Source organism: Ovis canadensis, chromosome 21 (genome assembly GCF_042477335.2).
Source record: "Ovis canadensis isolate MfBH-ARS-UI-01 breed Bighorn chromosome 21, ARS-UI_OviCan_v2, whole genome shotgun sequence".
Taxonomy (NCBI): Eukaryota; Metazoa; Chordata; class Mammalia; order Artiodactyla; family Bovidae; genus Ovis; species Ovis canadensis.
In genome coordinates, this window is record NC_091265.1 from 42393480 (window position 1) to 42444711 (window position 51232).

Genomic DNA, 51232 nt, shown 5'->3' on the forward strand with positions numbered 1-51232 from the left:
ACTGGAGCCAATTATACAGAGTGAAGTAAGCCAGAAAGAAAAACACCAATACAGTATACTAACACATATATATGGAATTTAGGAAGATGGCAATGACGACCCTGTATGCAAGTCAGGAAAAAAGACACAGATGGGTATAACGAACTTTTGGTCTCAGAGGGAGAGGGAGAGGGTGGGATGATTTGGGAGAATGGGAATTCTAACATGTATACTATCATGTAAGAAGTGAATCGCCAGTCCATGTCTGACGTAGGGTGCAGCATGCTTGGGGCTGGTACATGGGGATGACCCAGAGAGATGTTGTGGGGAGGGAGGTGGGAGGGGGGGGTCATGTTTGGGAACGCATGTAAGAATTAAAGATTTTAAAATTAAAAAAAATAAAAAATAAAAAATAAAAATACTGGAAACTTTAACTAGAAATACTTCTATTAAAAAAAAAAAATAAAACTCTTCAAAGGCTTTACATGTCCTTTAAAAAGAAAGAAAGAAAGATGCCTATAAATTGTATTGATAAGATCTTGTCTGCACTGACCTTAACCCACCTCCCCAGTTCCACTTCTTTACAGCATTTGTTTCTCTCAGCCACTTCTTTCTTTGCAAATACTGCTCACTTTCTCTGAATGCTCCTCCATTAATTTTTCCTGGTTAACCCCTTCTCAATCTCAGGCCTCAGTTTAAAGATCACTTCCTCAGAAATGTGCTGTTATTTGATCTTTTTTTTTTTATTTTTTTTTTATTTTTATTTTTTAAATTTTAAAATCTTTAATTCTTACATGCATTCCCAAACATGAACCCCCCTCCCACCTCCCTCCCCATAACATCTTTCTGGGTCATCCCCATGCACCAGCCCCAAGCATGCTGCATCCTGCGTCAGACATAGACTGGCGATTCAATTCACATGATAGTATACATGTTAGAATGTCATTCTCCCAAATCATCCCACCCTCTCCCTCTCCCTCTGAGTCCAAAAGTCCGTTATACACATCTGTGTCTCTTTCCCTGTCTTGCATACAGGGTCGTCATTGCCATCTTCCTAAATTCCATATATATGTGTTAGTATACTGTATTGGTGTTTTTCTTTCTGGCTTACTTCACTCTGTATAATCGGCTCCAGTTTCATCCATCTCATCAGAACTGATTCAAATGAATTCTTTTTAACGGCTGAGTATGTTATTTGATCTTTAATCCAAATTATTTGTCCTTATTACTCTCTTACAAAACTTAGCCTTTTTCTCAAAAACATTCCTCACAACTTACAACTACATGTTGACTTATGCATTTAAGATTTTTTTTTTTGTCAATCATCCCGATGATACTATAATTCCATCAAAGTGAAGCTATGTCTTCCTTGTTTTCTACAGTATCCCCCAAGGCTTAGTGCAGAGCCTAGATCAGGGAGCAGCAGCAGAGGTGGCTCTGGTGCAGCAGTGAGGAGTCATTTAGTCTCAGCTTTGTGCACAGCCTGACCCTAGACTTGCCCAGTCATGTGGGCAAGTGTCTCTTTAAAATGTGTGCCCTAGACATCTCCCTTGGCTCACCCTAGTCCTATCCCTACCTAGTTCAGTGCCTAAAACATATTATTTAATAGTATTTCTTAAATAAATGGTTATCCCCATATTTGGAGTCTATTAGGTAGACTTTGACTTGGGAATTAAAAATAGCTAAATATTTCTTGAAAGTCTCCTGGAGAGCAAGGAGATCAAGCCAGTCAATCCAAAAGAAGTCAACCCTGAATATTCACTGGAAGTACTGATGCTGAAGCTGTAGTTCCAGTCCTTTGGCCACCTGATAAGAAGAGCTGAGTCACTGGAAAAGACCCTGATGATGGGAAAGATTGAAGGCAGGATGAAAAGGGGATGGCAAAGGATGAGATAGTTGGATGGCATCACCAACTCGATGGACATGAGTTTGAGCAAGCTCTGGGATATGGTGAAGGACAGGGAAGCCTGGTGTGCTGCAGTCCATGGGGTCGGAAAGAGTCAGACATGACTGAGTGACTGAACAACAATAAATAGTTTTTTGGTCTCAGCATTTTTCTTATGTGAGATTATTTCAGGAGCTGCTAGTCACATAAAGAGTATAACACAGGAGAATCAAACAGCTAATAAATATTTGTTACCACAGCTAGAATTTGATTTTCCAATACAGGGATCCTGGGTAATCTTATTTGTCATATCCAGCCTAGATGCAAGGCCTCAGAGGGTCTTTACTCCCCTCTAAGCTGCAAATCTGAATCTCCATATTTTAGCATTTCCGTTTGGCTTTATGACTTACGATCTTGAAGCAGTAATAGGTGTGCTTAAGCACACACATGTGAGGAAAAGAGGAGCAGCCTCCGTGAATGGAGGCTACATGTTTAAGCACCTCAAAAGAAACATGTCATCACCAGAAGTTTGAAACTTGACCAAATGGATCAGCTTTCTCTGTGTGAAGGTGGAGGCAAGGAAGATTCAAAGGAGGAAAGCGAAGGCTAATCTCCACATTGCATATTTATGAAGACGTATTTCATTATCTGAGAAACATACAAGGTATTGCCTGTGTGACCTGAACTTCAAATATTTGCCCACTGTAGTAGGAATATCTCCTTTTACACGTGACCCTCATGGTGTCTCGCAGCCATGGGTCAGTTCCACCTGAGGCCATCTCTCAGGGCTCATCTCACCTTCTCATTGCAGAGACTGAAGGTGAACAGTTTCAGGAGGGGCATGATGATATAATTCAGGACCGAGGCCCCTTTGTTGAACAGCATGGACTGAGTCTCTGGCAGATGGATGTCGAGAAAAATGGAGCTGCTATAAGAGATGACCACCACTGTAAGGTGTGAAGCACAAATGAAGAACACTTTCTTTCACTCAGCAGTTGTGGGGACCCTGAGAACAGTGGAAAGAATGCAGATATAGGAAACTGAGGTCAGAGCCAGCGAGCCCAGCAACACTGATGTGGAGAGCACGAAAGCCAGCAGCTCCAGTAGGCAAGTGTCTCCACAAGAGAGCCTCAGGAAGGGCCAACTGTCACAAGAGAAGTGGACAATACCACTGGGGTCACAGAGTGGTAGGCTGACCATGAAGATGGAGTGGCAGAGGACACAGAGAAACCCAGCTAGCCAGGAGGCCAGCTCAAGTTGGGAACAGACATGACCACCCATCAGGGTCTCATAGCAGAATGGGTCTACAGATTGCCAGGAAACGATCCAGAGACACGACAGCTGAGATGAAGAAGTTGGTGGTGCCTAGGAGGAAGTAGGGGTAGGACTGGATGATGCAGCTGGCGACTGAGATGGAGTGGTCCCCTGGGAGGATGACAAGCATCTTGGGAACCACAACAGACATGAGCAGCAGCTCCGGGAAGGACAGGTTCCATAGGAAGAAGGATGCCTGTGTGTGCAGGCATTGGTCCATCCAGCTGAATCCAGTGATGAGTAGGTTGCCTGTGGTAGTTACAGTGCAGACCACCAGCGGCCTTAGGAAAACAGGAACTGCAGAATATTGCTTCTGGGGAAACCCAGGGGGACAAACCCTATTACCTGAATCCAGTTTTTAGGGCTCATTTCCAGGCATCCACAGGGTAAATGGAACAGAAATTCATAACTGGTCCACAGCTACCAATCCTTCAATCAATCAATGACATAATATCTCATGCTTAGCAATTTCTTACATTCTGACACTAAATCTGTATTTCTGCCTGTGGGTTACTTACAAAAAGAGAAACAGATTGTGATAGCAGTCAGAATACCAGTAATAACACAGATGATATTGAGCACTAATTACTTATCAGGAAATTTTACAGCCAGTATCTCCTCTCTCATCTGCCCTTAAAGACAGGTAGTGCTGTGCTTATCTTGCAGATAAGGAAAGGATGACTGACATTTAAGGAACTCTTTTATGATCACTCAGAGTCAGAGGCACGATTTCATGCCAAGTCTCTGGCTCCAGTACACATACTACTGGACCTATTTCACTGAGGCCGGGGACTACAAGAGTACTGTGGATTCAGGGGAATCAAGAAGAGTAGAGGGGTTAGAGAACACCTTACAGAATAAATGCACCTCGAAGAAAATCTTATTGGTATTAAGAACTCTTCTTTTAGTGTTTGAAGTCCTTCTGTGTCCTGGCTTAATATAAAAATAATAGAATAAGAGTTTGGGTTTTCAGTGTCTTTACAGATTTTATTTTTCTTAATTAGCCAGAGAGCCATATTGGATTGGACTGTTCAGAGCCCCTATCCTATCATAAGGTGTTTTTTTTTTTTTAAACCAAGACTTCCCTCTTTAGGTTAGAAATAATCCCTCTTCCTAACCTAAACAGGGAAGTCTTGGTTAAAAAAAAAAATCAACAACAACAACAAAAAAAGTTGGCTCAGTGGTAAAGAATCCGTCTGTCAGTGCAGGAGATCTAAGAGATGTGGGTTCAATCCCTGGGTCAGGAAGATCCCCCAGAGAAGGAAATGGCAACCCAATCCAGTATTCTTGCCTGGAGAATTCCATGGACAGAGGAGCCTGGTGGGCAACAGGCCACGGGGTTGCAAAGAGTCGGACGTGACTGAGTGACTGAGCATGCACTTGTGCATGCTTCAATAAAGCTGAAAAAACAAGTGTACATTTTTTAGCCCAAGGACCAGGAAGGGCGCAGCCAAGTAAGAGAAAATTTTAGTACAATAACCACCATACCATAGACCAACCCCAGGGAAAACCTGAGGCTCCCCCTCCATGACAGCAAAGTTCAAATAAGAATCCGTAGACTCCCTCCCTCACAGGATGTAATGATTGCCCCAATACTTTCTCTGGTGGTAGAATCAGAGAATGCTATGTAGAGTCAGAGCTTTGATTCTTGCTGGGTGACAAGAGCTCCCTACGTGGTGTGAGCGGAGGCCACTGAGGGAGCCTGATCTTCCATCAATACCCATCAGTAATGAGGGAGTCCTTGTCCTCCATGAGGTCATGTCAGAGGAGGACTTAAGGGGAATCAAGCCTGTTATCACTGTCCGCTTGCAATGACTGACATCCTATTGCCTGTTGGCTCAGATGGTAAAGCATTTGCCTGTAATTCAGGAGACCCAGGTTCAACCCCTGGGTAGGGGAGATACCCTGAATAAAGGAATCAAAGCCCCCACTCCAGCATTCTTGCCTGGATAATCCCATGGACAGTGGAGCCTGGCAGGCTACAGTCCATGGGGTTGCAAAGAGTTGGACACTGAGTGACTAATCCACACACCCTTGCCTGTCAGATGAGACCATGAGGGGAAGCAAAATAACAACCCTCACTCAGCAGTGAGTGGACTTGTTCCTCCAGGCACAGCAATATCAAAGAAAAGTAGCTAAGCAAAAGGTTTAAATAAAATCTAAAGTCTCATAATATAATTTGCAAAGTGCCCGGGTTTCAGAAAAAAATGTTTTTTTTCATGAAGAATAAAGAAGATCTCAAATTCAGTGCAAAAAGGACAAGAAATACATGTTACATGACAGAGATGTTAGAATTATTTGACAAAGATTTCATAGCAGCCATTGTAGAAATTCTTCACTGAGCAGTTACAAGCATGTGAAACAAATTTTTATAAAAGAAAACCTCAGCCAAAAAATAGAAGATACAATGTTATACTGTGTATGCTTCTATTAATTAATACAACATAAATCTTGAAATGATAAATTTGTAGAAATGGAGAACCTGGTTGGTCATGATTGCCAAAGGTTTAGAGAAGAATAGGATAGGAAGAAAGTGGGCGTGGCTTTGAAAGGAAAAGTTGGCGTGGTGGTTGGATGGCATCATTGACTCAATGGGCATGAGTTTGAGTAAACTTCGGGATTTGGTGATGGACAGGGAGGGCTGGTGTGCTGCAGTCCGTGGGGTCGCAAAGAGTCAGACACGACTGAGCAACTGATGAGAGAAAAAGTGGATGTTGAAGGGAACATGAAGAAGCCCTGTGGCAATGGTAGAAACAGTCAGTATTTTGACTGAATCAATGTCAATGACAGAGTTGTGATATTTTAAAAAAATTAGTAGCAGTCATCTGTATAAAACTAGTATCTGATAACTTGCTTTATTTTGCTTAAAAATTATAATATAACCTCAGTTATACATTTAATTTTGAAAATATATTAGTTAATATTTCTGGGTGATTGTAGCTTGTTAGCTTAGTGTCACATAATCCTGCCAATTAAAAATCCATTTAGTTAAAATACATCTTTATGTTTTATGCATCTTTATGGTATAGTATAAATTTTTTATTACCACTGACTTTGACAAGTTAGAACATATTGGGGTTGAGATACTTAAAAAGGAGTCAAGAATAAATAAAACTGAATGTATAATTTTTATGAATATTTCCACTATTTTCAGAGTTTTTCTTCTGCTTGTAGTAACACTACAGTTTATCCAAACATCTAGGCTACTACTTTTGGGAATTTTTTTTTGTCTTCTAGCATCTTTGTGAGAAGTCCTGATGCATCTTTCCTTGGAATATATCTCAGTGAGAGGGTGAACTTGTGAGAGTTACACCTGAATTACGCTAACCTGATGGTAATGGAGAGAGAAGAAAGGAAGGGAATGAGAATTTTGCTGTGTAAGGATAATCTCAGAATTGCTCTATATTAATTGCGTGTTTGCTTATATTTACAGTGGCAAAGATGAAAGAATGATTTTTCAACTCTAGTTTAGAACCCTGGCATATAATTCTTCTTGCAATGTGATTTGATATACTATAAAATTAGAGGAAGTATTTCTGTCTATTGTATTGCCTAAATAAGATTTTTAAACTTTTCATAGAAAACACATTTTAATAAAGTTCCAAGTTCTTTATCATTGCTGAGGTCAAGGAATGCCTACCTTGTGGGACAGAGTTCAACTTTGGCTTGAGGAATTTTTGGTACCGTAGTAATTGTGAAGGGTCTGAGAAAAATGATTGGGATTCATTTTAGTGATGATCGGGTCTCATTTTAGTGATGATCGGGTTTAAGAGATTATCCTAAGTATAATACTCACAATTTGGGGAATTTCTCAAGTATTCTACCCTCTGCTCTTTTTCTCTTTCAGTTCAGTTCAGTTCAGTTCAGTTGTTCAGTTGTGTCCAACTCTTTGCGACCCCATGAATTGCAGCACGCCAGGCCTCCCTGTCCATCATCAACTCCCGGAATTCACTCAGATTCACGTCCATCGAGTCAGTGATGCCATCCAGCCATCTCATCCTCTGTCATCCCCTTCTTCTCCTGCCCTCAATCCCTCCCAGCATCTAAGTCTTTTCCAAAGAGTCAACTCTTCACATGAGGTGGCTAAAGTACTGGAGTTTCAGCTTTAGCATCATTCCTTCCAAAGAAATCCCAGGGCTGATCTCCTTCAGAACGGACTGGTTGGATCTCCTTGCAATCCAAGGGACTCTCAAGAGTCTTCTCCAACACCACAGTTCAAAAGCACCAATTCTTTGGTGCTCTGCCTTCTTCACAGTCCAACTCTCACATCCATACATGACCACAGGAAAAACCACAGCCTTGACTAGATGGACCTTAGTCGGCAAAGTAATGTCTCTGATTTTGAATATGCTATCTAGGTTGGTCATAACTTTTCTTCCAAGGAGTAAGCGTCTTTTAATTTCATGGCTGCAGTCACCATATGCAGCAATTTTGGAGACCCCCAAAATAAAGTCTGACACTATTTCCTCTGTTTCCCCATCTATTTCCCATGAAGTGATGGGACCGGATGCCATGATCTTCATTTTCTGAATGTTGAGCTTTAAGCCAACTTTTTCACTCTCCTCTTTCACTGTCATCAAAAGGCTCTTCAGTTCCTCTTCACTTTCTGCCATAAGGGTGGTGTCATCTGCATATCTGAGGTGATTGATATTTCTCCCGGCAATCTTGATTCCAGCTTGAGTTTCTTCCAGTCCAGCATTTCTCATGTTGTACTCTGCATATAAGTTAAACAAGCAGGGTGACAATATACAGCCTTGACTCCTTTTCCTATTTGGAACCAGTCTGTTGTTCCATGTCCAGTTCTAACTGTTGCTTCCTGACCTGCATATAGATTTCTCAAGAGGCAGGTCAGGTGGTCTGGTATTCCCATCTCTCTCAGAATTTTCCACAGTTTATTGTGATCCACACAGTGAAAGGCTTTGGCATAGTCAATAAAGCAGAAATAGATGTTTTTCTAGAACTCTCTTGCTTTTTCCATGATCCAGTGGATGTTGGCAATTTGATCTCTGGTTCCTCTGCCTTTTCTAAAACCAGCTTGAACATCTGGAAGTTCACGGTTCAAGTATTGCTGAAGCCTGGCTTGGAGAATTTTGAGCATTACTTTACTAGCATGTGAGATGAGTGCAATTGTGCAGTAGTTTGAGCATTCTTTGGCATTGCCTTTCTTTGGGATTGGAATGAAAACTGACCTTTTCCAGTCCTCTGGCCACTGCTGAGTTTTCCAAATTTGTCGGCATATTGAGTGCAGCACTTTCGCAGCATCATCTTTCAGGATTTGAAATAGCTCCACTAGAATTCCATCACCTCCACTAGCTTTGTTCATAGTGATGCTTTCTAAGGCCCACTTGACTTCACATTCCAGGATGTCTGGCTCTAGATGAGTGATCACACCATTGTGACGACCTGGGTAGTGAAGATTTTTTGTGTATAGTTCTTCTGTGTATTCTTGCCACTTCTTCTTAATATTTTCTTCTTTTTCTCTTTACTTTTTCTTATTTAGTTTACCTAACCCCATGGCTTTAATCTTTATGGAAACAATCCTCAAACCTTCTCATGTTCTGACCTTTCTTCTTAATTTTAGCCTTTGTTGTTCAGCTGCTAAGTCATGTCAGACTTTTTACCACCCCATGGACTGCAGCACACCAGGCTTCCCTGTGTTGAACTATCTTTCAGAATTTGCTCAAACTCATGTCCATTGAGTTGATGATGCCATCCGACAAAGCCCTTTAGCTTTAGTTAGGCATTTGCCCAATTGTACACTTTTACTTGGTTGTACCCTGGTGGCTCAGCTGGTAAAGAATTCGCCTGCAATGTGGGAGACCTTGGGTTCTATCCCTGGGTTGGGAAGATCCCCTGTAGAAGGGAAAGTCTACCCACTCCAGTATTCTGGCTCAGAGAATTGCATGGACATGTAGTCCATCTGAAAGAGATGGGACCCGCCTCTTGAGAAATCTATATGCAGGTCAGGAAACAATATTTAGAACTGGACATGGAACAACAGACTGGTTCCAAACAGGAAAAAGAGTGCATCAAGGCTGTATATTGTCACCATGCTTATTTAACTTATATGCAGAGTACATCATGAGAAATGCTGGGCTGGATGAAGCACAAGCTGGAATCAAGATTGCCGGGAGAAATATCAATCACCTCAGATATGCAGATGACACCACCCTTATGGTAGAAAGTGAAGAAGAACTAAAGAGCCTCTTGATGAAAGTGAAAGAGGAGAGTGAAAAGGTTGGGTTAAAACTCAACATTCAGAAAACTAAGATCATGGCATCTGGTTCCATCACTTCATGGAAAATAGATGGAGAAACAGTGGAAACAGTGTCAGACTTTATTTTTGGGGTCTCCAAAATCACTGCATATGGTGACTGCAGCCATGAAATAAAAAGACACTTACTCTTTGGAAGAAAAGTTATGACCAACCTAGACAGCATATTAAAAAGCAGAGAGTTTACTTTGCCAACAAAGGTTAATATAGTCAAGGCTATGGTTTTTCCAGTAGTCATGTATGGATGTGAGAGTTAGACTATAAAGAAAGCTGAACACCGAAGAATTGATGCTTTTGAACTGCAGTGTTGGAGAAGTCTCTTGAGAGTCCCTTGGACTGCAAGGAGATCCACCCAGTCCATTCTGAAGGCAATCAGTCCTGGGTGTTCTTTGGAAGGACTGATGTTAGAGCTGAAACTGCAATATTTTGGCCACTTGATGTGAAGAGCTGACTCATTTAAAAAGACCCTGATGTTGGGAAAGATTGAAAGCAGGAGGAGAAGGGGATGACAGAGGATGAGATAGTTCGATGGCATCACCAACTCAATGGACATGAGTTTAAGTAAACTCCAGGAGTTGGTGATGGACAGGGAGGCCAGATGTGCTGTGATTCATGGGGTCAGAAAGAGTTGAACACGACTGACTGAGCAACTGAACTGAACCGACTGACAATTGTAACAGCCTCCTATCGCTGACCTGCCTCCAGTCTTTCTTACTCTAGTCTGTCCTGCCAGTGCCCACATTATTACTCTTTCTGAGTCAGCATTTTGATTATTTCAAACCTCTGTCAAATAAGAAATGATTTTGAATGGTTCCTAATGATCTCCCTAATGAGCTGACCTTGATTTGAGCATTTGGAAGCTTCCTGTACTGATCTGAATTTGCTTTCTGATCTGAGTCTATGCTGCAGACTTCCAAGAAGAGGCACTGGGGCCCCTGTAAGAGCTGTGGAAGTCGTCTGTGTGACATTCAGGGAGGACAGAAACTTGTATTTTCTCTGAGTTCAGTAACTTTGATCTACAAGGCTTATATATGGCCACTAAAAGTTTACTGATGACCTTCACATACCTTACTGGTGTTTGTCCAGTCCCACACTTAGGCCTACGAGGAAAATCACTGATACTATATAAGCCTTTGCCCATGGGGCAGTACTTCTGTTGTGGTATCCAGTCTTGGTCCCTAGGGAAATGAGGAAAAGGGGTTCTCATTCATTCATTTTTTATTAAATGAATATTTATTTAATACCTACTGTATATGTGTGGTTTTACTCTAAATTGCTACAAAAACAGTACTGAACAAAACAGGCAAAATCTCTGCCCTTATGGAACTTAGGTTTAAATGCATGCGAATGTATGAATGTATGTGTTTGTGTTGTGAGAAGACACCTCAAATAAACAAATAAGTGACTAGTGTTTCTTAAGAGCTGTGGATGCAGGAAAAGTCACTGCTTTTCCATTTGAGGATGTGCTCCATTTGGCAACAAACCAAAATGTATGCAAAATGGGTTACTTCCAATACACACTGTTATTCTAGAGAACTTGGCTTAAATGCAGAGTGGGTAATTTCTCTTTCTTACAAATCATATCTCTGGGGAAAACACAATGAAAACCTAAAACTTCTTAGTCAAGTCCCTAGGATTTCCCAATTTACAATAACCCCTGGGTCATATTAGCAGGTGGCTCCCTGGGCACCAGCAGATGATATTTCCACCCCCTAGTCTGGAGAGGACACTCTGGCAGAGCCACCATCAGAAATCATGACCTGTAACTCATGTCACCTTAGAGCCTGGTGTACTGAGGTCTGTGCTCTGACTCTCTCAGCCCAAAACACACTCAAAACAAACAAACAAAAACAGCAAAGAAGAAGAATTTCTGTTCTGGGATGTTCATCTCTAAAATTCATCAGAACCACTTGAGAATAAGAAAGCAGAGTTAGCAAGCCCCAACACTGAAGTCTCTGTGCAGAAGGGTGAGTGTTGAATTTTATCTGTCCAGTTACTTATCTTCCAAACCTCATCTGTGGAAGCCAAGGATCCCCTGAAATGACAGCTTTCTCTCTGCTGAGATGACCACTGATCATTGGGTGGGCCTGGTAAACTGTCAGGGCAGAAGTGGAGCAGAGATGCTGTTGTCATAAGGTTCAGGGTCATTGAATCTTATCCTATAGAACTTGCCCGATAGTGTTTTTAATACACGTCTTTAAAAATTCCCTCAGCCTTTATACAAAGAAGAAGAAGAAAAAAAAAGGATACAGAGGGGTAGGCTGGGGTTCCTTCTCACATTCTGGGTCTCAGCCTCATTAGAGTGGGGTTGGGTGGAGAGAGCGGGGCACTCATTTTAACGTTACCCTCTGTCCTGTTCCCACAGGTATGTCCTAGGGAAGAATGGCCCCAGGGAACGAATCTTCAGTGACCGAGTTTATCCTGCTGGGTTTAACACAGCAGCCAGAACTCCAGCTGCCTCTCTTTTTCATTTTCTTACCAATTTATGTGGTCACTGTGGTGGGGAATGTTGGCTTGATTATTCTTATTGGTCTGAACCCTCACCTGCACACTCCCATGTACTACTTTCTCTTCAACCTTTCCTTCATTGATCTCTGCCACTCCTCTGTCATTACCCCTAAAATGCTGATGAGTTTTGTAAGCCAGAACATCATCCCTTATGCAGAGTGCATGACTCAGCTCTGCTTCTTCTCCTTCTTTGTTATTGATGAGTGCTATATTTTGACGTCAATGGCCTATGACCGATACGTGGCCATCTGTAAGCCACTGCTGTACAAGGTCTCCATGTCCCATCAGGTCTGCCTCATGCTGACAGTGGGTGTATACGCGATGGGGCTTGTGGGTGCCATGGCCAACACTGGGTGCATGCTGCGACTCTCCTTCTGTGATGGAAACATCATCAATCATTACATGTGTGACATTCCTCCTCTCCTCCAGCTCTCTTGCACAAGCACCTCCATCAATGAGCTGGAGATTTTCATTGTGGTGGGTGTCAATGTCATAGTGCCCAGTATCACCATTTCCATTTCTTACGCCTTGATCCTCTTGAACATCCTTCACATCCGTTCTGCAGAGGGCAGGTCCAAAGCCTTCAGTACCTGCAGCTCCCACATAATTGTGGTTTCTCTTTTCTTTGGATCAGCAACATTCATGTATCTTAAGCCTTTTCCTGCTGGGTCTCTGGATGAAGATAAAGTGTCCACAGTTTTTTACACAATTGTGGGGCCAATGGTGAATCCTTTCATCTACAGTTTGAGGAACAAAGATGTCCAAGTTGCACTGAGTAAGACTTTGAGGAAAAGGGTGGTCTGAATAGAAATTGTGTTAGCTATTGATGTCAAATTTTAGTAAGGGCACACAGTGTATGATGATATGGAGAAAAGAGAAAGGAATTAAAATTAAAAAGCAGGTGATTTAAATAAAAAGAGAAGCAAAGTTTTTTATGAAAACCACTTTATAAGGAAAGACAGTATAAAGAAGAGGAGAATCAGCCATTCATCCTTTCATAGAAAGTAGGAAAGTATTGGGTTGGACAAAAATTGTTCAACCCTATAATTCATTCTGTCATGCTCCAGCTTATTTTCAGAGAGTATAAGGTTTTAAGTAGAAAAAAGTGAATGATGATGAATCCAGAAACAGTAAGGTTGTGAGATTTTTGACTAAGGTATGTCCAGAACTCCTGTGAAGCTTTGTCAAGGACATTTGGACTTTGTGAATTTCAGATTCAGTAAGTTACTCATTTATTTAATAAACCTTTATTGAAAGTGCTGGAGAGTATTTTGTCTGGTAGATTCCTTTGTTTCTCAGAAAAGAAGACTAGGAAAATGCTTCTCTCACCATTGTCTCTATCTTCTCAATTTAGTCTTAAGAAAACATGGTAAAGAGAGATTGTCTTTTGATCTCAGTTCCTAAGGACAGAAAACCTCAGATAACTATTTACAGCAGTCAGGAATGAAAAAGGTAATGTTTTATTTTATGTAAAATATATCTATTCTGCATACGGTAATGTGTATATTTCCATGTTTCTCTCAATTTGTCCCACCCTCTCCTTCCCCTACTGTGTCAACAAGTCTGTTCCCATGTCTGCATCTCCACTGCTGCCCTGAAAAGAGGTTTGTCAGTACCATCTTTCTAGATTCCATATGATGTGTTAATGCACAATATTTGTCTTTCTCTTTCTAACTTACTTCACTCTGTATAACAGGCTCTAGGTTCATCCACTTCATTAAGACTGACTCAAATGCATTCATTTCTTTAATAGCTGAGTAATATTCTATTGTATATATATGCACCACTATTTCTGTATCCATTCATCTGTCAGTGGACATCTAGGTTACTTCCATGTCCTAGCTATTGTAAAAAGTGCTGTCATGAACATTGGGGTACATGTGTCTCTTTCAGTTAGATTTTCAAAGGGTATATGCCCAGTATTCATAGTTACTTATATTTTTACTATAATGCTGCCATATAGTTTTATTACAATGATTCAGGTGTCCTGGGGTAACTGAAGGTCTCTGAAACTTTTAAAGAAGGAAGGGAGAATTGTGTGCTTCCAGAACTTATCCTCCAGTTGTGTATATGGCCAAATAAGAGGGAGTATGTGAGAAAAGCTAGAATTGTTACTGGAATCATTACATTTCAGCATATAGTTCAATAAAAACCTCAAAAGTACCTGAACTTGCGTGGTGGCTAAGGGAAAAGGATGGAATTCAGTGTGGCTGTAGACCCTAGTGCTGAGCATGTGAGAAACATTAGGGACAATCGGAAGGCTTTCACCGGAGAACAATGTAACTTACAGAGTTATTTATGCAGTGCCTACTGTGTGAGTTAAAGTCGCTCAGTCATGTCTGACTCTTTGTCATGGACTACACAGTCCATGGAATTCTCCAGGCCAGTATAATACTGGAGTGGGTAGCCATTTCCTTCTCCAGAGGATCTTCCCAACCCAGGGATCGAACCCAGGTCTCTCACATTGCAAGAGGATTCTTTACCAGGTGAGCCACAAGGGAGGTCCCTGCACTATTTACAGCAGTACAAGAGAAGTGGTAAATAAGACAGAAGAGATGTTAGTCCTCATTTATAATTTATAAGGAGACACAGGAATTAAAGAGAAAAATGGTGAGTGTTATGATGGAGGATCCACAGAAACTTTGGAGAACATATATGAAGACAGCTGGCATTATTTGACTATATACTACATGCCAGGTACTCTTCTAACCATTTTTTTTTTTAAATTTAGAAATTTATTCTGTTTAATCCACAAGCTTTATATAGCTTTAGTTAAAAAAAAAAACAGAAACAAAAACAAAACAAAAACAGTGAAAACAAGACACTATTTCAAAGTCTGGGCCCTTCCAGCTTTCCAAATACAAGAGCTCTGAAAGTTGTATATACCGACTGGAACAAGACAAAATTATGAATGGAGCCATGACATTTCATGAAACAAAATTTTATGTAACTGAAGGATCCTTCCTGGGGCTAATTAATTGCCTTTACAAAAAAAGAGAAGAGAATGAAATTCCAATGTTCCAAATCAACTTGTTACACATCTATATAAACCCACAGTGTCCTGGCAAACAACATGCTTTCATTTTCTGTCTCATCTTAGAGCTCGAATCCTGATTCATTTCAGCAGAGACTCCACAGGCAACAGGAAAGATCGTGGCATTAAAATATTCATTTATACTTGTGTGGTAGTTCAACAGTGGTCTTATTTCTGGGCAAGCTTGCAAACCATCAAGGTTGAAAGCATCATAACTTAAATGGGTGCTAAGACTCAAATGAGAAAAAGGAAAAAGGAAAGAAAAAGTAGAAAGAAAAACCTCTGGGAATAGCCAGGGGTACTTAAAGGAACCATAAGAATGCCAACAATATTTAAACCCCCTTTTTTAAAAAGGGGATTTTTCTTTTTTGGCTTAAAATATTTCACTCTAAACGAATTTATGTCAGCTGTCAATGAAAGAATGTCACTAATACACTGTGGACACCTTTTGCAATGTAAATCCATGCCCTTTTTTTTACATGGTGAACTTCAACCTAGCAATTATTACAACAAATGTTATAGTCTAAAGCTCAAACACATTTTAGCAATTTTGAAATTGAATTGCGTACAAACCAAATAAAATTTACATCGTAACAAACATTTCCACCTAGGACTGTGGGGACACTTGAGCCTTCCGCATTGATCTCAGGGCCTTTTCACGCAGGTGCTTTTCTAAGTCATCAAGGTTATCTTCAGCCTCACTTTCAGTCTCCTTCTTAGGCTCTGGCTCTGCCTCTGGTTCTTCCTGTGCTGATGTGGTTGTGGGAGCAGCTACAGCTGCAGGGGTTACAGCAGCCGCAGCAGCGGCAGCTACAGCCTTCTCCTTCTTGTGTTTTTTGTGCTTCTTGTGCTTCTTATCCTTTTTGTGTTTCTTGTCCTTCTTTTTCTTCTTTTTCTTTCCACCTCCTTCTGGGTCTGAATTCCTTGCCGGTGATGGGCTTGGTGTTGGGCTTTTAGCCTTTTTAACCGGTACCGCTGGTGACCAGTTGGTGGAGGGTGACTGAGACTGGACAGGTGACGGAGGTGCTGGGGGCTTTTTAGCTGCTGGCTCAGGAGATCCCGAGACAGATCGGGAAGATGAGACCCTCCTTACCGACTGAGGGCTTGGTGAGGCAGCTTTTTTTATCTTTTTGGGTTCCGGAGTCCTGGAGACTCTCCTAATGGGCCTAGAACTTGGAGATGGGGACTGCCTTCTTTGGGGTGACGATGATGCTCCTCTTCGAACAGGTGGAGGACTTGAGGTCTGAGGAGCGCGAGGCCGTGGTGAGGGCGAATGCCGTTTGTTTGGCTGCGGTGACCGGGCCTCCCGGGCAGATCGGCTTGGGGAAGACCCTTTCCTATGCTTTGATGACAATGAAGGCGAACGTCTCTTGGTGACTGGGGGGCTTCTTTGTTTGGGAGGTGGTGAATGGGAGACCCGACGCTTTGGTGGTGGAGATGGTGATGCCCTTCGTTTAGGAGGGGGAGGGGGCGAAGCCGTTCTTCTCTTTGGAGGTGGAGAAGGAGAGTATCTCCTCTGTATTGGAGGAGAGTATCTTCTTGGGGAAGGTGAGCGACGACGTGGAGGAGGAGACGGAGTCCTTCGTCGTGGTGGTGGTGTGGGAGACCTGCGTCGACGAGGCGGAGGAGCAGGAGAAGGAGAACGTCGCCTTCTGGCGGGCGGTGGGGAGGGGCTTCTCCTCCGTCTACCACTTTTAGTCATTGGCGATTGCCATCGCTTTCCCATCTGCATCCGAGGGGAAGCCTCCTTCTGGCGCTTTCGAGGTGATGGAGAGGCACTCCGGGAAGGGGAATGTCTCCGTCGCCTGCCTACCTCACCATTCTTCACATGGGACCTTTTGGGTCGTTCATCTTCTGAGGAAGAGGAGGAGCCAGAATCAGACGAAGACTGCTGGTTCTGTCGTCTATACTGGCGCCTCTGCTGCACAGAATCTGCTGCAGCCATTTTGCCACCTTTATCTTCTTCCGATTCAGATAACTCTACTTTCCGAGGCTTCGGTGCTGGTGAAGGGGATTCTCTTTTCTCAGTACCTTTATGTTTTGTCACTTTACCTGAAGTTCTCCCTGGAGAGACAGAAACACGACTTTTCCTTGTACGGTTTGACTGCTGGGGTGTTGGGGAATGACGAGTTTTTGGCGGCGGAGTAGCTGGAGGTGATGGCCTATGCCTTCGCCTCGGAGGACTTGCTGAAGGAGATAACCTACGAGCTTTTCGAGGAGGGCTGGATGTCCTCTTCGGAGGCTTCTTTGGCGGGGACCGGGAACGAGACGAAGAAGATGATGAACTACTCCCAGACAAGGATGCCGACGAACGCCTTCTTCGTCTCACTGGAGATCTACTCCTTCTATGCCTTGGTGGAGGAGGCATTCGTCTCGGTGGGGTCCTTCTTCGAGGAGATGGCCGTCTTCTTGGGCTTGGCCGCCTTCTAGGTGAGTAAGATCTTGATCGAGATCTATGGCGCCTTCTTGGTCTAGTATGAGAAGGAGAGCGAGAACGTGTCCGGGATCTTGACTTTGAACGTGACCGAGATCTTGGGTCTTTTCCTTTTCCTTTTTGGAGTTTTTCTCTGGAGAAGGTTCTTTAGGCTCTAGTACTGGTTCAGTCTTGGGAACTTTCAGGATGTCACTAGTAGAAGTGGCCTCTTGTACTGAAGCTTCTTTTACTTTCACTGATGGCTCTGGGAGCTCTGGAGTTTTTTCCTTCTTCTCTGGAGCAGGGGAAGGACTCCGGCTTTTGGTTCTGTGACGGGGAGACCGAGAATGACTGCGCTTTCTCTCTCTCCTGACAGGGGAAGATCGTCTTCTAGGGGAAGGAGATCTGGACTTGCGTCTTCTTGGGCTTCGAGACCGCTCCCTTTTTTCTCTGCTGCTTTCTTTTTCTTCTTTATCCCTCTTATCCTTGTCTTCATCTTGCTTTTTCATAGATGCCAACTTTTCTTGTTCAATCTGTCTCTGTTTTATTTCTTCCTTCTTCAGTTCTAGGAAAGCAGAAGGGATTCCAGCGATGTTTTTTTGTGCACTTAAGAGTAGGGGCCACAGTTCTCCCATAAATTCTCTAGCATTTTTTCCATTCAAAAACCTGGTCAGGTTGATTTGCATCATTTTCGAATCTGGATTCTTCACTTCCAGCTGGTTGAATATAAACTCAATCACAACATCATCTTCAAACCCAAGGATTTCCGTTACTCGTTTTGTTATCCAAGGCTTTATAACCTCCAAATTTACTTTGCTCATGTCCACCTTTTTTTCTAGGCATTCTGCGAATTTCAGCTGCTTCAGTAGCTTCTTCTGTTTGTTGCTGAACCGATTATCCTGTTCTGCACTTGTTCCGCGGAAGAATCCCGCGTCCATCTTGCTGCCTCGCTCGGAGATCGCTCCCTATCCCCTCTTCTAACCATTTTTTTTTGCATTTTTTTTCACTTAATCATCAAGATAACCCAATGAAGGAGATGCTATTATTATCATCAATATTTTAGGAATTATGAACCTGAGGCATGGAGAGTTAATCACTGTGTCCAAGTTAGTAAGCATGGGGGTAGGCCTCAAACTCATACCGTCTAACTCTATAGCCCCCACTCTTTTCTACTATGAGAAATGATTGATGACCTCAGTTAATGAAATAATACAGTTAAGGACCCAGCTGGAACCTCAGGTAGATATTTCCAGTAGGTGTTTAAAATGTAAAAAATTTAGTAGGGAGAAAGGCATTTAGCATTTTCTTTTTGAGATAATCCATGAGAGACAACAAGTGAAGTGAATTACTAGAGGCTTTGTAAAATTTCAAGTAGAGATGTGAAGAAACCCATAGGTAGACTCTGGAAAATTTCCTCTTAGGATCTGGGAAGACACAGAGAAAGAACCTGTACAATAGATTTTTCTAAAGTGATGAAGATGATAGGAAGATGGGAGCTTACTTTTGCCTCTTCCTTGGGGGATGTACAATCCCTGGAGTGATGTGTAAACTGGATTAAAATATTGAGTCCCTAAGGACCTAGATAGAGAACATGGTAAATGTAACTCCCTTACTTCTTTTTTACATATAGAATCTATTCCCTGGGGAGAGACTGAGCAAGCTTCCACCCTGTTTATAAGCAAGTGCGCGGCATCATTAAACTCACAGTCCGTCTTCCGTTTATTATCAAGTGGCAAACCTGATAACAACGCTGTGAAATTTTCCTTGCTGAGTGAGAAGACTCAAAGTCATAATTAGAAGTCAATATTTGTAGTTCAGAAAGATTTTTGGGGCATATCTGAAATTAAGTCTGGGCTGCTCAGACTTTTCATTTTAGAATCAAATGAACCAGAGCCTCAGACCGGACACTGCCTTTCCAGGACAAACACCAAGGGAGAGCTCTAAGGTTTCTGGCCACATAAGGGTGAGTTCCTAAATTCTGTTGACATCAGATCTGCCACTTTCCTGTCTCCCCCTCTCCCCACCATTTTGTGCAGTCATGAGATTCAAGCGAAACTCTTAGGAGACTATACTGAAGGGGATCAGAGAGTGTTCAGAGGTGGGGAGGTGCAGAAGTATCTCAGTCAGTAAGTTCCTTTTCTATGGACAGACTCTCACTCTTCTACTTGGGCAATAACTAAACCTCCTCTAGCCTTCGGTCCCTTAGTCTTTGGTTAGAGACAATCTTCTTGGTTCCAACTCACACCAGATCTAATCTGCACCAGAAGCCAGCACCATGTAGCTGGGGTCTCTGCCTACAATTTTGCTGATGAAGAGAAGGCTCAAGTGAATGAAGAAAAGGTGAAGTTAGAGAAGGACTTTCTAACTTGATCCCTCTCTTTTATCCCTTCGTTTTTCTAGCAGGCATGTATCCATATGGCAGCATTGCCTTCTCTCTGTAGGCTGTTTGTGATGATCTTTGTTTTATTTAGCTTGTCAAGACTCTAGAAAGGGAAAGCCCATGGTAAAGGCAGATTCTATGGGCCCAGGTTGGCCTAGTCTCAGACATGCTCTGTATGTATACTCTCTTGTAGGATGAGATATTGTCAGAAGGACTGAGCTGTTCCCCAGTGTAAATCTTCTCTCCTGTGTCCACAGATTCTCTTAGGGAAGAATGGCTCCTGGGAATGGGTCTTTTGTGACTGCATTCATCCTGGTGGGGTTAACAGACCAACTGGATCTCCAAGTTCCCTTGTTTTTCCTGTTTCTATTAATGTATATGGTCACTGTGATAGGAAATTTGAGCCTGATAATCCTAATTGGGATAAATTCACATCTACACACCCCCATGTACTTTTTCCTCTTTAACTTGTCCTTCACAGACCTCTGTTATTCTTCAGTATTTACACCCAAAATGCTGATAGATTTCTTATCGAAGGAGAATATTATCTCTTACATGGGGTGCATGACCCAGCTCTACTTCTTCTGTTTTTTTGTCGTTTCTGAATGCTATGTGCTGATATCAATGGCCTATGACCGCTATGTGGCCATCTGTAAGCCACTCTCATATAATACTGCCATGTCCCCTAAAGTGTGCTCCAGCCTTATGCTTGGTTCCTACTTGATGGCATTTTCTGGTGCCATGGCTCACACTGGATGCATGCTGAGACTGACGTTCTGTGAAGCAAACTCCATCAACCATTATTTCTGTGACATCCACCCTCTGCTCCAGCTCTCCTGCACAAGTACCTACGTTATTGAGCTGGTAGCTTTCATCATGGCGGGCATCAACATCATTGTGCCCAGTCTCACCATCTTTGTCTCTTATGGTCTCATCCTGTCCAGCATCCTCCACATCAAGTCCACGGAGGGCAGGTCCAGAGCCTTCAGCACCTGCAGTTCCCACATCATTGCTGTTTCTCTCTTCTTTGGATCTGGGGCATTTGTGTATCTCAAATCATCTTCTACTGGATCTTTGGATGAGGGAAAAATCTCTTCTATCTTTTATACCAATGTGGTTCCCATGATGAACCCCTTAATTTACAGTCTGAGGAACAAAGATGTTAAAAATGCTCTGAGAAAAACCCTGAGGAGAAGAGAGTATTGATTAGAATCAGTTTCTATGTCCAGGTCATAGGATGGGAGAGATTTTGTGTGTTTATTTACAATATTTGAGGTGGCAGCCTTCTTACCTTATTTATTTCTCATCATAAGGAAGGAAATTTAGTCTTCCCTCAAGTTGTTTGCAGTTTCTTAGAGTAGATCATCTTTCTTTTATTACTACTTTAGCAATATCCTTTCCTTTCCTTCATGTTTCCCATTAAAGAATAACATAAATAAACTAACTTTTTTTTTTTTTTGCCACCCAGCATGGGTTTTGGGCTCTTAGTTCACCAACCAGGGAACTGCAGAGTCTTAACCACTGGACCACCAGAGAATTCCCTTCTATTTATTTTTCCTATTGTTATTATGGACTTTTTTTTTCACTTGGAAAAAGATGAATGTTTCTGCTAATGATCAATAAAGTAACACTAGTGTGACTTTATTGGAGAAGGAAATGGCAACCCACCCTAGTGTTCTCGCCTGGAGAATCCCTGGGATGGGGGACCCTGGTGGGCTGCCGTCTATGGGGTCGCACAGAGTCAGACATGACTGAAGCGACTTAGCAGCAGCAGCAGCCGCAGTGTGACTTTAAAGTCATTGATTTTGAATGTTCAATAAAGTAACATTTCTTAAATGACACTTATGGCCCTGGAAGCATGAATCAGACAATCTGTCCTACCTTTTTCTTTCTCCATACAGTGGTCAGGCATGTGATTTATCCAAATGCCATTGTTTCACCCTTATAGGAGATTCCATAAAGACTATCAAAGATAACTCCACTTTGCTGCTGTAAACACTAGTCATTAAACTACTTTCATGTTTATCTCTAGTATTTCATATTTATTTTCTATATTCAAAGTAGCACATCAGATTTTCAATATATATTTATTTCATGAATATAATACTGAATGCTGAAACTCAGAGAAGTCTAATGATTTATTTAAAGTCACACAATTTCTTTATGAAAAAATGTAGAATAAACTATTAGCCTTTTGATTTCAAATGTACTACTCTTTCTAGTATACTTTCTGTTTACTTCATTTTATTTGTATTTTAGTAAACATAAGGTAAGGCTTCCAAGGTGGCTCAGATAGTAAAGAATCTACCTGCAATGCAGGAGACCTGGGTTTGATCCCTGGGTTGGGAAGATTCCCTGGAGAAGGGCATGGCAACCCACTGCAGTATTCTTACGTAGAGAATCCCCATGAACAGTGGAGCCTGGCAGGCTACAGTCCATGGGGTCACAAAGAGTCGGACATGACTGAGAGCCTAAGCATAGCACAGCAAACATAAGATATGAGAAAACATTTGTTTTGAAAACTGACTTTTTCTGCAAAAAAAAAAAAAGAAATATTTTCAGGATCTTATAATTCAGAGAATAGGCATTCCTAAGAAATAAGTAAAACATTTCTTAGGAATGTGTCATTAGTCCATGGTCTAATAAAGAAGGCCAATAAATAAGAGGTCCTTCAGTAGGGAATGGACAATGAGATTTAGAAGTCACACTTCGTCCTGAATTTGTTTCCTTATCTGTAGAGTACCTTAATTATCCTCCATTGTCCATAAAGCTTTATTTTAAAGCAAAAAAAGTTAATTTTGAATAAAAAAAATTGCAATTTGGGGCAAATAGATTCTGGTAGCAGCCCAAACAGTGTCCCAGCTCAGGAGTAAAATCAAAGGCTTTTAGAGGCAAAGAAGGAAAGTTGGCACTGCAAAGAATTTTAATTTAAGAGTTGGAGAAAGAAGCTAGTGTTGGCTAAACAGGATTGAGTACTAGCTATCACTTGTTATTGTTTAGTCGCTAAGTTGTGTCTGACTCTTTTGCGACCCCATGAACTGAAGCCTGCCAAGATCGTCTGTCCATGGGATTTTCCAGGCAAGAATATTGGAGTGGGCTGCCATTTCCCTCTCCTCCATAAAGTTTTTATTAAAACGTATAATACACAATGACTGCACATTAATAGTAATTTGGAGGAGGAAGACCAATGGCTATGGCCACATCTGTTGGGAATCATGTAGAGACAGGACAGTATCTTAAGGAGATAACATAGTGATTGGTAATCAAAACTCAAGTTAGAAAGAAAGAATAGAAAACAAAATTATGAGAAAAGAAAGCTCTTTCTATGATTTTCTTCTCCTTTCTAGAAGGCTCTAGAAATATTATGGAGGTCACAGGATTTCTCTGGAAAGCCTTTAGCTTAAGTTATTTGGTACTTATAAAATGTTGAACACACATTCCTGTTTCCTGGCTTCCACGTGCTACTCTTATGTGGATTTTAAAGTACAAAAGCCTCAAATTTCAGCTGTGAGAGCAATGACTATTTGAAAGAAATATTTGGGGAATAAATCAAATTTTGAACAAGATGTCTTTTTCTTTTGAGGTACTAGGAAAAAGAAAACCACTCAAAAATGTGATGTGTTGAGACAGTTTAAACATGTCCTAAAATAACTGTAGTAATGTTTACTACTTTACTGTTTTCCAGTCTCCATTCAATATTTAGATATTTTGAAATTTAGCATAGCTGGATTGTTGGCTTGTTTTTAGGTGTTCAACATTGCAAAATTCTTGACTTATAGTTTTATTGACCATTCATATCCCATCCCCTGATCCAATATTAGTATGTTTGATTTTCACTTAACTAGTTCTATGTATGTGAAATAATTGATCTTGGTTGGATTTTTTTTTTTTCATTTTGCTTTTCTTTTAGTAACTGTTCTGATAAAATTACTTTCCATATTGAAGGAAAAGTATATCTCAATAGGCAAACAGTATCTTTCTATTTGGGAGCCTTTGCAGACATTGCAGATTGTGTTCAATATGTTATATATTTTATTAGCATTTGAGGCGACTCAAAGAGTGGGTTAAAACTGGTGGTTGATCTTTCATTTGATGAGGCTCAAAATACAAATGAAACCCATTTCAATCTCAGAAAAAAATCTTTAAAATTAGGTTTCAAGAATTCAAAAAGATGCATGTACCCTAATGTTTGAACTTCCCAGGTGGCACTAGTGGTAAAGAATCCACCTGTCAATGCAAGAGATGCAAGAGACACTGATTTGATCCCTGGATTGGGAAGATGCTCTGGAGCAGGAAATGGAAGCCCACACCAGTGTTCTTGCTGGGGAAATCCCATGGACAGAGGAGCCTGGTAGGCTATAGTCCATGGGTCTCAGAGTTGGACATGACTGCACATCTAAGCACCTCAATGATTACAGAAGCACTCTTTACAATAGCCAGGACATGGAAGCAACCTAAATGTTCATTGACAGAGGAATGGATAAAGAAGTGTGGTACATATATACAATGGAATATTAGCCATAAACATGAAATTGGGTCATTTGTAGAAATGCGGATGGACCTAGAGTCTGTCATACAGAGTAAAGTAAGTCAGAAAAGAAAAACAACTATCATATATTAACACATATATGTGGAATCTAGAAAAATGGTACAGAGAAACCTATTTGCTGGGCAGGAATAGAGATCCAAATGTAGAGTCAACATGTGGACACAGTGGGGGAGGGGGAGGTGGGACGAATTCGGAGAGTAGCATTGACATATACACCCCATGTGTAAAACAGATGGCTATCGGAAGCTGCTGTGTAGCGCGGGGAGCTCAGCTTGGTGCTCTGTGATGACCTAGAGGGGTGGGATGGGGTGGGGTGGGATGGGTGTGGTGGGAGGGAGGATCAAGAAGGAGGAGATATATTAATATGCATACATATAGCTGATTCACTTCACTGTATAGCAGAAACTAACACAACATTTTACAGTAATTATCCTTCAATAAAAATTGTCTCATTCCTTCAGATTATTTTGCAAATCATTAATCAGAAAAACAGATATACCTACAGATTGTAAAAGTTAAGGGTGGCTAAGTGTTAATAGAGGCAATTTGGTTTTCTAGTTAGTGCCTTTAAGTACTATATAGCTATGTGGACTTCTTTTAACAGGGAGGAATACATCTGAGGAAACAAGTCAGTTATTTTATATACACAGCATAGAATTTTGAAATGGGATAAAAGGGGTTATGAGGGAAAGTATGATTCTATTGAAGTTGGCACAGCTGAGAATCAAACAGGTAAGTCATGGGATTCTCCTGTGCCTGTGTACTAGGATGGAGCTGTTTCTAGATCAGTCCAAAAGCTTTGATATTGTAGGCTTACAAAAGTGGCCTTTCTAGTTAGGGACCAGAAAGTTCCCTGACGACATCATGAATGTGTTTTATGTGAACTTTCTCTAAGTGGGCTACTGTTGTCAGGATCAGGTTTGGAATGTGTATGACGAGGGTTCACTGTGGTTAAGGGCTAAAGAAAACCAGAAGTAAAATGGTTCTAATAATTCCTGAACCCCCAGCTTTACTGAACCCCATTATATACTTCTCCTTATACGGCCTTGCCCCCAACACACACAATGTCTTCAAGTCTTATATTTTATGAGATCACTGCTTAACATCAATTCATGATACACAACCCACTTTTGATCTTTGCAAGCTCATTCAGGTAAGTGGTTCTTTACTCCAGTGCCTGAGGGGCAAGGCTGAGCAGGAAATACTTGTCGCATCTAGCAAGAGGAAATGGGTGTTGATTCATTCACCCATTTGATTATGTGACTACAACAAACAAAACATGCATTTAATATCCATTATTGGTGATATGTACAATGGGCTGTATGTCATTGAGGCTGTTTTTCTCTTTAAAATGTAGTGGAGTTGCAGGCTACCCATGGGTTGAATGTGAGATCAGTTGTTTGTGTTCAAAATTCTTACTGAAATTTGATTCTGGTAAATTGATGTACATATTGAGGGCAGACACAGTGTTTCCCCAAAGCTGGCACAATTGGTTTTTCTCTCAAGCACTGGGACATTTCCCTGTGTGGTCAACCTGGCACCAGGTGAAGTTGTTGCTTTACATGCTGGGTCTGGTGTACAAAATAAGCACCTTTAAACATTAAAGCTCACTCAGTGGAGAAGTCTTACATTCTGAAGCAGAGATACCCTCTTGCTCAGTGAGTGGGAGGCTGGTGGAATCACCTGGGCTGTTTGAAGTCTCCCTGTGACATGAAGTTCAGTAGACCCACTTCACACATTAATAGAGACAACTTGCAGGGTGTCACAGTTGTTCTTAGAAGTCTTGTTGCAGTTTCCTCTGAACCTTTGCATCTATCAGGCTGTGTGCTCCTCAGGGAAGGACAGTGAGGAGTTAGGGAAGGGGATCCTAGTTCCCATCTCAGGGATGATGAAACTGAGGCTCAGAGATGTTCATGCTTATTCCAAATTGCAATTTATAAGTGGTAGAGCTGAGACTAGGACTTGAGTATTTTGTTTTGATTCTAAATGTGTAAAGTTAAAAAAATATGCAGAATTTACTATATACTTTCAAAAATCAGTGACACATGAACAATGATTTTAGGGAGTAAAATGCATCTGAACACAAAGGCAAAATTCTAAATTAAGAAAAATGTAAAATATCTTCACATTTCATTGCCTAATTTAGAGTATGTGAACATATTGTATACTTCCCTGCACCCATGTGTGTTAAGTTGCTTCAGTCATGTTCAACTCTTTGTGATCCTATGGACTGTATAGCTCAATAGGCTCCTCTGTCCATGGGATTCTCCAGGTAAGAATACTGGAGTGGGTTGCCATGCCCTCCTCCAGGGGATATTCCCCTCCAGGGAATATTCCCCACACAGGGATCGAAGCTGCATCTCCTGCATTGGCAGGCAGATTCTTTGCCACTGAGCCACCAAAGAAGCCCATATGTGCATGACATTTATTTTATAACTAGAAGCTTGTACCTCTTAATCCACTTCACCTATTTTGATCACCGCCCCCCCCCCCACTCTTTTCCCTTCTGGCAACCACCTCTCTGTATTTACTCGTCTGTTTTCTGTTTTTTTGTTCATTTGTTCTGTTTTTTAGATTCCCCATATAAATGAGATCATACAGTATTTGTCCTTCTCTGTGTGACTTATTTCACTTAGCATAATACCTTCTAGATCCATCCATATTGTCACAATGGCAAGATTTTATTTTTTATAACTGAATAAAATTCCATTGAATGTATGTATATATACATATCTTCTTCACCCAGTCATCTGTCAGTGGACACTTAGGTTATTTTCATATATTGAGAATTGTAAACAGTAGTGCAATAAACACAGGGATATATATGAAAGTGAAGTCGCTCAGTCATGTCCAACTCTTTGCAACCCCATGGACTGTAGCCTACCAGGCTCCTCCCTCCATGGGATTCTCCAGGCAAGAGTACTGGAGTGGGTTGCCATTTTCCTTCTCCAGGGGTTCTTCCAATCAGTGTTTGTTTTCTTTGGAAAATCTAAGAGTTTTAAAACAGATACATTGGGATTTTCTTCACAGAAAATCATGGTACCTGAAATTAAGGACAGTATCATTTCTTTGTTTCTGACCTGTATGTAATCCATTTTCTTTTCTTGCTTTATTCCTTTGAGCAATGCTTTATGTAGAATGCATAAAAACAATGCTTTCTGTATAATGAATAAAAGTGATAAGTGGATATCCCTGTCTTATTCCCAGTCAAAACTGGAAAGTTTCAGTCTTTCATCATCAAGTATAATGTTCACGGGAGTGTTTTTGTAGACATTGTTTTTCAAGTTGAGGAAATTTTCCTCTATTGCTAGTTTTTGATAATTTAAAAAAATTATAAGTTGCTGTTGGTTTTAGATATTTCTTGTCTCAACTGATATGATCACATATTTTTTTCTTCTTTAGCCTATTCATATGCTACAGTACATTGATTGATTTTTTTCAAATATGAACATCTTTGATTCCCTGAAATAAACCTTACTTGGTTATAGCATATAATTCTGTCTATATGTATGCTGTTTTTTTTTTAATATTGCAGTATAGTTTTGATTGAGCTTCCCTGGTGGCTCAGATGGTAAAGAATCTGCCTGTAATATGGGAGACTTAGGTTTAGTCCCTGGGTTGGGAAGATTTCCTGGAGAAGAGAATGGCAACCCACTCCAGTATTCTTGCCTGGAGAATTTCATGGACAGAGGAGCCTGATGAGTTCCTTTCACTTATTTTTCATTTATTTTTTCTTACATTGTTCACTTATTTTTGCTGTTATATTTATTATTTCTTTTCTTCTATTTTCATTAAGCTTCTGCAAAAGGGATTTGTCTGTTTTTCTTTCTCTTATTTAGTCATTCAATTATTTATTTATATCACTATGGACTCATGGCTATTTTATATTTTAAATAATAATCCATTACCACTTCATTCAATATATTGGTGGAAGTTATTCTAGTTTTGACCACTGAGAACTCTTTCAACTGGCTCCTGTTTCTCTGTCATAGCCCCATCTTTGTGTGTGTGTGTGTGTGTGTGTGTGTGTGTGTGTGTGTGTATGTGTGTACTTTAGCGCTTCTTTGCTTTCTAGCACAGATGCTCCAGTCTCTTCTTATACCATTTTTTCTCCAGTTCCTTTCCTGGTTTCTATTATTGGAGAACATTACCAGAAACTTCATACTTGAGCAGTAGGTGTATTTCTTGCTTTTAGGCTCTCTAAACTGAGAGAACAAGGAAATGTATGTATATATACCTGTCTATAAATATGTTTATATGTAACCATTTGTAGCTATAATAAGTTAAACATGACTTCATACTGATGACTCCATCTATAATCCATTACCACATCCTTTTCCCCCTAGCTTGTTTATTCTGCCATTCTCATGGTGGGATATCTGAATCACCATCAGTCACTGATTTACCGATCTGTTCAATCTCAGTAAACCTTGGCTTACATTTGTTTTACTTAGGTCAGCATCTTTTGTCTCCTTCCGTGGAGCTGCCACGTACATCTGTAACAGAGGTTGTTTTGTCATGTTGTGCATTACTTCCTAGAATCTCCAGTTTCCTAAATTAATCTTATATTTGCACACATTGTTTCACTCTGTACTGTAAATCACTATGGGTTTTGACAAATACAGTGTCATGTATCCACCAGACATTAGCTGGAAAGCTCATTATTTCACCAGTAATTATGACATTTTAGTTTTCCTGTGTCTGTTCTTTATCAAGTTCTTTATCAAATATAGAGAGGTAGGCTCTCTTAATTCCTAGTTTGCTGAGTTTTTATCATGAATCAGTTTTTTTTTTTTTGGAATCAGTTTTCAATGTTGTTAAATCTCTTTTTAGTCACTTGATATATGATTTTATATGATTTTTCTTCTATATCCTGTTACACTGATTTTTGCATGTTGAGCTAGTCTTGCATATCTGGAGTAAATCCTACTTGATCATGGTATATACATGTTTTTACATATGTTGACTTTGATTTCCTATATTTTGTTCAGAAGTTATCATGCTTATATTCATGAGAGTTATTTGGTCTGTGGTTTTCCTTTTTTTGATGTCTTTATCTGACTTGAGAATTAGGATAATTCTGAATTGGATTATCCTGAGAATTAGGATAATTCTCATTGTATTATTTAAGAAGTAGTTCCTCTGTTTCCACTTTTCTGTAAGAGACTGAAGATAATTGATACTATTTATTCCTTAACTGTTTTGACAGAATTAATAATTAGACTATCTAGGTATGATTTTTTGGAAGGTTTATTAATTATGAATTCAATTTTAAAAAGAGATATTGAGCTCTTCAGGTTATCCATTTGTCCTACATGAGTTTTGGTATTTTGTGTCTTTATATGAAGTAGTTCATTTCATTTACATTATCAAATATGTGGAGAAAGAGTTATATATAATCTTCTTTTAATATCTGTATCATCAGTAGTGACAATATCCCCTTCATTTTTGATATTGGTTATTTCTGTCTTCCTTTGGTTATCCTGGCTAAAGAGTTATCAGTTTTATTGATTTTTGCAAAGAATCAACTTTTGATTAAAATTTTTTTCTCTACTGCTTATAACTTCATTCATTTCTGATCTAGGTTTTGCTGTTTATTTTCTTGTGCTTCCTTTAGGTTTCAATTACTTTTCTTTCTCTAGTTTCTTAAATTGGAAACTTAGTAAGATATTTTTCTTTTCCTATTAATAATGTATGCATTTAATGCTGAATATTTCACTTTGATCTTTGATTTTGCTGCACCCCATAAATTTTGGTAAGTTGCATTTTTTCATTTAGTTTAAACCTTAGCTTGTATAATAAGCACTCTTGACTTCTTCAGTTTGCTTTGTAAGAAATGGGAACATCCTTTTTTCAGCAAGCACTTAACATAAATATATTATTTAGCCTGCATAAAATTCTACCAAGTAGTTAATTTTAATCTTACTATATTAGAAGAACACACTGAAACACCAAGTTATTATAAACTATGCACAAGATTTTATATCAAATGACTAGTGGAATCAGGATTCGAGTACTAGTAGGTCCACCTGATGTTAAGGTCCATGTCTTTCTATCACTTAGTTATAAACCACCTGGAGTGGGAAAATAAAGATAACGACACCTTCTAAGTGACCTTGGGCAGGTTGTTTTTCTCCTAATAATTGTATTTTATCATCCTAAAAGCTGTGGCTTCTTCTCTTAAACTGGGAGATGCATAGACAAACATTAATTGTCTATACCTATACTTTTGTTATCAGCATTTTAAAATATGTGTTATATTTAATACAATTATTTCATAGTTAAAAAAGATACATTTGCTAAAATAAATGAGGCTGTGAATAGCATTTCACATACCTCTGAGCCATAAAACCTAGGTGGTAGAGATTTTCTGGGGATCACCCAATCCAGCCCTTTAGTTTTCTGCATGCCAGGAGGCATGGCAAGATCTTCGTTCCCTGACCGGGGACTGAACCTGCACCCCTTTCAGCGGAAGTGGAGTCTTAACTGCTGGACCACCAGGGAAATCTCCCAGCCCTTTGGTTTTAAAGATGAAAAGTTTGTGACAGACATTAACACCAGTCAGTTGGCTGAAAGGAGGGGAAAAAAGTTCTTGGCTGAGCTGAAACTCAGTTTTTCTGATTTCCACTTGAATGATGCTCCTTTCCCATTTTGATATGGAAATAGATGCTTTCTTGGCGGGTAAATGAAGAGAAGCACAGTTTAGGTTAGCAGAGTGGGCTGCCTGCTGGAGAGTCTCTGGAATCTTGGCCCAGAAGTCTTCGCAGAGCCTGCTTCACCTCTGTGTTCCGCAGGGTGTAAATGAAAGGGTTGAGCATGGGAGTGACTATGGTGTAGAAGACGGCAGGGGCCCCGACGCCTGCCCCACTGGAGGGAGGCTGCAGGTAGATGCAGACCGGGGGCAGGTAGTACAGGAGCACCACCGTGAGGTGGGAGGTGCAGGTGGAGAAGGCGCGCTTCCTGCCCTCCGCTGTGCGAATGCGCAGCACCGCTGCGGCGATGAAGCCGTAGGAGATGATGATGAGGATGAGGCAACCTGCAGCCACAATGCCAATGTTTGCAAGCATGACAAGCTCATTGACGGTGGTGTCTGCACAGGCCAGCTTTAGCACTGGGGGGATATCACAGAAGAAGTAGGCGATGTGACGAGGCCCACAGTAGAGCAGGTGGAAGGTGAGGCAGGTATGGAGTGCGGAGTGCACAGCACCCATGCTCCAGGTGATCCCAGCCAGCCCTGCGCACATCCGCCTGTTCATGGCCACCGGGTGGTGCAGGGGTCGGCAGATGGCCAGGTAGCGGTCGTAGGCCATGACTGTGTACAGGAAGCACTCGGTGCTGGCCAGGAAGTGGAAGCAGTAAAGCTGGATGGCACAGCCCTCAAGGAGATCACCTCCCATCCGGAGTGAGGAGGCCTACCATGACCTTGGGCACTGTCACCGTAGACGGACATGCGTCCAGGAAGGAAGGCGCGCCAGGAGTGGTGCATGCGGGAGCAGAGGTGAGGGTCAGAGCCCACAGTGATGGGGATGAGGACATTCGCAGTCACGGTGATGCTACAGATGAGGAGGAAGAGCAGAAAGAAGAGGCTGGGATGTTCAGCTGTGTACCTCAGACCCTCCAGGAAGAAGAAGTCCACCTCAGTCTGGTTGGGGTCTTCTGTCTCCCTGATCATCTTCTCAGGCAGCAGAGGACTGACATCAGCAGACAGAATAAGTAGCCATTTGGTTTCCCCGAAGCGTCATTAGCCAGTTGGTCCATGTCATGGATATACATGTTCAGTTCACTCTTTTGGCCGGTTCTGGTGTTTTCTTGCTGCCCTTTCAAAATGAGTCTTTTAGTATGGGAAACACTATCTTTTTGAGGCACATAAAGAACTGTAAGGATTATTTGGGAAAAGTACGCTCCCTAACAATGGCAAGATAAATACAGATTATAAATCTTACTCTCATGGAGCCTATATATATATTTTTTTAAAAAATATATATATATTATATATATATATTTTTTTTTTTTGCAGAGTTGGGAACTGTGGTTCCTCTGCTCCCCTGATTTACTCTGCCATACTGCATATGTGGATGACCAGGTTCCTATTGCTTTGAGTCATCAGGGAGTCACATCTCATCTTCTGGGAGACTTGTCCAGAGTTTGGGAGCTATTACATCAGCCAGGAACACAGCAGTCCCATGCATTCTTCATCCAGAGGGAGTTCTTTAGCTACTCACAATCAACTCTCAAGAGAAGGATGATGAAGCCTTAGAGAATTGAGTTAATAATTATCAGGACAAATTGTTCAGTTTCATTTCATGCTCTTCCTGTAAACCTTTATTTCAGCCTTTTGGGAAATGTTTTCCTGTTACTTTGTTTTTAAGTATAAAATGAAATTTAAGTTTTCTTTAATTCTTTCAATCTGTTAACTCTTAAACCTAATTAGATGTTAAATTATATGAAAATTTTCTTTAAACTGCTTATTTCTGCTCTATCTTCAGTTCTATAGGTTTTACTTAAGACTTCCTCTGCATATTTCATACCTAAATTTACACAAAGGTGTTTTATGTCTTAACTCTCAATTTCCTAATATATAAAATGTTCTGTATTCCACTTTGTCAGTTTTCTTAAAACAACATGCTTAATTTCTCTCTCCCCTTCACTGTTCCTCTCTGTCTAAGGCATAAATTGACTCTCTTTTCAATATGTAAAATTATCTGCAAACTGATTTCATTATAAGCACAAAATCTTTATCTTCTGCAGGAAGAAACTTCTCTTATCTAGGGTTGCTGTCTACCTCTTCGCAATTTGCCATAATCTCCCCCTGATCTCATCAAAGCATTCCATCTTAGAAAGTGAATGGAATTCTTTTCATCTCTGCCTTCACTAATCTACTCTCTATGGCTAATTTTGAACATTAATTCCTCTAGTAGCCCTTTGTAAATAATATTTTATCTCATACTACTTTATTCATTCATGAGATATATAGTATTAAGGTAATTATTAATAATAATTATGCCAAAGTACATGCTATGTATCATGAATAATTATCCTAAATACAGTATGTTTCATGGGTGAATAAAGTGATGTGAAATAAAATATTTATAAAGGGCTTCTAGAGGAATAAATGTTCAAATTTAGCCTTCTTTGGCCTTAGTGTTCCGTGTGCAGATGTCATGTCTTTCAAAGAGGAACATAGACAAAATGTCTTACGCCTTATCTAGTTTCTTTTTTAAAAATTTATTTTTAATTGGAGTATAATTGCTTTACTATGTTGGGTTTAGTTTCTGCTGTATGACAATGTGAATCAGCCATGAGTATTATATATAATCCCTCCTTCTTGAGCCTCCTTCCCCCCACCCTTCATTCCACCCCTCTAGGTTGTCACAGAGCACTGGGCTGAACTCCCTGTGTTACACAGCTCCTTATCTAGTTTCTGATTAATGTTTTTGGTATAGAGAAGTAGAAATAGCAAGGAGCCAAGTTTATTTGGTTGCTTGTAAGCTTAAGTTTAGAAGGAAATGGCAACTCACTCCAGTATTCTTGCCTGGGAAATCCCATGGACACAGGAGCCGGGGGCCTACAGTTCATGGGATTGAAAAACTCAGACATGACTTAGCAACTGAACAGCATTTAAGGGCTTCCCAGGTGACTCAGTGGTAAAGAATCCATCTGTTAATGCAGAAAACTCAGGTTCAGTCTCTGGGTCAGGAAGATCCCCTGGAGAAGGAAATGGCTATTTACTCCAGTATTCTTGCCTGGAGAATCCCATGGACAGAAGAGCCTGTTGGGCTACAGTCCATGGGGTCACAAAAGAGTCAGACACAACTGAGTGACTAAACAACAGTGATGATGGCAAACTTAAGTTTAAGTCTCTGGTCAATCACTTATTAGCTGAAAGAGAACCATAAAGAAAGTGAAAGTGAAGTCACTCAGTCGTGCCTGACTCTTTGCGACCCCATGGACTGCAGCCTGCACCAAGCTCCTCTGTCCATGAGATTTTCAAGGCAAGAGTACTGGAGTGGGTTGCCATTTCCTTCTCCAGGGAATCTTCCCAACCCAGGGATCGAACCCAGGTCTCCCGCATTGTAGACAGACACTTTACCGTCTGAGCCAATAGAACCATAATTGTGCCAAATTTCTTGGTCCCTCCATTCATCAAATTTTAAATGGGGATATTATTATTTGTGACAATTATTAGTTTACTTAGAGTAGGACACATAGCACATGACCTTAAATTTATTCATATTCATTAATTTATTCAGTTTTCCTATAATGCTCCTGATGAAAAATTGCATAGATTCTGCTTGAACAAATTAAGCAATGGAGTATTCCCTATTTCACAAGAGAGCTCACTCCAATGTTGGGTAGATTGAAGTGTTGTAATGTCCTTTACATCAACTATAGATATATATGCTTGATGTTTCAACCAATTAGGTTTAGATATGTCCTCTTCTCACTCACTGGAATGGATATGCTGTGGTACATATACACAATGGAGTATTACTCAGCTGTTAAAAAGAATACATTTGAATCAGTTCTGATGAGATGGATGAAACTGGAGCCGATTATACAGAGTGAAGTAAGCCAGAAAGAAAAACACCAATACAGTATACTAACACATATATATGGAATTTAGAAAGATGGCAATGACGACCCTGTATGCAAGACAGCAAAAAAGACACAGATGTGTATAACGGACTTTTGGACTCAGAGGGAGAGGGAGAGGGTGGGATGATTTGGGAGAATGGCATTGTAACATGTATACTATCATGTAAGAATCGAATCTCCAGTCTATGTCCGATGCAGGATACAGCATGCTTGGGGCTGGTGCACGGTGATGACCCAGAGAGACGTTATGGGAAGGGAGGTGGGTGGGGGGCTCATGTTTGGGAACGCATGTACACCCATGGTGGATTCATGTCAATGTATGGCAAAACCAATACAGTATTGTAAATTAAAATAAAGAAAAAAATTAAAAATAAAACAAAGAATTAAATGTGGCAGTATGTAAATGAAATTTAAAAGAATTCCCATGTATACTAAGCTCCCAATAACAGCTAGTTCTTATTTAAAAACTTACAAACATTCAATTAAAAAAAAATAAAGTAAACAGTAACAAGTGTTATTGGTTGTGGAGAAACTGAAACCTCTATACATTGGCATTCAGAATGCAAAATGGTAGAGTCCACTTGGGAAAACAGCGTGGAATTTTCTTAAACAAGAGTTTTACTATATGATCCAGAATTTCCATTTATAGGGATACACAAGAGAAGTGAAAACATGTGCATATAAACATAAATGTTTATAATGGAATTAATCGTAACAGTCAGTGCCTGGAAACAATCATGTTTGTTGGTTATCAACTAGTGAATAGATTTTTTTTAAAAAGTATATGTGTACACTGAAAAAGCACTCAGCAATACAGAGAAACAAAATGCTAATGCAGATTATAAAATGGATAGTACTCAAAAACATGATGCTAGGTGCAAGAAGCCAGACACAAAAGGTCACATGTTGTATGCTTAGGAAACATTCTGTTAAGACAAATCTATAAAAAGAGAAAAGTTAGTGGAAACATGAGACTGGAGTGAGACCAGGGAATGAATACAGACTGTCATGAGGAATCTTTCTGAAGTGAAGGAAATGTTCTAAAATTGGATTATTGTTATATTGCACAAGTTTGTAAATTTACTAACAAATTATTTATTTTTAAAATATAAATTTATTTATTTTAATTGGAGGTTACTTTACAATATTGTATTGGTTTTGCCGTACATCAACATGAATCTGCCACAGGTATACACGTGTTCCCCATCCTGAACCCCCCTCCCCCCTCCCTCTCCATACCATCCCTCTGGGTCATCCCAGTGCACCAGCCCCAAGCATCCTGTATCATGCATCCACCCTCAACTGGTAATTTGTTTCATATATGATATTATACATGTTGCGATGCCATTCTCCCAAATCATCCCACCCTCTCCCTCTCCCACAGAATCCAAAAAACTGTTCTATACATCTGTGTCTCTTTTGAATTGTATCCTTAAATAGGTGGATTTTATGGTGTACAGAAATGAGTTATTAAAAAAAGAAAAAGTAAATCAAAAGGAAGAAAGTCTGCCAAGTGATGCAAAACATGATTTAAATAAATGGACAAATACTGTTTGCTGAAGGATAGTATAATAAAGTATTTAAATTCCTTCTAATTTTTAAAATGTTTTTGTTTTGAAATGTTAAATTTATGGAACATTGAAAAATAGAGAAGATGACATATATTGAGTTAAATTCTCCTAAAGCTGACAGTTTATAAGCCACTGTAAAATTATAAGAATCAGGGAATTAGCATTAGTATCATACCATAAACTCAACTACAGACCACATTCAAATTTCACCAGTGCTTCTCCAATATCACTTTTCTTTTTCAGGACCCAGCAGAGGATCTTAGTTTCCTTTAATCTGTGACAGTCCCTCATTCTTTCCTTGTAATTAATGACTTCTGCCCTTTTGATGAGTACCAATTATTTTCTATAACATATTTCAATTTGGATATGTATGATGTCTTTTCTTGAGTAGATTGAGATTATGCAGTTTTGGCAAAATACCATAGAAGTGATATTGTATCCTTTTCCAGGTATACATCATTTTAGGGTGTATGTGATATCAATATGTCTTATTATTGGTTATGGTAAATGTCTTGCAGGGGAGATACTTTGAGGCTATGCTTATATTTTGTATCTCCTCAAATTTTCACTCAACAATTTTAGAATCATCCATTTTGTCAGGGAACATTATTATCTTGTTGTTTGTCTAATGGTGATTTAAAAAAATTCCATCAATCCTGTACATTATTATTAATAATTGGAATTCTTCTGTATGGAAGAACAGTTTCTTCTTCCTGTTTATTTATTCAATTATTTATATCAGCAGAGATTCATGAATATGTATTTTATTCTGTGATTAAACATAATGCAGTGTAATATTTATTTTGTTATTCAAGTTGTTCTTTTTGACCATTTGGGGCTCCTTCAGTTTTTCATCAGTATCTTATTGTTATGCCCCACCTTTTTCATACATGTCCTAGTTTCCTGACACAACAGGATGTTCCAGGCTGCTCTTTTATTTTCCCTTCTCCAACCCTAGATGCCACAACTTCTCTAAAGAGCCTTTCTATTGGAGAATTGCATTAAAATTTAGAAACCAAATCTGATTTCTAAGTGCACTCCTTGCTACTGAGATGTCTTTACTCCTAGGGACCCTCAACAAATAGGAAATATATATATGAGTACTAACCCATCCAAACATATGCATCTATACTTATTTCTGTACCTTTAAAATTTTTTTAAAAAATTTATTTATTTTTTCTTTTATTATTTGTTATTATTATTTTTTTACTTTACATCAACATGAATCCACCACAGGTGTACATATGTTCCTCATCCTGAACCCCCCTCCCACCTCCCTCCCCGTACCATCCTTCTGGGTCATCCCAGTGCACCAGCCCCGAGCATCCTGTATCATGCATCGAACCTGGACTGGCGATTCTTTCTTATATGATACTCCCCCAGCCCTGAGCTTCTGTATCATTTTATCATCATAATTTTAAAAGCTATTTATTTGTAATGATATTTCCAAATTCCAATCCAACACCATTTTTGCTCTCTTGTTGGGGGCCAGCGTGTCCGCCCATGGCAAAGGTCATGAGGAAGGAAGCTTGGCATACGCAAAGGCGTGATCAAGCTTCAGGAAACCGCCTGTTCCCGAGCATCTAACCCCCAAACCAGTGTACTTTACAGGGAGCTCTCCCCCATAACCATTTCTCTCAGAGAAGGAGTTAACTTGCAGCTCCAGTTAATAAAAATTCCTGGGCATGATAACAGTGTTTCAACTTACGAACTCTGAAGGTTCTCTGGCCTGCCTGATCAGGCTTGTCCAGCTGCATGTGATTTTTTACAGCCTCCCAACTGTGAGAGGCATGGGATGTTTTAAAACTTTCTAAATACAGACTCTTTTGAGAAGTTAGAAGATCATTAGTATAGTATTGTGGGTTGATTAGGAATTATATTGGTGAAGGGTTTTTTCATTTGTCCTGCCAATAATTACTGCTGATTCCCTGCCCTGGATGTGACAAGGATGTCTCAGGTCAAACCTCTCTGCTGACAGACTAGCTTGTGTGACAACCTCTCAACCATAAACAGCACAGAGAGTTTGGAGTATTAGTGTAGGGCTTTATTCATTGATGAGTCAATGATTGCCATCAGGCCTCCATATCCTTAGGCACCTGGGAATATATTAATCAATGTATTTGGAATATAGAAAAGGAAATATAGTAGTTTTTGATGTTAGCAATACTAGACTTTTGAGTTAATGAATCTTCTCTTTTGTTATAGATCACTGTACTTTGTTATAAATCACTATGCTATGTAAAAATGTAACTTTATCACTATCTTAAGACAAAATAGATCTTAAGGGGAACATTGGTGAAGGGTTTACATTTGTTGAGCCAATATTTGCTGCTAAATCTCCATATTCCTGCCCTTATACTCCAGTACTCTTGCCTGGAAAATCCCATGGATGGAGGAGCCTGGTGGGCTTCCGTCTATGGGGTCGCACAGAGTCGGACTTGGCGGCAGCAGCAGCAGCAGAATGAATATAACTAGCATATAAATAAGTATTAACCTTTAAGATTAATCATGTTAAACCTTAGGTTAAGTAAATTCCTTTCTTGATTGTAACTCACCACACCCTCACCCTATAGGAATGCAACTTTATTTGGAGGGTGGTGCCTGATTTAAGAAAAAATCACCCCTGGAAAAATAAGTTTTCTGGTTAACTGACCGGTATCAGAAAGGGCCATAAAATGTCAGCAGACCTCATGGCTAGAAGATGATGAAACTCATAAGACCTTTGTATAATTTTATATGAAGCACCTGATTGTGACAGGGTCAGGTCTGCTGACTCCCGCGTGACTCTGTATTCATCCCTATGTATAACAAAAAGGTATATAAACAAACCTGAAAAATAAAGAAATCGGATCAGTTTCTGGAAAGACTGATTCCCCCGTGTCGTTTTTTTCTCGCTCCCCGTTTTCCTGGCTGAATTCCCATCTGAAATGTGGGTACTCACCAAGCCTGCTAATTCTGCCTGGGCTTCTGAGATCAGACCGGGGAGGCCTCAGTGCCTCCTCTCCTTTGGGAGAATGGAAAGACGCCTGTGGCCTACATAGGTGGTGATTGGTATTCCATGTAAACCAGTTATTCAGCCTCTTTTCTCCACTAATTCTCCTACTACACTATCTGTTTCTAATCTCCCTCTATATCTGTAATTAAATAAGTTTTTCCCAGGACACCGACTCCGTCCCTACCTTCGAATTACCCTGGATCCACCGGGGCTGGACCCCGGCACACTTTATTTGTTGTTTCTTTCTCCAACAGTGAGAAACCTACTTCTCATTACCTAAATTTGTCAGTTCCATATTAGATTTTTTTCTTTAATTGCTTTTGGATTTTGAGTCATAATACAGAATTATTATCTTATGTCATGGTTGAAGAATAATTCATCCGTGTTTTCTTATGTTATTTGTAAGCTTTCACATTTTACATTTAGATTCCAAATCTGTTTGCAGTTTATTCTTTTCTGTGGTGAAGGAGATATGGACCTAATTTTGTACCGCTTGTGTATATGAAACTTTGATTTTTGCATATTAAATCCCTTTTTATTACTGGTCTTTTAAATTGAGTTAGTTTTATAATTGATTCTCTGGGATTTTCCAGATGTCCTATCTATTATTTGCATATGGAGATACTTCTTTTTTATTGCTTATGCAGTTTTTATTTATATTTAAATATTTATTGGAGTATAGTTGATTTAAAATGTGCTAATTTCTACTGTACAGTAAAGTGAATTAGTTATACATATACATATATTGATTCTTTTAAATATTCTTTTCCCATAAAGATCATTACAGAGTATTGAGAAGACTCTTCTGTGTTATACAGTAGGTCCTTATTAGTTATTTATTTCCTATATAGTAGTGTGTATATGTTAATCTCAATCTTGCATATGGAGATAGTTCTAGTTATTCTTTACCCATTCTTATACCCCTAATGAAAGTGAAAGTGAAGTCGCTCAGTCGTGTCTGACTCTTTGCGATCCCATAGACTATAGCCTACCAGGGTCCTCCGTCCATGGGATTTTCCAGGCAAGAGTACTGGAGTGGATTGCCATTTCCTTCTCCAGAGGATCTTCCCGACCCAGGGATCGAACCCGAGTCTCCCACATTGTAGGCAGATGCTTTACTGTCTGAGCCACCAGGGAAGCCTAATAGTTCTATAATTTATTTTATTAATATATATAATTTATTCCCCTAATAGTTTGGTAATTTATTTCTCTTGCTTAATTGTATTATTTAATTGTAGGTAGATTCTTTACCATCTGAGCCACTAGGGGAAGCCCAATACTTCTAATATAGCATCAAATATAAGAAAAGAGAATGTATATCATTACTTTGATCTTGTTTTAATTGGAAATGCCTCTAGTGTTGTCCAATTAATAAGAAATTGCCTGCATTTCTTATTATACATATAAAATATTATTATATATTATCATGTTAAGTATTTCTCATGTCAATTTTCTTGAGTATTTTGATCATAATGGGTGTTGAATTTTGTCAAAGACTTTGTTAAATATCTGTTAATATAGTTATATGACCTTTCCCCCCCACACTTATTAATATGGAGTATGATATTAATTGATTAGCTAACACTGAAACAGCCTCCTTTTCTAATACATCCCACTTGGTTATGGTGTATTATTTTCTTTTATGTGGTATTGGATTCTGTTTGCAAATATTTTATTTAGTGATTTTGAATTGACATTTATGAGTTCATTTCTCTACAATTTTCTTTCTTATACTGATTTAAACAATCTAGTTTAGCCTTCTGTTTTATTATTTCATTCTTTATTTTCAGTATCTTTTAAAGTACATCTATTGCCTGTACAATAATAAGCTTTTTAATTTCTCTCTTTCCTTTCATTTTTCTCTCATATTTCAGTTGTATTATTTCAACTTTATCACAATACATAACCTTTGGGCATGAGTCTTCCACCTTCATTCCTCCTTTGCTTCATTCTTATGTGTACATTTATATAATTTAAAATATTGACTATCTGTCTTTTTGCTAAAGTTTTCTCAATTATATTTTGATTGGTTGATGTTCTTTCATTAGTAGATTCCTTAGGAAGGGTTGATGAGTGCAGAATTCCTTAAGTACTTAATGTGTCGAATGGTGTTTTTTCATTGCCTTGATCTTTGAAGGGACAACTGTGCTGCATATGAAATCATTGTTTTATGCTTTACTCTTACTGAGTTTTTAAAAACATGTTGTACCATTGCTTCTTTGCTGTGCATTTTGCTTTTTAAATGTCTGATGTCTTAGTTAATTCTTTTGCTTTTGTAAATTATTTAATCATTTGGTTGAAGTCCTTGATGGTTTTATCTTCATATTTGAAATCTAGTAGTGTCTTAGATTTGCTTAGGAGATCTTAGAGTTGACTTTATAAAATATAAGAGACTATTAAAATTATATATCTATTTATAACATGAACATAACCTTGATATGAATTTCAAATAAAAATAGCAAACAAAATAAACTTATAGACTAATATCATTTATGAATATGAGTGCAAATAATCACATAGAAGCAAATACATGTCAAATAAAGTAATATTTGCATAGAGCATAAGGATATTTTAGTATCAGGAAACAATTCATTATAGTTCACCGCATTTAAGAAATTTATAGGAGAAGAAAATATTACCCAATAAATTTAGGAAACAAACCTCAATAGTCATTATGAAAAGAATATCTTAGTATATTAATAATTTAAAATGAAATAAAGGGTACAATTATTTTAGGGACAATCACATTTATGGTGACAATTTACTTGTATTCCCCTCAAAGTCAGGTAAAATAAAGAACATCTCTTTTATCCTTTACTGTTGTTGCTGCTAAGTCGCTTCAGTCGTGTCTGACTCTGTGCGACCCCATAGACGGCAGCCCAACCAGACTCTGCCGTCCCTGGGATTCTCCAGGCAAGAACACTGGAGTAGGTTGCCATTTCCTTCTCCAATGCATGAAAGTGAAAAGTGAAAGTGAAGTCGCTCAGTTGTGTTTGACTCTTAGCGACCCCATGGACAGCAGCCCACCAGGCTCCTCTGTCCATGGGATTTTCCAGGCAAGAGTACTGGAGTGGGGTGCCATTGGCTTCTCCATATCCTTTACTACTGAGCATTTTATAGGTATCCTTGTCAACATGATAAAATAAGAAAAAGAGAAAAGATTGTGCCAAAGAAATAAACTTTGCTTTTAATTTAGGAAAAAACAAGAATTGTATCTGGACTCTAAAAATCAGCAGTTGCATTGAAAAATTTCAAGAAGCTTCTTTCTAAAATTAGAACCATTTTTTTTTTGGCAGAAAATATAAATACTCCATGCATTCATTGAATAATAAAAAGCAAATGGTCAGATTTTTGTGTGTTTATAATGCACATGCAATAATAAATAAATATATGACAAATTCATTTATTGTGAAAAAGGGAAAATTACTATGAATTACATCAAGTTAGGGGCTAAAGGTACATTACAGGTTCTTAGTCTTATACATTATCGAACCAATTGGCTAATAGTTATCTCTTTAGGTGAATGAAAGAAAAGCCTGAAGAATAAAATATGGTATTTAGGTTATAGGACAGGCAGTAGTTAAATTTAGTTTCAATGGAATATTGCTTTGACTTGTTTAATCTGATAAGCAAAATATTTTGCTTAATTTCAATTTATCATTGCATATCACAGCACTGTATCTGAGTGAACCAATATTCACAAGTTCAGTGAGATAGTTCTTTCCTTGTGCTTCATATTTCATAATTATTGTTCCTTTTAATAAAATAAGACTGAGCAAAAGGAGATTTATGAATATTTCTTGGCACTTTTTCTTTTTTATTCCAGATATGAGGTTTAAAAAGAAAATTAAAGAGAACACTTAGGTTTTCTTTCATTTCATTATGGCAAATAAGATAGTTTAGCAACCATTTTGAGTATGAAACCAACAATTCAAAAATCAAGACCATCTGCCTGCTCTGTTAATACAAAATTAACTGCTGCAGGAAATGCTTTCTAACTGTAAAAGTCTAGAAAAATAGACAAAAATCTATACAGGCACTGGACAAATGGCAGTATAGGATTATGATTCCTGGAACAGGGGAAACAAATGAAGTAAGTCCTGAGATTGCCTGAACTTAATGCCTGGAGACAGTTTCTGTAATTCAGAAACCCATAATACATAAAGTATTGGTTAAAATCCTCAAAGGTTAGTGCCTTAGTATGCGGACTTATGAGATCAAGAATAAAAGCTGTTGTATACCTAGTCATAAAAAGAACCAAATGGAAATATGAGAGGTGAAATGTATAACAACTGAAATAAAAAGACACAGAGTAAGATGAACAGCAGCTTAGATATTGTAGAAGAGAAAGATCCGTGAATTTTAAATGTTAGAACAGGGCCTCAATCAACTGTAGGATAGTATCAAGCAACCTAATTTTTATGTAATTGGAGTCTCAGAGGAAGAGGAGAGAAGTAAGTAGAAATAAAATTTGAATAAATAATACCTGAAAATTTCCAAATTTTATGAAAACAATAGACCCACAGATAAGAGAAACACAATGAGCAAAAAGTAACATAAATATAAATAAAGCTGCACGAAGGCACACACCCCACACAAACTACTGAATTCACTGAAAGAGAGAAAATCTAAAAGGAGGACAGAGATGAAGAAGACTCATTATGCTAAAGGAACAAAGATAGGAATGACATGAAACCTTAGAAACCTGTTAAGCCAGCCAGAAGAGGGAGCATCTCTAAAGCAATGAAAGGAAAAACCTACTATCAACCTAGAATTCCATATTTAGCTAAAATATCTTACGTAATGAAGATGAAGTAAAGAGTTTTTTCAGACAGTCAAAAGCATAAATTCCATTTTCATTAGGCCACAATTATATTTGAAAAATTTAACACTCCCCAGTCAATTGTTAAAAATGTAAAAATAAATCAGGAAAATATAGAAGAATATAGAAGCAATGCTGTCCACTAACTTCAGCTAACTGACAATTATAGTAATAAGAGTCCTGCGCCGATTCCTGTAAATAAACCTTCTTTAAAAGTGGTGGGGTGATATGAGAGAATAGCATTACCAATTGTATATTACCATGTTAAAATAGATGACCAGTGCAAATTTGATGCATGAAGCAGGGCACCCAAAGCTGGTGCTCTTGGATAACCCAGAGGGATAGGGTGGGGAGGGGGGTGGGAGGGGGGTGGGAAGGGAGTTCAGAATGGTGGGACACATGTACACCCATGTATGGCAAAAACCACCACAATATTGTAAAGTAATTACCCTCCAATTAAAATAAATAAATTAAAAAAAGATAAACTGAACTTGATGGTATAAGCGTTTGAAGGGCAGGTTATTTTTTAAGGTTAAAATCAGAAAGGTCAATTCTTGAGAGGGGAGGGAAGACGGTGGAGGAATAGGACGGGAAGATCACTTTCTCCCTCACAAATTCCTCAAAAGAACATTTCAACGCCAAGCAAACTCCACAAAACAACTTCTGTAGGCTGGCAGAGGACATCAGGCAACAAGAAAAGCAGACCATTGTCTTCAAAAACAGGTAGGGAAAAATATAAAAGACGAGAAAGGAGACAAAGGAGGTGGGGAGGGAGCTCCGTCCCAGGAAGGGAAGCCCTTCCCGGGAAGGGAATTTTAAGAAGAGAGGTTTCCAAACACCAGGAAACACTCTCCCTGCCGAGTCTGTGGCGAGCCTTGGAAACACAGAGGGCAACATAACAGGAAGGAAAAATAGATAAATAATTAAAACCAACAGATTACAAGCCCAACAGTAACTCCCCCAGCGGAAAAGCAGCACAGACGCCTGCATCCGCCATTGGGAAGTGGGGGCAGGGCAGGGACGCGCGGGAGGCGCGGGCTGCAGAGCTTTGCAAGAATCGGGCAGGAACACCCCACGCGCAACCAGAACGATCTAACTTGGGCTAGCAAACCAGACTGTGGGATAGCTACCACACGAAAAGCTCGAACATAAGACACCGCCAGGACCGAGCACAGAACAAAGGACGGAACGGAAAAAGCCGGCTGCAGACCGTTCCCCGCTGGGGACAGGCAGCCAGAGCCGTAAGGACTGGAAAGGGGCAATTGCAGACCCGGAGAGACTTTACGTACCTAACTGCAAGCAGGCTCCTTTGCTAAGACTTCTGGGGGTGCTGGACAGTCACAATCTGCCTCACGGGGTGTGCCAGCGGTCCACCCAGAAAGCTGAGCGGCAGCGGTGGAAAAGGTGACGAGCCGCGGCGATCGCGCTTGCCAAACTCCTGAGCTACTCGGACCTGGGAAGGGCACATCTGTGCCTCTGAGGGCTGCCTGAGCGCCGAACCTGAGCGGCTTGGACCGGGGAAGTGCACGCAGCCTAGGGCCGGCCCCAGACGGTTCCCGGCTGAGCATCGTAGAGCCGGAGCGGTTTGTGCGCTGCGAGAAAAGACAGGTCAAGCGGGGCTGAGATACTGTGTGCACATGACAGTGCTATTTGTTTGCAGCATCCCCCCTCCCCACAGCGCGACTGAACTAGTGAGCCTAAAAAACCAGCAAACAGAAGAAGTTAAACAGAGGGAACCACCTTGGAAGTGAGCCCACACAGCCCATAACATCAGAGAAGGGCCAGATATATTTTTCATATTTTTAAAATCATTCCTTTTTTTTTTTTGCTTTTTGGTTTTTTTTTCTTTTTTTTCCTAGCTTTTTTAAAAATTGTTGTCTTCTATTTCTCCTCTAATTTTTATTTCTATAACCTATTATTACTATTTAAAAAAAACTTTTTTTTTTTTTTTTAAGGCAAACACCATATATACTCTTTGGATGGTTGTTGGTGTGTTTTTTTGTTGTTGTTGTTTTGTTTTTTAATAATTCTTTTTTTTTCTTTCTTCCTTTTTCCTGCTGCTTTTCTTTAATATTGTATCTTTGAAAATCCAACCTCTACTCTAGATTTTTAATCTTTGCTCTTAGGTTTTTGTTGTCAATTTTGTACATTTAAAAACCCAAACTTCACTACCCAAGTTTACCTGAGAGTGAGATTACTGGCTTGACCACTCTCTCCTCCTCTGGACTCTCCTTTTTCTCCACCAGGTGGCCTCTGTCTCTTTTCTCTCCCATCTCTTCTCTATCTAACTCTGTGAATCTCTGTGTGTTCCAGACGGTAGAGAACACCTAAGGAACTGGTTACTGGCAGGATTTGTCTCTCTCCTTCTCATTCCTCTCTCTTATCCTCCTGGTCACCTCTGTCTACTTCCTCCCTCTCCTCTTCCCCATATAACTCTGTAAATACCTCTGAGCGGTCCAGACTATAGAGCGCACATAAGGAAGTGACTACTGGCTAGCTTGCTCTCTCCTCTCTTGATCTCACCGCATCTCATTCCAGTTACCTCTAACTACCCCCTCCATCTTCTCTTCTCCTTGTAACTCAGTGAACCTCTCTGAGTGTCCCTCAAGGTGGAGAAACTTTTCATCTTTAACCTAGATGTTTTATCATCGGTGCTGTATAGATGGAGAAGTCTAGAGGCTACTGTAAAAATAAAACTGAAAACCAGAAGCAGGAAGCTTAAATCCAAAGCCTGAAAACATTAGAGAACTCTTGAATTCAGGGAACATTAAGCAATAGTAGCTCATCAAATGCCTTCATACCTACACTGAAACCAAGCTCCACCCAAGGGCCAACAAGTTCCAAAACAAGACATACCACACAAATTCTCCAGCAACACAGGAACACTCCCCTGAGCTTCAATATACAGGCAGCTCAAAATTATCCCCAAACCTTTGATGTCTCATAACCCATTACTGGTCACTCCTCTGCACTCCAGAGAGAAGAAACCCAGCTCCACCCACCACAACTCCAACACAAGCCTCCCTAACCAGGAAACCTTGACAAGCCACTGATAGAACCCCACCCACAGTGAGGAAGCTCCATAATAAAGAGAACTCCACAAATTACCAGAATATAAAACGGCCAGCCCAAACGCAGCAATATAACCAAGAGGAAGAGACAGAGGAATATTCAGCAGGTAAAGGAACAGGAGAGTTGCCCACCAAACCAAACAAAAGAGGAAGAAGTAGGGAATCTACTGGAGAAGGAATACCGAATATTGATAGTGAAAATGATCCAAAATCTTGAAATCAAAATGGAAACACAGATAAATAGCCTAGAGACAAGGATTGAGAAGATGCAAGAAAGGTTTAACAAGGACCTAGAAGAAATAAAAAAGAGTCAAAATATAATGAATAACGCAATAAATGAGATCAGAAACACTCTGGAGGCAACAAATAGTAGAATAACGGAGGCAGAAGATAGGATTAGTGAAATAGAAGATAGAATGGTAGAAATAAATGAATCAGAGAGGAAACAAGAAAAACGAATTAAAAGAAACGAGGACAATCTCAGAGACCTCCAGGACAATATGAAACGCTCCAACATTCGAATTATAGGAGTCCCAGAAGAAGAAGACAGAAAGAAAGATCATGAGAAAATCCTTGAGGAGATAATAGTTGAAAACTTCCCTAAAATGGGGAAGGAAATAATCACCCAAGTCCAAGAAACACAGAGAGTTTCAAATAGGATAAACCCAAGGCGAAACACCCCAAGACACATATTAATCAAATTAACAAAGATCAAACACAAAGAACAAATATTAAAAGCAGCAAGGGAAAAACAACAAATAACACACAAGGGGATTCCCATAAGGATAACAGCTGATCATTCAATAGAAACTCTTCAGGCCAGGAGGGAATGGCAAGACATACTTAAAGTGATGAAAGACAATAACCTACAGCCCAGATTACTGTACCCAGCAAGGATCTCATTCAAATACGAAGGAGAAATCAAAAGCTTTACAGACAAGCAAAAGCTGAGAGAATTCAGCACCACCAAACCAGCTCTCCAACAAATTCTAAAGGATATCCTCTAGACAGGAAACACGAAAAGGGTGTATAAACCCGAACCCAAAACAATAAAGTAAATGGCAACGGGATCATACTTATCAATAATTACCTTAAACGTAAATGGGTTGAACGCCCCAACCAAAAGACAAAGACTGGTCGAATGGATACAAAAACAAGACCCCTCTATATGCTGCTTACAAGAGACCCACCTCAAAACAAGGGACACATACAGACTGAAAGTGAAGGGCTGGAAAAAGATATACTACGCAAATAGAGACCAAAAGAAAGCAGGAGTGGCAATACTCATATCCGATAAAATAGACTTTAAAACAAAGGCTGTGAAAAGAGACAAAGAAGGCCACTACATAATGATCAAAGGAACAATCCAAGAAGAAGATATAACAATTATAAATATATATGCACCCAATATAGGAGCACCGCAATATGTAAGACAAATGCTAACAAGTATGAAAGGGGAAATCAACAATAACACAATAATAGTGGGAGACTTTAATACCCCACTCACACCTATGGACAGATCAACTAAACAGAAAATTAACAAAGAAACGCAAACTTTAAATGATACATTAGATCAGTTAGACCTAATTGATATCTATAGGACATTTCACCCCAAAACAATGAATTTCACCTTTTTTTCAAGTGCTCATGGAACCTTCTCCAGGATAGATCACATCCTGGGCCATAAATCTAAACTTGATAAATTAAAAAAAATCAAAATCATTCCAAGCATCTTTTCTGACCATAATGCATTAAGATTAGATCTCAATTACAGGAGAAAAACTATTAAAAATTCCAACATATGGAGGATGAACAACACACTTCTGAATAACCAACAAATCACAGAAGAAATCAAAAAAGAAATCAAAATATGCATAGAAACTAATGAAAATGAAAACACAACAACCCAAAACCAGTGGGACACTATAAAAGCAGTGCTAAGAGGAAAGTTCATAGCAATACAGGCATACCTCAAGAAACAAGAAAAAAGTCAAATAAATAACCTAACTCTACACCTAAAGCAACTAGAAAAGGAAGAATTGGAGAACCCCTGAGTTAGTAGAAGGAAAGAAATCTTAAAAATTAGGGCAGAAATAAATGCAAAAGAAACAAAAGGGACCATAGCAAAAATCAACAAAGCCAAAAGCTGGTTCTTTGAAAGGATAAATAAAATTGACAAACCATTAGCCAGACTCATCAAGAAGCAAAGAGAGAAAAATCAAATCAATAAAATTAGAAATGAAAATGGAGAGATCACAACAGACAACACAGAAATACAAAGGATCATAAGAGACTACTATCAGCAGTTGTATGCCAATAAAATGGACAACGTGGAAGAAATGGACAAATTCTTAGAAAAGTACAACTTTCCAAAACTGAACCAGGAAGAAATAGAAAATCTTAACAGACCCATCACAAGCACGGAAATTGAAACTGTATACAGAAATCTTCCAGCAAACAAAAGCCCAGGTCCAGACGGCTTCACAGCTGAATTCTACCAAAAATTTCGAGAAGAGCTAACACCTATTCTCCTCAAACTCTTCCAGAAAATTGCAGAGGAAGGTAAACTTCCAAACTCATTCTATGAGGCCACCATCACCCTAATACCAAAACATGACAAAGATGTCACAAAAAAAGAAAACTACAGGCCAATATCACTGATGAACATAGATGCAAAAATCCTCAACAAAATTCTAGCAATTAGAATCCAACAACACATTAAAAAAGATCATACACCATGACCAAGTGGGCTTTATATCAGGGATGCAAGGATTCTTCAATATCTGCAAATCAATCAATGTAATTCACCACATTAACAAATTGAAAAATAAAAGCCATATGATTATCTCAATAGATGCAGAGAAGGCCTTTGACAAAATTCAACACCCATTTATGATGAAAACTCTCCAGAAAGCCGGAATAGAAGGAACATACCTCAATATAATAAAAGCTATATATGACAAACCCACAGCAAACATTATCCTCAATGGTGAAAAATTGAAAGCATTTCCCCTAAAGTCAGGAACAAGACAAGGATGTCCACTTTCACCGCTACTATTCAACATAGTTCTGGAAGTTTTGGCCACATCAATCAGAGCAGAAAAAGAAATAAAAGGAATCCAAATTGGAAAAGAAGAAGTAAAACTCTCACTGTTTGCAGATGACATGATCCTCTACATGGAAAACCCTAAAGACTCCACCAGAAAATTACTAGAGCTCATCAATGAATATAGTACATTTGCAGGATATAAAATCAACACACAGAAATCCCTTGCATTCCTATACACGAATAATGAGAAAGTAGAAAAAGAAATTAAGGAAACAATTCCATTCACCATTGCAACAAAAAGAATAAAATACTTAGGAATATATCTACCTAAAGAAACTAAAGACTTATATATAGAAAACTATAAAACACTGATGAAAGAAATCAAAGAGGACACTAATAGATGGAGAAATATACCATGTTCATGGATCGGAAGAATCAATATAGTGAAAATGAGTATACTACCCAAAGCAATTTACAAATTCAATGCAATCCCTATCAAGCTACCAGCCACATTTTTCACAGAACTAGAACAAATAATTTCAAGATTTGTATGGAAATACAAAAAACCTCGAATAGCCAAAGCAATCTTGAGAAAGAAGAATGGAACTGGAGGAATCAACTTGCCTGACTTCAGGCTCTACTACAAAGCCACAGTCATCAAGACAGTATGGTACTGGCACAAAGACAGACATATAGATCAATGGAACAAAATAGAAAGCCCAGAGATAAATCCACACACATATGGACACCTTATCTTTGACAAAGGAGGCAAGAATATACAATGGAGTAAAG

At 39.4% G+C, this 51232-nt stretch overlaps 2 protein-coding genes and 3 pseudogenes across 2 annotated transcripts; 2 read left to right on the forward strand and 3 right to left on the reverse strand.

Moving 5' to 3' along the window:
• Positions 1-2623: 2623 nt before the first annotated feature.
• On the reverse strand, positions 2624-3547 carry LOC138427284 (olfactory receptor 6T1-like; annotated as a pseudogene).
• Positions 3548-11819: 8272 nt separating this feature from the next.
• Positions 11820-12764, forward strand: LOC138426430 (olfactory receptor 8B3-like; annotated as a pseudogene).
• Positions 12765-14885: 2121 nt separating this feature from the next.
• LOC138426429 (serine/arginine repetitive matrix protein 1 pseudogene) lies at positions 14886-18374 on the reverse strand (annotated as a pseudogene).
• Positions 18375-20060: 1686 nt separating this feature from the next.
• On the forward strand, positions 20061-20993 carry LOC138426431 (olfactory receptor 8B3-like). The gene has a single exon (XM_069564990.1). The coding sequence runs from the start codon at positions 20061-20063 to the stop codon at positions 20991-20993; it is 933 nt and encodes a 310-aa protein (XP_069421091.1).
• Positions 20994-31043: 10050 nt separating this feature from the next.
• LOC138427285 (olfactory receptor 10S1-like) lies at positions 31044-32008 on the reverse strand. Its single transcript, XM_069566630.1, is given in 3 exon segments — positions 31044-31725; positions 31727-31810; positions 31812-32008. Coding segments are annotated over 3 exon segments (963 nt in total).
• Between the last annotated feature and the right edge of the window lie 19224 nt (positions 32009-51232).

Coding starts and splice junctions, on each gene's coding strand:
- LOC138426431 (XM_069564990.1), top strand. CDS start 20,061: ATGGCTCCTGGGAATGGGTCTTTTGTGACTGCATTCATCCTGGTGGGG.